The sequence below is a fragment of the Cucumis sativus genome, chromosome 2 (genome assembly GCF_000004075.3).
Source record: "Cucumis sativus cultivar 9930 chromosome 2, Cucumber_9930_V3, whole genome shotgun sequence".
NCBI classification, from domain to species: Eukaryota; Viridiplantae; Streptophyta; class Magnoliopsida; order Cucurbitales; family Cucurbitaceae; genus Cucumis; species Cucumis sativus.
In genome coordinates this window covers 10442286-10514374 of record NC_026656.2, presented here as the reverse complement: position 1 = coordinate 10514374, position 72089 = coordinate 10442286, and the positions used below count along the sequence as shown (strand labels likewise).

General features: G+C 29.3%; 7 protein-coding genes across 8 annotated transcripts in view; 5 read left to right on the top strand and 2 right to left on the bottom strand.

Annotated features, from left to right (window-relative positions):
• LOC101220044 overlaps positions 1-901 on the bottom strand; it is a 2571-nt gene extending 1670 nt beyond the window's left edge. The window contains exon 1 of the mRNA XM_004142131.3: positions 648-901. Coding sequence (XP_004142179.1) covers positions 648-715 — 68 coding nt within the window. The 5' untranslated portion in view covers positions 716-901. The remainder of the gene's footprint in view (positions 1-647) is intronic.
• A 10566-nt stretch (positions 902-11467) lies between these two features.
• On the top strand, positions 11468-13504 carry LOC101220681. Its single transcript, XM_011650855.2, has 5 exons — positions 11468-11803; positions 12140-12254; positions 12361-12450; positions 12550-12648; positions 13077-13504. The coding sequence occupies exons 1-5, from the start codon at positions 11736-11738 to the stop codon at positions 13176-13178; spliced, it is 474 nt and encodes a 157-aa protein (XP_011649157.1). The 5' UTR covers positions 11468-11735; the 3' UTR covers positions 13179-13504.
• Positions 13505-25990: 12486 nt separating this feature from the next.
• On the top strand, positions 25991-28097 carry LOC101220285 (1-aminocyclopropane-1-carboxylate oxidase homolog 6). The gene is made up of 2 exons (XM_004142132.3): positions 25991-26921; positions 27599-28097. Exons 1-2 carry the CDS (start codon positions 26046-26048, stop codon positions 27851-27853), a joined length of 1131 nt encoding a protein of 376 aa, XP_004142180.1. The 5' UTR covers positions 25991-26045; the 3' UTR covers positions 27854-28097.
• Positions 28098-33151: 5054 nt separating this feature from the next.
• On the top strand, positions 33152-35430 carry LOC101220914 (CASP-like protein 5B3). Of its 2 annotated transcripts, none has more exons than XM_011650854.2 (3): positions 33152-33812; positions 34643-34715; positions 34859-35430. In XM_011650854.2, exons 1-3 carry the CDS (start codon positions 33682-33684, stop codon positions 35051-35053), a joined length of 399 nt encoding a protein of 132 aa, XP_011649156.1. In that variant the 5' UTR covers positions 33152-33681; the 3' UTR covers positions 35054-35430. The 2 variants fall into 2 exon arrangements, with proteins under 2 accessions (XP_011649156.1, XP_004142183.1); XM_004142135.3 differs by having other exon boundaries at positions 33166-33812; positions 34643-34775.
• Positions 35431-36732: 1302 nt separating this feature from the next.
• On the top strand, positions 36733-39971 carry LOC101221302 (WAT1-related protein At4g08300). Its single transcript, XM_004142211.3, has 7 exons — positions 36733-36995; positions 37200-37262; positions 37360-37476; positions 37595-37832; positions 38071-38229; positions 38386-38537; positions 39597-39971. The coding sequence occupies exons 1-7, from the start codon at positions 36793-36795 to the stop codon at positions 39745-39747; spliced, it is 1083 nt and encodes a 360-aa protein (XP_004142259.1). The 5' UTR covers positions 36733-36792; the 3' UTR covers positions 39748-39971.
• A 7619-nt stretch (positions 39972-47590) lies between these two features.
• Positions 47591-48760, bottom strand: LOC101221539 (RING-H2 finger protein ATL16). Its single transcript, XM_004142212.3, has one exon. It carries the CDS (start codon positions 48638-48640, stop codon positions 47717-47719), a length of 924 nt encoding a protein of 307 aa, XP_004142260.1. The 5' UTR covers positions 48641-48760; the 3' UTR covers positions 47591-47716.
• Positions 48761-66616: 17856 nt separating this feature from the next.
• On the top strand, positions 66617-67230 carry LOC101206390 (ethylene-responsive transcription factor ERF098). The gene has a single exon (XM_004145663.2). The coding sequence runs from the start codon at positions 66621-66623 to the stop codon at positions 66999-67001; it is 381 nt and encodes a 126-aa protein (XP_004145711.1). The 5' UTR covers positions 66617-66620; the 3' UTR covers positions 67002-67230.
• The last annotated feature ends 4859 nt before the right edge of the window (positions 67231-72089 follow it).

Sequence of the window (72089 nt, the reverse complement as noted above, 5' to 3'; positions counted from 1 at the left end):
TCAAGAACCTAAAAAAGTTTAAGCTGGAAAACAAACTATGACATAATTTTAACGAATCACATATTAATAATGACCCAAAAGTGAAGTGGGACCTCAGGAATCAACTAAAACTCAATCTTCTTTAGAATTGATCAACAGGTCCAATATTCCAAATCAAATCTCAAGAAGCGATAGCTCAATATCCAACTTGCGAACAAACCCATCAATGAAAAATCAATAAGAACTTCCCAGTCCTCACTTATACAAAACTAAACTCTGTTTATCACTTAAACTCCTCCATTTCTGAAAACGAAGAAACCTGACCTTCACTCCCGATTTAGAAAACCACATTCAAATTTTAAACTGCTCAAAATGGTTAAAAAAAAAGGTGAGATCAACATTCAAAACACAAACCCCAAAAGAACAATAGAAAAGTAAAACGACCCACAACGACAAATATCGTAAAACATCAGTTAAAACATAGACTCGGTCGCCCAATACAGCAGCGATTAAAGAACCCCTAAAATCGATCGTCATCAGAAACAAATAAACACAGAAATAGGATCAAAAGTAGCAGATCTATAGTAGAAGACAGCATAGAGAAGAGATTGAAAGACCATAAAGACGATTTAGTCCGATCTAAAAATGTAGAGAGAGAGAGAGAGTACATTTGCCAAGCGGAGAGGATGAAAAGGGAGGCAAAGAGGACCCGTCCGAGAAAGGAGAAGAACCCCATTTGTACAGAAAGAGAGAGAAGGGGTAAAGTGGAGCTTGAAGCTTGTGGGATCGGAAACTCAGAGCTCCGGCGGAGTCGAACGGGGGCGGAAATTATTGAAGGGAAGCCTAAAATGGTAAAATTCAGTACCCCAAACAGTAATGCTAAAAAGAAAAATGAATTATATATATATATAACTTCAAACTCCTTTTCTTTCTTATAAGAACTTCAAATTCATTTTTTTTAATTACAACTTTAAACACTTACTTTTAAATTGATCAACATTTTGCATAAATTCCACTGTGTGTATATAAAACTTTTGCAATACAAAATTAAATGTTAATATCAAAGATCTCCAACTAAAGTCTCTATTTTGACTCAAATCAAAAGAAAAATAGAAGGTAACATAAGAAACGAGTATCTCAACAGAAAAAAGTTAGAATTTTAAGCTTTAGGTTGACTATCTAAATCAGAAAATATATACCCATTACAAAATAATTGAAAATTTTTTTTCTACTACTACTCTACTGGAATTTTTATTCAAGAATATTGAGTTTAGAATTTAAATTACTATAAATACATTTTTAAAGTTGAGTGATATGAAATTGATATTAATCTTGAAAAAATTTATATTTCACATTCCTTCAAATGTGTCGATAAGCTGATGTTGTCAAATAAATTTACATTTTCAAGCTATTTTTAACTATTGGTTAGAAAAATTGTTTTTATTTACTTCATCCATACTAAAATAGCTAACTATGTGCATTTTGTTAGCTATTTTAGTTAGGTTGTGGCATCCTGATTTTGTGAAAAAAATTGTTTTATTGAATATCAAATCCAAAAAAATAAAAATGATTCTTTAAAATTTATATTAAAAAACAAACTACTTGCATTTTATAACCAAAAAAAATGATTATTCACTGCTCTTGCCTTGATTTTATCATAAAATGTAAATATTTTACCTATTTATCGTTTTTGACAATGTAAAAGAAAAATGAAAGAGAAGGAGCCATTGGTATCAAAATCAAAAACAAATTTGATTTCCTTCTACGTATATATATAATCTGCTTCCCTACTCCACATTTTTGTGTTCAATTCAATTTTATTTGTTTCCTATCAATTTAAAATTATAATTGAGGTTGTTTCCTATAGAGAAGTTATGGTAAACAATAAAACTATGAAATATTTATAAAATTTATAAAATATAGATATATTTAGTTTATTTTATCATGACAAATTTGGTTAATATTTTAGTTTATTTTACTATATTTAAAAATGTATCTTTTAAATCACAATATAACAAAATGAACCAAAATACAAATATAGTAAAATATAATTGATAAATTTGGATAGACATCTACGGTGGATTATCCTTATTTATCACTGATATTTAAAATAATTATTACTTGCAAAATAAATCATAAAATAATTGTTAATCTAAAATTGTCATATTGCATCTGTTTTCATTATAAATATCATATTTGATTAGTTGGATAAATGTTTAAAGTGAGTAAATTTTAACAAGAAAACCAATATAAAAGCAATAATGTCAAAAATTAAAAATATGTTGTTGATATATGTAGAAAATTGAAATCTTGATACATCAACCATAATAATTCAATCAACTTTAACTATTGTGTATTGCCTAATTAAAATACCAAACATATCCATATGGATTGAGTATAAATAAATGAAAATCTTCATGAGTTATGCAATTAGTTTACACATTGTGTAACTTTTTTTCTAAATTTGACACCTCTATTTTAATAAGATAGAATTTCAAATAACCAATCTAATTCTTTAACCTTATATAGTGATAAAAAGAGAGATTTATTTTTCTTTTTTTGAAAGAAAAAATAATATAATAACACTATTTAAAAAAGAATAAGAAATATATTTAGTATTTTAAAATCATAAATATAGGGATATAACTATATAATGGTGAGGCATGGCCCCCATTCTTTAAATCTTTAGTAGTAGTGGTCACTCCCTATTGTATATAATGTTATTGCAAACTGGATAGGGATTAATTATTATAACCATTTGTTGGTACATATTTATTTGTTGCTTTTCACACTCATTTACGTTGATCATCAATTTGTAGTTGACTTAAGCTTGAATATAACAGTGTTAGACATATTAGTATACTAACTTGAATTGGTTTATTTGTAAGTGATTTCAGTCGATAGACTCTTATACGTCCTTTCCTCCTTTTTCAAATTAAATTACATGAATCCTAACCTACCTAATTTAGGAATAAGATTGAAGTAAAAGTCAGTCTAAATATATTATAATTATATGAAAATAATGTAGTGGAATAATCAAACAATAAGGTAAATGAATTTATTCAGACTAGAGGTTGTTGGTTGAGATATTTGTATACACAATTTTATAGAAGGACATTTTGCATTAAATATAGGTCATAAAAATGGTTAGGAATTATGAATACAATACAAATAAGATAGGAAACTGCAGACATAATAATAGAATAAAGAAGACCAAACTTTCACTATAATCATACAACTCTGTTAATGTGAGGTATTTAAACAAATATCCAACTTCATTACACACTACTATATGCTCCATGACCTACCCATATTTGTCATTATCATTTGTTTTTTAAGGTGGAGTGGGATACAAGTCTTAAATAAATAATTAATTAATTCAATTACTTTTCCTATTCAATAATAATAATAAGATTTATTATAATCTTGTCTCATAAATTTAAGAGAAAAATGGGGGTATTGGCCTTCTTCAACTATAAACAGAAACTTTAAAAAGAGATGGAGTAGACGTAGAGATGTTCACATGACCGAGTGAGACACAAACATAAATATTGTCCTCATTTCTCCGTCACCCACTCTCATATAAATGTCTTCGCTTTCCTAATTAATAAACATGAATTCATTACTTCCCAAATTATCTAATTATCCTTATTCCAATCTTTATAAACCACATATTCAACCGTATCAAATTTATCTAAAACTACAAATTTAATAACGCAAGTGTATAACAAACTTTTAAAATAATTGTAAATTATATCATCTAACTTTAATTTATTTTGTATTATTATACATATGCAAATATTTAAGTTTGGATTACTCTATTTACAATTATCTAACAGAAAATTGCTATTATATTAGGGGTGGACTCCATCCAATAAAAACATGAACATCTATAATTGAAGGGCGTTGTATACAACAAGATTTCACGCTGCAAAAAATATTTATATATTATGCTTATCAAATATAATATACGAAAAATTGTTGCGTGAATTGTGTGTTACATTTTTAAGTAATTGTGAATTTTATTTGTGCATATATGAAATTGTTTATTTTATATTCACGTTGATTTCACTAATTTGATGCTTTTAATATAAAATTTTGTTACCCTAATTCATCAACAACAATTGACATTGATTTTTTTTCTTTTCCTTAAGATCAATTAGAAATAATTGACTTAAATATGACATTCCATATTGGGGGTAAGCATAACATATTTAGGGTTTAAAAAAATTATATGTATCTTAGCTTATGCCCTTATAATCTAAGTTTTTTTAATATTTAAAATTTAAAAATTGAGCTCATAATTTGCACTATTTTTTTTTTTTTTAAGATTTCTTTCTTTTGTTTTCTACTCGTACTTGTAGGGATGTGTTAAAAAGAATTATTTTTAATCAAACTTTTTTTTCTTTTGGAGATTCAGTTATGAATTTAAATGTTTTAATATCAAAAGAAATGATGAAAATCGTTTTTAAAAACTTGGAAGAAAAAAAAAAGATTTAACATGTTATCTACAGACTTGTTTTTGTAATTTTACTATAAATCTAACTATTAAAAGGTGACATCTATTACAGAACTAAAATGTATAATAATTTTTGTCGATTTATTACATTTTTAAAAAAAATCCATGAAAAAACTTTAGAAAGCATATAATAAATATCTAAAACATTTAACATAAGTTTGTATGTTAGATAATTAAATTTTAGAAATGTTTAGTAGTTTGAGGAAGTCTTAATTTTATGTTAAATGTTTTACCATTTTGTTGTTTTTAAAACAATAAAATACTTTTTCTAAATTAGGAAGAAAAACTGAAAATGAAAAAAAAAAAAAAAACCCAAAGATATATGATTTTTGTTTTCAATACACAAAAATTAAAAAACTAAAACGGTTACCAAAATATGAATGCATGTTTTGTAGTTGAATTTTGAAGTTTGTGTGTATACTAATGGTTTAATTTTCAAACAATAATTTGTATTAAATAGAGATTTGTAATTGATGGTTAAACGTGGAAGATTATGTGTACTTAGTCTCACACCACTTTCAATTTTATATATAATAAAACCCAATTTGATTTGCTTATTAAATCAAATAAAATTGAAAGAAATGAAAAAAAGAAAGTAAACTTAAATGCATCAGATCTCACATCTGTCCTTTACTTACATCACGTGCATCACGTGCTTTGCTTTTTTTTCTTTTTCTTTTTATTAATACATTATTTTGTTTGTTCTTTTAGTAGTCATTTTATTTTTATATTAACCCATGTTATTGCTACGTTTTATTTTATATTCTTTCTTTAATTACCATTTTGTTTTTATATTAACCCATTTCTTTAATTAAAAATGATTAAAAAAACATAATATTTTATAAAATATTTACTCTTAATAAATTTTTTGTTTCAATGATTTGGTTCGGGTAAATAGTTTGTCAAATTTTTCTATTAAAAAAAATCCTAATTTAATAGTGCAAGGGGCAAGATCTAAACATTTTATATAGATGGGGCCTGATGGTTGTGAAAGTAGGAGCACAACTACTATGTTACCGCCACATTTTATTTAAAACAAAACATTATTTAGTATATATGGTAATCTGATACTTCAAAATTAATATTGAAATACAAAAGTCGACAATATGAAGGGAGACACATGTCTCGCTAACCCCTATGTAAATTCATAGATGAATTGTACGTGAAACGTTATTATTTTTACAATTTTTTTTTATTTAAATGAAATTTGTATCAGAAATTATCCATTAAAAGTTTAAAACATAATATTTTGTTTTAATGTTATTTTTGAGTGAAAATAAATTAAGAAAATGAATGATATTTTTTTTTCTATAGAGAACCCAAGCTCGTAATTGTCATTTTGATCTAACACATTTATAGTGAAATTAAATAGAGAAATTTAGGGGAACAAATGTAACCATATATGGATTATAAGTGGTAAATTATCCTCAATTTAGGGTACAATTATACTTTCCTTAGTTGTTCTAGCATGTTACTCTTGTACTCTTCAATGTGAATTATCCAATCATCAACAATGTATAAAATTTTTTTACATGATATCAGAGCATTTTTCTAACCTAGCTGCTCCCGCTTAATATTCACTCACTCTGATTAGACACCATTGATTAGAAGATTTCGACTAGTCTTTGTCACTCATTGTCGAAGACTCCATGCTTAGCCAAGATTCGTTTGTAAGTTTTCACACACCATCAATTCTTATCAATCTTCACCATCGTTGAGATTCGTGTCGTTCTGCACCGTTTGCCAATTTCAAGACCAAATCTAACCAGTTTTGTTTTGTTCGACATTCAAATTCATAGCCATATTTATAGCCCCACACTAGATATGTCGTCCCACACTCTAATTCATCGCTCCACAATCAAATTCATGATCAATCTCCTTCATATTTGCTCAACTTTAATCGTGTCGCTTGTTATGCTCTGATTTGTCCACCTCCAACTCAAGTTTGCTCATTTTCAGCCTCCATCTCGTGCTGCTTCCCTCTCTACACCACTCCGCTGAATTTCCTCCACCGCCCGCCACAGTAAAATAACTCTCTACTTCTTGTCTGATCTTGAGAAGCTTTGGGGTGAAGTTGCCTTCACTTCTACTTATGTCATCAATCGCCTTCCTTCCTTTGTCCTACAAAATATCTCCTCCTTTGAACGTCTATATGATACTTTTTCTTCTTACTCTCATCTTAAAGTTTTTTGTTGTTCCTATTTTTCTTCTACATTCCCATGAGCATACCAAATTTGAACCTCGTATCCACTTATGTTGTTTCCTAGGCTACAAAACTGAACATAGTTTTTTTGTTGATGAGATCCTATTTCTAAATAGTTACCCATTTTCGGTAATGTTACTTTCTAGGAACATAGTATGTTCTTTAGTCTCTCCTCTTTCCATTTTTCTTTTTTTAACATATCTTCTTTGTTGACCCGACCCTCAAATAATCTTTTTCCTAAATCTCATCCACCAATACTCTCATCTCTCCTTTCTCCAACACTCTATCACACCTACCATTGGATTCTAATGATACTTTCTTAACTATCCCAACTCCTACTTCTCAGCTTCCTATTCCTCTCCCTGCTTTCCCAACTTTAAGATTTGTCTTCACTACTGAACTTGAGCCTGCATCTGTCATTCATGTTTGTTGTTCCACTCGAGTAAGTCAACCTCCCTCTCACCTTCAATATTTTCATTGTTTTTTACTATTTAGTCTTTAATCAAACCACATCTTAGCATGAGGCTAGCACTAACCCTCTCTGCCAGCACGCAATTAATGAGGAACTTTGGGTGTTAGAAAAGACTCATACTTGATAATGCATTGTCTTCCCTCAGAAAAAGACATATTGCCTGTAAGTGGATTTATAAAATCTAAACTCAGTTTGATAGCCCTATCGAACATTATAAGGCTTGTCTGGTTATACGATATTAACTATGAAGAGACATTTGCCCCAATAGCTCGAATGGCATCTGTTCGCAGTTTTTTAGCTATTGTAGCTGCCAAACAGTGGCCCCTTATGTAGATGGATGTTAAAAATAATGCATTTCTCATTGGCACTCTATCTTAAGAGCTGTATATGAAACCTCCACCTCAAAAATTTTGTCTTCTTTATCGAGCCTTATATAGTCTGAAACAAGCCCCACATGCATGGTTCACCATTTAATTCTATCATCACTCAACTTCGGTCTATATCTAGCCCTCTTGACTCAACTCTTTTAACATACTAGACTTGTCACAACAATTTTCTTTTTCTTCTCTATGTTGATGATATAATCATTATAGGTGATGATCCTTAGACTATATTTGACTTGCAAAGCTATCTTGAGGAGCATTTTGAGATGAAAGATTTGGGGCCTCTTAGTTACTTTTTTGGCCTTGAAATCTCCTCTCGCTCAAATGGTTACTAATTGTCTTAAACATAATATGCTTTTGATCTTTTTGCTCGACTAGACATTACTGATTCGACCACGTTATCAACACATATGGATCTGAATGTTTGCTTAGCTCTAAACGATAGTGTTCCCCTCGAAGGTGCTACTCTATATCGGCAACTAGCTGGCAGTCTTAATTTATCTCACACTCATTTAGATATTGCATATGTTGTTCACATTGTTAGTTAATTCATGGTTGCTCCCTACTGGTCTATCCATTTCACACTTGTTCTTCGCGTTCTTTGTTATGCTAAACACATTCTTGGTCATGGACTTCAGTTTTCTTCTCAATCATCCTTAGTGCTTTCGAGCTACTCAGATGTAGATTAGGCTGGTGATCCCACCGGTCGACATTCCATCACATGTTATTGCTTCTACTTAGGGGGTTCTCTTTCTTCTTGGCGTAGTAAGAAGAAAACTGTTGTTTCTTGTTCTAGTATTTAATCTCGAATATGGTGTGCTTGCTAATGCTACTTCTGAGTTACTATGGTTGCGATGGCTTTTTGCAGATATGATTGTTCCTTAACAATTAGCTACTACACTTCATTGTGACAATCACGATGCCATCCAAATTGCTTACAATGATGTCTATCATGAACACAAGAAAAAATATTGAAAATGACTATCAATATCACTTTGTTCGTCACCATCTTCAGCGACACTCTCTTCTTATAATCCATCTCTACTATTGAACAACCCGTTGATATCTTCACAAAGACTTTATCACTTAGTCGATTCACTTAGAAACTCAAGTTGGTCTCTGCTCTACCACCTTGAGTGTGTGAGAGTGTTACCATATATAGATTATGTATTGTAAATTATTCTCAATTTAGGTTAGAATTGTACTTTGCTTAGTTGTTGTTCGAATCTTTGTGTATATTTACCGTAATACACATCAATGTGAATTATCCAAATATCAATATAATGTATAAAAAAATTTACTAGAGATAGGAGACAAAGACTAATACGAAAAAATTCTCTCGGTCTCTGTCCCTCCACCAATGAACCACTTTTACTTACAAACATGATTTTAAAAACACTATATAAGAACTACTACTTCTCATGCAAATTATGATATGCCTTTGAGTATAAAATGTAAAATAAAAGTGTGAACATAGGCCAATTTGAATTTGATAATTGACTATTAAATTATATTGGAGTTCGAAGCCACGATCTAAAAATAAATGCAATTACACCCAATACAAATAATTATTTATATATATAAAGACAGAAAAAAGAAGAAAAGAATGGGCATTAGTATTGTAAATAAAGTTAGAGATCTATACATAAATAACAAACCAATAATTCTTATTCATTTATTTTTTTCATTTATCTTTTTCTTCTTTTTGTCACTTTATATTTGTGAGATTATGATTTTTCCAAACATCAAACATGCTTTCCTATCTAAAGAAAAAAGAAAAAAACAATAAAGTTATTTCCATGAGAATATCTTTTCATGCAAGAATGAAATAGTTAATTTTAATCTACCATTCTTGTTTTCTGCTTTTGTTTTGTGACTTTTTTTTTTAATTTAATATAATTGAAGTTTTAAAAAAAGAGATAAATTTGTGTAGTTTCTCTTCCATGAAACATCGTTTATAATTTTCTTTTGATCGAACCCTTCAAAGATTTACTCTTATTTTCTTATTCTCCTCTATTACTTCATAATCCATTTTTTCGTTTTTCTATATCTATATCTATTCCTCTCATTTTAATTTTTATGATTGTATCTTTAGTTATTATTTACATTTAAGATCTAGATTTTTTATAGCACAATCTTGATAAGATTTTAATTTGTTATCAAATATATAAATTAATAAGATATTTCAAGTTTGTCTTGAATTTTCCGAAGAAAAAAAAGTTTATTTTTCTTTTTAAATCTTAGTTATATGTCTATAATAAACTAGTGCACATGCATGTTTTGAAGGAAATAAAATTAAAAAAAAAACAAAGATGAAAGTTTATTATTGAATTAATTAAATAAATCTAAGTATGCAGCTTTGACTTTCTAATCTACACGTTTAATTTCAAGTTGAATAATTATTTAAAATAATTGAATTGAGATGCAACTAAAGGTTGAGTTGATAAAATTATAACTATTTTATTATTTGCAAATGGGTAATTAAACATATTTTTAACGAACTTCTTATTAAGTTTTGAGAGGTAATTAAATCAGGCTTCCAAAGTCAACATATTTAAAAACACTTCTTAAAAGAAAAGGGACATTAAAAAAGACTTCATGAAGTTTGTCAAAAAAAAAAAAAAAAATCATAATAATTAAGTATATTGCAACAAAATATTCTTTATTATTAGATTAGATGTGTCGTTCCATTTAAAATAAAACAACTTCATAAATAAACCAAGTTTACTAACCAAAACATGTTGAAAAATATGTTAGACACGGCTATGAACAATGTTAATGCATTCTAGAGTACATTGAAATAGAATTTGACAAGCAATGATAACATAAAAGATTGATAATTCAATTCGATGTAATACCAGTTACATTCAGGAGACAAAGATAAATACAACTTGAACACGATGACTTTGCAGCTGAACTTAATTACTATATCTTTCATCTAAGGTATTCGTGGATATGAGACTTTCTCTCTCTCTCAATAACTTAGGCTTCTACATATAAGTATTGATATTGGTGAAGAATTATTGTTTACGCCCCGCCCCTAACTCTTAAGGTTGTGATTGTCTTTTAATAAGACTTAACTTCCCTTATGTCCTAAGACACACCCTTTGTCACTTGATCTTTATCTTTCATTCTTAACCAAAGACCACTTCACTTCTTTAGTTTAGACTTACTCTAAGTTTGAGAATCCATTCGCAAGATGTTGAACTGATAAAGTACACAAATAGTTTGGTGTCTCCAACTTCACAACAACACAACAACACAATAACCTTCATGAATTTCAAAAAGACTAAATCTAGATGCCAAAACACACAAAGATAAAAAAGAAAAAAAGAAAGAAAGAAAAGAAAAGAAAAGAAAAGAAAAGAATGAGGTCTTAAAAAATATTGTAGACATGATTTCTCATATTTTGACAGCATTTTTTCTTTAAAAGATCCCTTAGACAAATAAGGTGAATGCAAACAGAAATGGGAAGACATGTAGGAGATCACAAAAACAAATGTTACCAACACACAATTTCATACATATGTTTTAGAGTAATTTAAAACCACCTTTTGTTATTTATAAAATTACTAAAAGAAAATAGTTTTAATACTTCGAAATTTGTTCTAATTCTTTGAAAACAAAAAAAAAAAAAGTAAAAATTAAAGATTAAATCAATTTTAGATATATGAGCAAAGCAAAAATGAAATTCTATATCAGGGATATAGGGAGTAAATTAAATTCCGTAAAAGTCACTTTTCAAAAAAAAAATCCACGTACGTATTGAAGAGAAAATTGAAGTTGCTGAATCAGGGAGCCACGTGTGTAAGACTTTGCCAGTTAAAGGAATGTGATTGGCTGGAGTACGTGGAGGGAAGAGGTGGTCAACACAGTCAATTGGAAAAGCGAGTACAGGTTAAATTCCAGAGTCGCGCGAGTGAAAGAAATGACACTGTTTTGAGCGCGGAGTTGAGATTTAAGAGAGAAGCGTCAGAAAGAGAAGAAAGGAAAGGAGAAGTTTTCAGACACTCAGAGAGAGAGAGAAAAGAAAGAAAGAAAGAAATTCACTTGTTCTTTTCTTTTTCTTTTCTTTCTCTCCCTTTTCTTCTCTTGAAGTTTCCGTTGTTCTTGTTCTCCTCTTCTTTCGGCTTCCAAATCTCTGTTGGAATCGTTATCGGAGTTGTTTTTCTGTTAGAAATGGCTTTTATTTCATTTGTCGGAAGAGTTCTCTTCGTTTCCGTCTTCGTTCTCTCTGCTTGGCAAGAGTAAGCAACTCAGATCTACTTTAACTTCTTACCCTTTTCATCATTCTAAGGTTTCTTCACTGCGAATTTGAATTTTTAGATGTTAGGTTACTTTCTGAATGTGTGTTTATAAACCCCCACATTTAGGGTTTACTTAATGACTTCATGTTATGAGTTTAGATCTGTGAGTGGAATTTTTGTGGAACTTCGTTTTTTTGCTTATTGAAATGGAAGATTTGAACCTCTTTTTGTTTCTCTCTGTAATTATGTTATCTTTTTGGAGGTATTGAATCTTTCTGCTTGGGATGACGAACCCTTTTTTTGGATCTTGATTTTTTTTTTTTTTTTGTTCTTTAGGTTCAATGATTTTGGTACTGATGGAGGACCGGCGGCCAAGTATCTTAAGCCAAAATTCAACGTTTTCACTCGCAACTTTGAATCTCACACTGGGTTGGACTTCCCTAAAGTTGAGGTGAGGAAAATGGTCGTTAGTGTTTCTCATTTCTTCTCTTGGGAATTTCCTTTTAAAATTTCCGTCCACTTTTATACGGCATTCTAAGATTTGTTATCGGCTGTAGATTCTACATCTTGTGGCTGGTGCCCTTGTACTGAAAGGTCTTGGAAGCTTGCTCTTCATCTTCAACAGCTCCATTGGAGCATTTCTTCTGGTATGATGGATATGATGTCAAGTTGTTTAAATTGAAATTCATTTGTTCAACGCAATCGATCTGATTTGATTTGTTGTATGTTGGTTTACTTGTTTGTAGATCTTGCATCAGGCCATTACCACACCCATCTTGTACGATTTCTACAACTACGATGTCGAGAAGAAGGAATTCAACCAACTTTTTGTAAAATTCACTCAGGTAATTGAACTAACTAACCTTGAATGATGAATCTTGTTGCCTCCTCTGATTTTGAGTTCGAAATAACACTTTAGTCCATGGCCCAACTTCAGAAAATCCAGATCATAGTCGTACTTTATGGTTTCATTCCAGATTTTGAATCTAGAATTCAAATACAAGCTAGACCGTCATGGGACATTGGCTCGGTAAAAGAAAAATAAAACTAATTAAGAAGGTCATGGTTTGAATCCGGCCACCTACCTAGGAATTAATGAAACTTTGTTTCCTTAGGCAGGAGGGTTCTCCCTCTAAAGATTAGGTGAGGTGCACGTAATCATAAAATGCATTCAGATACAAGCTAAATAAAGAGAAACAAATATGCAGTTAACTCATGAATATCTAGATACCGAACCAATTGTAAGCATGTGTGGTTGATTGATATTATGCAGAATCTGGCATTGTTGGGAGCATTGCTGTTCTTCATCGGAATGAAGAACTCGATTCCAAAGAGGCCAGTAGGAAAGAAAAATCCCAAGTCAAAAACATCATAGATTATTGCGGAGAAATGAATGGATCGATCAACTGAGAGGGGGGGAAGAGGCGTATGTTTTTGTTTTCTGTAGGACTCTTTTTGGAACTGAATTGAACACTTGTATGATCATCTATCTTCTAGTTTCTTTTTTCTTTTATGAATCAGTATGGAAGTAAAATGGGGTGGGCTGTGGGCTGTACTTTGTTTTTTGTATTTTTGAAGATTATGATGATATCTTCTACGGAGTTTGAGGATATTTTTGTATTTTTCAAGTTAGGGGTTGTTATGTGAATGTAATGAAAGTTCTTTCACATAATTTTGAAGTTTGTTTGTGTGTTAACTGTTACGTTCGTTTGTGTTTTTTTGAAATTTGGGGATTTGAATCCCCACATGAACATTTCTTCAAAGGGAAGTTAGGTGGTGGGAAATCACAAGGGTAAACAGAAGTTAGTGGAAGAAAAGAAAAAGGAAACATTAAAATCAAAGTTATCATATCTATATGTTTACTTTGGTCTGATATCATGCCTTTCCCCTGGAAAACACTTTTAATGACCACCTACTTAGAATTAATATCCTACTACAACTTGATTATTCTTTGTGCGTACAATTTGGTGTGAATACATAAAAAGTTTGTTCAATAAATTAGTAACAACATATTTCTTAATCTGTTAAAACCTTTTAGAGAGGGATTTGAGTTAATCCTAACATCAATTGTCTCTTTCAGACGTTAAAGCTTCTATTACCCTTTTTAATTGAGCATATGGTTTTGCTTCAACTACCCTTTTTAACTGAGCAAATGGTTTTTCAATTGCTCAAAATATTCCAAGTTCAAATCTCAGCAGATCTTACTGGATCAAGTAAGGTCAATTTAGATTTTTTTTTATTTTAAATTTAATAATACATGTTCTAAGTTTAAAACCAATTAAACAAAATATTAAATCTTAAAGATTCAAACGGCACAATTTTCTTATAAAATAAAATAAAAATATCTTTGGGGTATGTTAAGAGATGCATTAAACTATGAGGACTTGTTAAAAGTCTAGAATTTAATGGTTTTTAAACACTTTCAAATTCGCACCTATAACTAAACTAAACTTGGTAGTTCAACCTTTTCTTAATTGTTACATTTTCAGTGAATTTAAGCATAACTCGAAAGTGTTTGATAAACAATTTTTTTTATCAAAAACTCGTATATTAAATAGATATAATGGTATATAGTTATTACTATTATTATGCATTCACTCACACACATAAACTAATTAATGACTAAATTAATAATATTTAATGAGCTAATGGATACATGAAGGTCTGAATGAAGCTTGGTTCAAACTTTAATTCCAATAACAATAAGTTTAAAGTTGAATGTTGCCAATGGACTTGCTTGTTCAAAATTGCAGCAGCCCAATTCATACTCAATCTTTCTGGCTTGAAACGAATTTGCGTCTCCACCCTTTTTTTGGGTTCAACCATGGCCATTTGGCCAACGGTTCAACAGAACAATCGAAAGAAAGTAAATGGATAAAGATAGCTTTTTTTTGTGAAGCACACCAACGTACCTTTTTCTCGAAAACCACCAATGCCAAACCCTATTCAACATGAAACCCACCAAGAACACAGGGACACATGTTAACCAAAGTTCAAAATTGAAATTCTCCGGTCGTTTCATCTTCCCAAAGTTCAAATCCTTTTTCATCCATCGCTTCAAAATCAATAACTGGAGAGAGTGAGACTTGATATTTGTTTGCTCTTATCGTTCTTAAAATTGCAACTCATGATTGTGGTCATTTCAATCCCACCAATAAACAAATGCAGTCGACTATACTCGTTCCGTTTATGTTATAATTTAATGAAATATAGGGTCGATTACGTGAACTAAGATAAAAAAAAGGGTATGAACTAAAAGGATAATTTATTAAAATATTGTAGTTTAAAAAACATATTAGTAAAATATGGTTGATTTAAAACTTATCATAGACTATAATAATGTATTCCAAATTAAAGTTTTTTTTAAAAAAATTGGTACAACTTACAACAGTTTTTCGAATACTGTAAAATTATTTAAAAGAAGCTAAATACATCACTTAACTCAAAATACTAAATTAAAGCATGCACTTATTGCTATAAAAAGAACTCAAAAATCTTAGGATTGTGTTTCTCCATTGACATTGTTTCAATTTTGTATCCTATAGATGCGTTCTTCAAGTCTTCCTCCAAAGTGTTAATCTATTGCAATTACAACAAAAGTATACATCAATATAAATAAAGCAATAGAAAAAACAAAACATATTGAGTAAAAAAATTAAGAAAACAGACCTAAGTAGAAAGAGAAAATTCAATTATCTATTGCAATTATAACACAAAAGTATATATCAATATAAACGAAACAAAACAAAACATGGCGAGTAAAAAGTTTAAAAAAACAAAACTAAGATGAAGAGAAAATTCAAATGTTTATAAAAAAAGTTGAAGAGAGTTTTATACCGTTATAGAAGATAAAAATTATATAATATTCTCGGATCCTTAAAATATATTTATAAATTTAAAAAATTAAATTATAAAAATAAAGATTAACCTCATGATTTCTTAAATAACTTACGCATAAAGGTGAGAATTGGAAAAGATAATAATTGGTTAATGATAATTATATTTTTTATATTAATTTAATAATCATACATAAAAGAATCAATTAAATTTGGTTGATGGTGCAAAATTAGAATTAAACATCAAATAAAATCGTAAAATCATAAAATCATAATAAATCATAATATATATAAAAATTAAAACCAATATGAAACTAAAGGAAAAATAAAAGATAAGTATTTTTTTTATTCAAGAGGATTAGTGTAGCATGAAGGATTTTTTTGGTAACTTTTTCTGATATTTGATTTGATCAGTACTTTAAATTAAAAAGATTGGTTTGGTTATTTGATTTTTCCAATGTGAATGGTGAAATGATACAACATATGATCATGTGTTTTAGTATTAAGAGTCCTGCACCATATATATTAACAGTACAACATTGTATTAAGAGATTATTTGTCTTAACCTAATATATCATATTTCAGATTATTTGGAAGCAATACAAAACTATTATAGATAATTTGTCTAAGATAAAATATATGACAAATTGTAAGAAAGGTCAAGACATATGACAAACAAAGGATCTTTTCATATGTTTTTCACATTGTATCGATATAAATAATTTTAATTTTCCTTTAACTAATTTTCAATTATAAGCAATTACTAAAAATACATTTGTAGACTTTTATAAAAAAATAATATGAATATATTTATATAATTTTTACTTTGATGCACTTTACTACCCACATAGAACTCTCAATTAGAAAATTAGCTTGGTGAAACAAATATTATATTCAGTAATACTCTGCTCCACATAATATGAAGTCCAACACATTTTGATGCATCACTTAGATAATATACATTATTTAAAAATTTATTTTTATTTTTTAATTTATTAAAAAAATATTTGATTTGGGAATGATAAAATAAATTGGCGTTAGATCAAACTTTTAACACTAAAAACAAATTGATTTTTTTAAAAGTCTAGATATAGGATCCATTTTAATTCAATTTTAAAAACACATTCTATATATGACTTATAGGATGGCATAATTGATACATGGTCATAACTTATTTACAGTTACAAACTAGTTAAGATTGAGAAAATATAAATATAAACATTAATATAATAATATGAGATTTTAAATTTAAAAAGAAGTTTTAAATAGTTAAGATGCTAATTTGGATTATATTTTGAAATTAAATAATGAAATTAATGGGATGCAGAATATATATGTGAATAAAGTTGTGGGATTTAATTATAGTGTAATTAAAAAGGTTGATGATGAGGCGGTGTGAGTATTCAATACCAATTTTTCCAAATAGAGAGTGGAATAATGAGTGCTACATGACATATGACTTAATATCCCAAAAACTTGAACACTTGTGAAGGTATTAATTTTGTCAATTCTCCTAATATTTAGTCATTTTGTTTATGTGGAAAATTTGGACAATGAATGGTGGGAAATGAATGGTGATCAACAAGTTCTTATCAATTTTATTTGAAATTTGTCTTTATTATATTCATTGATAGGATTTAAGTAGAATTGACAGATTATGCTTTTTTGGTACAGTTCAAATATTTAGGCATCCATTTGACAAAGACTTTGGCCAATTAGTACCAATCCAATTCCATAAAAGAAAAGAAGAAAGCATCTGAAGACTCAATATTCCATTATGATGCTATTAATAATTAATGAACCCACCCACGATATACAAACAAACCTCAATACTGATTCCACACAATCCAAAAAAGAAGAAAGAATAATCCATTAGTCTTCAAGAAACGGGAGAAACTGATGAACAAAATAAAGAAAAAAATCTAGACATTCATCTGATATTTCTTTCAACTAATGATATGCCACTATAAAATTATTTGTAACTTAACCCTCTACCACTTAATGTAACACATATTTTTAAAAAATCTTTTTTATCAAATGAATTTAAAATATATACTCCCATCTTTGATTTGACCTTTTATAAATGTTTGTATACAAAATTATATTTTATTTGTCTTATACGAACAATGTTTATATTTGGATAAAAGATTATAAAACATTATGAACCAATTTTATAATGGAATGCACACACTTTGAATATTCTTTTTCATAATATAACAAAAAAAATTTATTGTTTATTAGTGGACACTAATAGACATCTATTAGCTAATAACTCCCATCATGAACTTTGGGCTCCAACAATAACTTCGACAACTAATCCTCCTTTACGTATCCGAAGACCAATTACTAGTGCATACTTCAAACATCTTTGAAGACAATTCCAACAACCAATTTCAGACTTCAACAACCACTTCTGTGCGACTTCGACGACAAACTTCAGTCTCTAATTTTTATACACGTTCAACTTATACGTACTAGGACTACTAAAGTATGTTGTAGGGTGGTTAATTATATGAATAATTGTATTCTCCATACTTTAAGTGGAATGGTTATATGTGAAATGAATTAAGTATTAAGAATTTAGAAATGTATACTTTAAGTGCAATGTTATATGTAAAATGAATTAAGTATTAAGAATTTAAAATGTAGGTATGTAGTAGGATGATTGCACAAAAAGTTAAGAAAAACAAAAATCCTAAAATAGACAATTTTTTTCTAGAGAATTTTCTAGCAAGAAATGATGAAAAATGGAGATTTTTTATTTGATAATTCTCCAAAATGGAAGTATTGAAAGTGGAATTGTTGGAGGAAAATAACAATATTTCATTGGATGCTAAGATGAGAGGGGAGATTTATTAAAAAAAAAAATTAATAAGAAGAATATGAATTCATTGAAGAAAAATGTTGAATAATTTTTTTTGGTTTCTCTTTCGTTTTTTATTTTATTTTACTGTATTCCTGTAAAAAACTTGTAGTGGTTAATTATTTTTCTTGTTTGGTTGAAAAAAGAACAATTGTTGTTGGGTTCATTACTAAAAATTCAAACAAAGAAGAACATTTTTTAAAAAATTTGAATTGATATTTTATTCAAATAGAGATGGTTAGAATTATTAGAAAAAAAAGTTTCAAAACAAAAATAATAATCACAATAATATATTACCAAGAGTTCAAAAAACATTGATTGAGATTCAAGTATTTTAATTTTCAAATTTAAATATTTAGTTTGGAAATTTGAAATAGGTTGATATTGAAATTTCAAATATATATGAAAGGATTAAATGAAAAGACAGAAGTTGGAGAAAAGGAAATTGTGATAGATTTAGATGGAAAATGAGATATCACCAAAAGGGAAAAAGGGAAAAAGGGAAAAAGGGGAAAAAGGGAAATGGTTTGAAAAGGATAATACATCAAAAAAGAAAATTTAAATAAATAGAGTAATAAAATGATATGTCCTTTTTAAAAGAGTTCAAATGCAAATATTTGAAAGGGTCTAATTTTCTAAATTCCTCATTTTCTTCTTCTTTTTTCTTTTCATTCTTTTGCATTTGTCATTATTGATAACGTCCTCAAGTTTCTTTCAAAGTTTAGGTCTTTTTTTTTTTATAAAATGGAATGTTTATCCATTCTTAAAATTACTTTTAAAATGTTTTTAAAACCATTTTTCTTGATAAAAAATAATTTAAATTAATTCTTTTTAAAATACCTTTAAGCCAATATAAACGGATCTTAATTATATGTGTATTAAATAAGTTAAAAGTTTAAATATTTAATTTAGCCGTGTAGAAAAATAAATTAACAAATATTTATTCAAACTCAAATATTTTCACATCTTAAATTTGCCTTGGATAGCCTCTTTTTTTATCTCAAAAGTTGGCCTGACACTATATTTTCTCAATTTTTAATTATTAAATTAAGTAATTTTTTTCTTAACTTAAAAGTTTCAAGAGAAAATATTTCATGTTTAAAAGTGTATTTAGCCTCCTTTTCTTACTATATTTATTAACCAAATAAGCCCAAAATCTAGAAAAATATTAAAGAGATCACCTAACATGAAATTGTTTTAAACTAAACACACTTCGGCTTGTAGTTGTTATATTTGTTCAAAATTATCTGTGTGAAAGTCGATGTGGCAAAAAGCTTTACATGTGAAGATTTGAAAATTATTCCATATCGAAAGATATTATTTGGAGTCATTATGTAATTAAGAGATATTATTCCTTCAATTAGAAGATATTATCTTATATTATTTGAAGGAGTAGATTATGAGATTCAAGATCCTTTCCTTTTCTAACACCATAATCTGTTTTGACTATGGATTTCCAAGTCCTTAGTGTTTTTGCAGTGTGTGCACACGATATTGCAGTTAGACGAACAACCCTTGTAAAGTAATCAAGCTAACACGTAAGTCTTTTAGATTTTCGTGGCTCTATTTTGCTGCCTCTATGTTGAAGAAAAGTCGTGATGATTTAATTACAAAGATTATACATTCTTAATATGCTGATTGCTGAGAAACATGATTAAGGGGGAGATTTTTGTTTTATCCAAGTTATCTTTAAAATAAACTTGTGATAGTTTTACATGCCATAAAGTTGTATCACTCAAAGTACATAGTGAAGAATAAGTGTTTTAACCTTTGTACTTAAGAACATAAGATTGTTATTATGATTTATATCTCAAAGAAATAAAATCTCTGAACTCGGGTCAAGGACCCCTCAGACGTAGATACTATATCATTGAACTGGGTTAACAATGTCTTGTATTCCTATTGTTTTCACTTATTGAACCGTTTGCTGTTTCTTCTGTTGTAAACTGTGGGATATTCTCAACCATTGCTGTTGACTCTTTCATTATTTTATCACACACAATTTTGGAGTTTTTATGATTAAGCCATCGAAAATTAAGGTACAACTTATTGGTATAGGTAGTTACATTTACTTTTTTTAAAGCCCTTCTTAATCTTGTTTTTATGTCCTCAAGATCCTTCTCATACAAATATGATATCGATTCGTTCATGTCTTTCTCATTTGATAAAATCTAAAATTTTAGTATATTTGGTAAAACTTTCACATTATTTACAATAATTTCTATAACTTTAATTTATAATTTATTTGAGGTAGGGAACAAATTAATCACAATCTAAAAAAGAAGAAAAGTGATAGAACATATTTCAAGCTCAAAACTTTTTTGATTAAATATCTAAAGATCATTACTTTTCCCATGAAATATCTCAACACAATTCCATCAAGTATCTCAACATCCAAAATGTTCCAAATTTTATGTTCAATTATTGATGTTATGAATAATTCAGTACCTCATAAAACCTCACTATTTATTAAACATAATCTACCCACTAAAACAAACTTTCCATACTCCTAAAACCAAACACCATTTACAAGTTTTCAATTTCAATTTATCATCACTTCCAATCTAAAATCTACAATTTTCAATATTGAATTTCTTTCTTAGTTCTCAACCACGTTCCTCCAACTTTTAAAATTGTGCAAAAATTGAATAGAAACTTTTTCCTATTTGATTGGCCTTCCTTGAAAAGAAAAAAGAAAATAGAAAATTTAAGGTACATACTTAAAAGAAAACATAAGATTTATTTGGACTTAAAGAATTTAAAGAAAAAGACATCGTTTTTTATATTTGATATATCAATGATATACTAACTATACAAAATACAAAGTATTATGATATACAATCTAAAACGCAACCGTGATGGTACAACTCTTTTTTAAAATAAAACAATGATGTTACCATTGAAAGAGGATCCCACGTCTCGGGACCAATGCACAAAGCAAAGCACAAAACAACAGATGTATAAGTGAGGATACCCTAAACCAAACCACCACACACATCAAGCCAAAAAGAAAAAAAAAGGGTAATAACAAAACAGAACAAGCAATAATGATAAAGACAAAAAATATGGGCAACACACAAACTCCACTAAAGCATGCCAACAACAAGTTAACAAAGGATAAAATGTTATCCATTTGCATATGGAATTCATAATTGTTAGAGAGAAGATCGATGGCTACTGAAGCAATAAAAAGAAAACTCACTTTGATTGCAATCATATCATTCTGCTGTGTATGTAACAAGCTTATGGAGGATATATTAAAGGGAAAATAGCAAACAAAATTAGTTTGCTGATATATCTTCCTAGAAACAAGAAACAATCTAACAAACTAGGAGACTCATTCACAAACTAACTGCAAGTGCCAGTACTTTAGCAACTACTGGAATTATTCAAACATATATAATACTCCCACCCTTGATTAAGCTGAATCATTCCAAAATCAGTTTACATGTGCCACTACTTCTGACTTGCATCTCATTCGCAAAATATCTTCCAACTTGAGTGGCTTGGTCATGACATGAGCTACTTCCTTTGAACAAAAATGTTGCAGCTCCACAATTCTATTATTTGAAAGATCCCTGAGGAAATGAAAACGTACGTCAATGTGTTTGCTCTTCAGATACCACATCTCAACTAATAATGATCTTTTTGTCGATAGGGTTATAGAGTTCATATGCCTTTGATTCTTCACTAACTCCCAATAACATGCAAGTTACATTGCGCTCTAGTTTAGTTTGAGAATTATACTCTCCCACATGCACATGCCACACATCCATGCACTTTGAAATACTTGAGGGAAGGTTTTTTCAACTTCAAGCTTCCGCATGGACATGAGCCACCCACCCATTTGTTGACATCAAATTCAAGTGAAATTATCAAAATAAAACACATCTCGCACTTGGATTGACTTTTTGTTCTGGGTGTCTTTCTCTCCTTACTGATCTCCAACCTCCTCTATTTTGCTCTCTTGCTCTCCTCTATCTCATTTTCTAATTTTTATCATTCACTTCTTGGCCTCATCTCTCTCGCTCACGAACTCTTGGTCTCCTTTCGTTGTCTTTTCATCTGACTATCTTGCTCTTCACTAGTACATTTGTTCTTTCACTCCATTGCATTTGGAATAGGGAATAACACACAAATAGTCAACAACATCACCTCTACAACGTTTCAATGCTCGATGACAAATAGAAAAATAAAAACATATATTGATTGATAAAAATGAAAAATAAAGAAAATTTGATAAGAAAAGAAAACTAAAAGTAGCTTCTTAACTTTGACCGTCAACAACTAAACTTATTGGGTTTGAAAAAATAGGAACAAAACCATTTTAGAGTATATGATTGTTCTTGCACTTCCATGTAGGTATGTGCGAAAAGAATAAATCTGTAAAACAGAAACTCATTAGGAGTATGGCTAAGTAGCAGATCTTGCTTTTTAAAGACATTTTGTCACTTTGCCTTGTCGTCCCCATGATAAAACAACATTGTTCATCGTCCAAAATTGCACCAGAATCGAACGAAAAACCAAGACTCTAATGTTAGTTGAGCATAATTCAAAAGAAACATGATAACAAAAAGAGAGAATTTTGAGAAAGGGAGTGAATACATTGATTGGATTTGATTAGTTGTAATGAAATGAGAAAGGAGGTGATGTATAAGGACTCCGGTATAATCCTCTATTTGTGCAAACTAGTGACGATAAGGTGTTGCATCTCAAATGCCAAAGTTTTATTTAAAATTTAAAATATACTTTTTCCAAAAAAAACAATTTAAGAGATAGCATTTATTTCATTTTATATTTACACAACATACTTTTATTTTAATAATATTGTTTGGAGTTAAAAAATATGTTTGAAATTATGCTAAATAAATTATTTGGTTAATAATATACACCCTGAATCAAACATTTTCAACCAGTATATTATATTTTTCATTATTTTCTTATTAAAGTATATATTTTTCATAAAATATTTTCTTCATAGTACAAATCCAAAGCAAAACAAAATTATTAAAACAATAAATTTTCAAACGGAAAAAACAATTATTAGAACAATAAATTTTCAAATGGAAAAAATGTTTGTTGGGAGTGTAAGTTTATCAACAATTATTAGAACAATAATTGCATATTGGTAGTAATCTTTTCTTTTTATACTTATAACCATAAATGATTAATTATCTATACTTTTTTTTTTTTTGTAAAAGTTAACCTGTAATACAAAAAATAAATTGTAGAATTATTCCTTCATCTTCACGTGATAAAACAAGGGCAAAGACAATCTCAAATCAAACTATTATAAGTAGTCAAAATGCAAGTATTATGATTAGCAATTAATTGGCGTAACCATGAGAAAAATCTTGTGGACACTATTTGTCGAACATAAAAATTTAAATAAGATATTCTTGATATTACTCTAATGACTACTGCGTATGCTACCTTAATCAACCAAAACTCCACTACAAAAATCTTTACTAATTTTGCTAGTGACTTTTGGTGCCTCATGTAACACCCCGAACTCTAAGGTATTTATTTTAAGACAAATTTTGTTTAGTTGAAGAAATTTTTTTCTTTTGAAAAGAAGTTGAGGGTAGAAAGGAATTTGGAAACGTGATAATAATAATAATATATATATATTTTTTTATTATTTTATTTATTTAAAATAATAATAAAAGAAAAGAAAAGAAAATTTCTTCCCTTTCTTCTTCCTCCCGCGTGTCACAATCGTAGCGTTTCAACCTCGAGACGGACGATTGTGCGGCACTTGTTCTAACTAGATGAACAAGTCAGCCGATCAAAATTCAAGAGTTGTGGGTAACGTTGATGTATGTCCTAACCTTCGTTTGTGTTTTAGGGAAATTTTATTTATAAAACGCGGAAAAGAAAGAAATACATTGAAATAGACGTTACAATAAGCATTAAAGACTGTCAATTGCAAGGAAAAAGGGTTGCTTGCAAAGAGTACAACTAATGCTTGGGCGGGGATTCAACTGGTATGCCTCCCCTATAGTACATTTTGAACATTTTCTTCTCTGGCAGGCTTGCATATGAAAATGCCGAAACGTCACACCCAAGCTTTATGACCTAGAATGAAAAGCAAATACCTAAACTAGTTATGAAAACTAAAGATGAGATAAACTGGGGGTAATCAGAGCATATAACCAAAGGTAAACACACTTTGGAAAAATATGTCCGTGACACACTCCCCCACTTAAACAGTTGACGTCCCCGTCGACTGGCAAAGCTGAAATCATTCGATCTTCTGCCTCCACGCTTTACGGTCTTGTTACATCTTCCACAGGCTTCTTCCATGAGGAGGCTTTTCTGCTTCACCACGAACTTCTTCCATGGGTCTTCTTCTTCAACTTTCGTTGATTCCTCGTGTGCTCTCACGAGGTGGAGATCTTCGTATCTTCCGAAACCACATCTGTTCAGGTCGCGACGTCATGATATCCTGACCTTCCAGGTGAAGGTCCAAGGGGCGATGCCTCCCATCTGCCCATCTTCTCAGCCGCTTCGAGACTTTCTCTAAATTGGCTCGAACAGTGTCTGATCTATGCTTCCACTTCTTTACAAGGTTACGAGTCTGAGGCTCCTTCTTCATATAGGGAAAATCAACAAGACACGACAATACATATTGTTTGTCACCAACACTCATTGTTGGACTTCTGTCAGTTGATGATTTCTTCATAGTTGTAACACCCGGTTGTCTTGCCTCCAACGAACGACCCCCGTTCTTTTGCACTAACTAGCCGGCCTTTATCGTACTTCTGCCATCATGAGTGACAGAGTTTTCCTTCGTGGATTCTGTTTACGCGTCTCGCATTGGGCAATCAGCTTGACAGGCCTGTGTACGAGCCGACAATTCTGATTCGATTTGATTTGTTGTAATGAAATGAGAAATGAGGTGTGTATATATAATGGAACAAAAACATAACGGCCAAACGTGGCAACGGTTCAACATATCGAAATGATCAAAACAATCAAAGCGAACGGAATGGTTCAACCAACAAAACGTTTGCAACATTTGTGATGATAAAAAATATATTAAAAGTATTTCAAAATTAATTTTAGCAAAAATATAAGTCTATTATTTTGTACTATTACACCATTCACTCGACTGGTGGATAGGGTGTGAAGATATTCACAAAAGCCACATTTACTTATCTTTTCACCCGACCTAAAATTTAGGTATCCATTTGAGATCGAATACTAACAAGTATGAGCAAGCAAGATGAGAATCCTAGTTTGAATTTAAATAATTTTTCAACCAGATAGATTGAGACACATGATAAAATTTTTATTATGTACTCATTTGACAAGACACAAAGAACAAAATATTCCCAATTCAAAAAGAAAAAGTCCAAAAATCATACACTTTCCTATTGAATATTTAAGAGATCAATTAAATATCTTAAGAGATTAACCCTTTTCCACATCAGCATTCAATTATTGATGTTATGAAGAGTCATCTATATAAACCCTCTTCACTATTCTCATTCCTTACACACAAATTCACCACTCAATTCAAAAACACATCAAACAAGCTATGAACACCCCTATACAAGTTTTCAATTCTTACGACCGTCAGGCCGATCTCGAAGCTTTCCACAATACCAAATTGGGAGTGAAAGGTTTGGCGGATGCCGGCGTTTCCCAACTCCCAAGAATCTTCTGCCACGACAATCAATCGGCGGCGTCCCTTATCTCTTCCCCTGCAGCTGCGGCGGAGGAGAAATTAGCAGGTAAAACAGACGCCAAGAATTTAACAATCCCCGTTATCGATCTACAAGATTCTCACAAAAACAGAGTAAAAATAATAAACGAAATCAAAGACGCTTGTAAGAATTGGGGATTCTTTCAAATCCTCAACCATGGGGTTCCATTAAGCGTAATGAAGGAGATGATGGCCGGAATCCGGCGGTTTCACGAGCAAGAAGAGGAAATGAAGAAGGATCTGTACTCGAGAGATTTCCAGAGGAAGATACTTTTCAATACGAATTTTGATTTGTTCAAAGGGGTGTCGACGAATTGGAGGGACACGTTGACGGTGGTGGTGGCACCGCGTGGGGTGGAGGAGGAGGAGATACCGGAAGTATCGAGGGAGGCGATAGTGGAATATTCGAGAATGGTGAAGGAATTGGGGGATATTTTACTTGAATATTTAGGGGAGGGATTAGGAGTGGGGAGTAATCGGTTGAAGGAATTGGGTTGTGGAGATGGAATGGTAATGTTCTGTCATTACTATCCGCCGTGCCCACAGCCGGAAATGACATGGGGAACCACAGATCATACGGATAGTAGTTTTTTGACGGTGCTTTTGCAGGATGAGTTGGGTGGACTTCAAGTCCGCCATGAGGATCGCTGGGTTGATGTTCATCCCATCGAAGGAGCTTTTGTTGTTAACATGGGCGATTTCATGCAGGTAACTAATTCCATCTTTTTAACTAATACATTTCAATACCATTTTCATCTCCCCATCCACTCAAATTCAAACCTTCCGAATTACATCAATATGTGAACATCTTTTTAACTTTAAAAAACAACATCCCCTTACTACAATAGATTATATATTATGTAATATATTTTACCGTAGAAATGTTTTCAAATATAACATAGAATAAAATTTTGTTTCTTTTTAATATCATATTCTCAAAATTCTACTTCTAGATTTGCCTACCAAACAAGCCCTTACCAATTCACGGTTTTAAAAAGAAGTTCCAAGATTAGTTAGACAAGCCGCATAGCTATCTTAACATGCTCAACTATATATATATCTTGAAATAATTTGACCCTTGAAATTATAATAATTTATTTTAGATGAGTCTTCAAATATTCAAGATGTTTAATATTCTAAGTTAGAAATGGTCCCAAGTGAAACAAAATAGTTCTAATTTATATAAATGAAAATAATTAATTCCTAAATACAATATAATTAATTTTAAAAATGAAAACGAAATAATATATACAAAAATAACAAAAAGAATACTCACCAAGAAAAATCAACATAATCATGGACAATCAACGACAAGATGTTTTGATTATTCATTATATGGAAGTGATTTTACTATATGTTACTATGTATATTATATTTGGTTGCAGCTGATGTCAAATGATACGTTCCTAAGTGTGAATCATAGGGTTTTAGCAAATAAGAGAGGGCCAAGAATCTCAGTGGCAAGTTTCTTTAGGTGCAATCTTGCACCAGAAAATGGTTTAGTTTTTGGACCTCTTAAGGAGTTAAGATCAGAGGAAAATCCAGACATTTATAGAGAAACTTCCATCAAAGACTATGTGGCTCATTACTATCACAAAGGCCTCAATGGCATCTCTGCTCTTGAACACTTCAAACTTTGAACAACAATAATATGCAAAGTAATTTGAAATGTCGTCCTATAATTCCATGTGTGAAATCTCAATATTGTTTTCTGATATATGATGGTACAGTAGCTAGTCTGGATGGAAATATCCATCAATATGTTACATATATCTGTAAACCCAAAGTTTCAACTTCCATATGTTATATGTTAATAGATATCTTCAATGTTAAAGATTATTCTATATAAATACACAAAATATCATGTATTATTCCCTTGGTGAATTTGAGTATTAATAGCAACTTGTTAAATTAAATATTTTTTTTTGCAATATAGAAATAATATTATATTTTTGGACTATTTTCAAATATAGCAAAGTGAACAATTTTTTTTTTTTTTTTTATAAATATAGAAAAACATCACATTCTATCTATGATGGTCGATCGCCGTAAATCACTCTTTGTATATATCTGTATTAGGATAGATAGTAGCCTATCTTGATCTATCACGCATATACTGTATTATTTTGTTATGTTTTTTAAAGTTTTGTTATTTAAAATTAATTTTTTTTATATATATATACTTTAAAATTCTTTATTAATTTACAAAAATATCCATCAAAGACTTATAATTTTTGGAAACAACCTTATTCTTATTTTTAAAAATAGTTTTGGAAACAACCTTATTTTTATAATTTCTTTCCCAACAACCCTATTTTTCAAAATATTTACACAAAACACATTATTTTTTAAAAAAATCCGAAAAGAAATGACCGACAGCGAATTAGTAAAGTAAGAAAGAGAGAGGGAAATTTAATTTTTAGAACTTAAAAAAATTAAAAAATAAATTAAAAATGCGGAGGTTCAATAATGTCTGTTTTTACCAAATAAAAAATTATTAAAAATTGAAATATCATTAATGTCAATTTTTACATAATAAAAGAATTAAAAAAAATGGACAGATAATTAATGTAGGTTTAAAAACGACATTAAACTCATATCATTAATGTAGGTTTAAAACCGACATTGATCAGCCTTTCCAAAAACGAAGAGAAAAAATCATTTTTTTCACCTAGACTAAAGCCCATATTTCTTCTAGTGAACTCCCAAGAAATCTTTGCATACTTGCTTTCAGCTATATGTTAACGATCCTACAACTGGCTCACTATCCACCGGTAACTCCAACTGGATCGAAACATCCTGTAGTGTGACCGTGCATTCCCCCACGGGACAAATGAAATGTGTAGATCTCTAGACTCCAACGCTTGACCAAAGTAGTAATAATGTGTCAATCCAACTGCACGAATCCTATATGGAAAACCAAAGAAATCCAACAGCCTCTAAGTACGCCATCTTTTGCTGATCAAAGGGTATCGTGTGCTAGGACCCTATCTCTCTCCTTCGACAACTCAAAACAACTGTATGAAGGAGGTATCTCATACAAACTGTGAGCGATGAGAAGAGTGTAGATATAGCTGGCTACATATATTGTAAAAAAGTATTGATGTAATAACATAGTGATGAATTCAAAATATTACATGCCCAACTTAATAAATAAAATTTCAAAAACATAAAATTAAATAATTACACGATACAAAAGTATGAATTTAAGTTGTATAATTAACATATCCATACACTAAAATTTAAGCCAAGTTCTCAAAATTTAAAATACCTAAACTCAAATAATTTCAAACAACATACCTATAATTAAATAATTACATTTAAACTTCCTAAACTATTATTTCCCTAAAATCAAAATTTAAATAAACCTATCGTTGTACCGAAATTAAAAACTAACATAACTAAAATCAAAATTGTTCATAAATCAAATAATTTTCCTAAAATCAAATAATTTATCTGAAATCAAGTAATTTTCCAAAATTCAAATAACATACCTAAATTCAAATAATTTTTCTAAAATCAAATAATTTCAAATAACATCAAACAATATACTAAAATCAAATAACAAATCTAAATTCAAATCATTTTTATAACAAAATCGAGTAATTTTTAAGTTAATTTTCATAAATATAGTAAACGTTTACGACCCATGTAACAAAATAAAAAATTTCATTAAGTTGACCATTTTTTAAAAAATTATTCTAGATTTGTCCTTCATTTTCATCGTCTTTCTTCTCTTTCTCATTTGCAATTTTTTTCTCTCTTCATCGTCTTTCTTCTTTTCTTCTGCCATTTTTTTTATAAAAAATTACCAAACTGTTATTGAACCCATCTACCAAATTTAAAAGATAGATTTTTTTTATATCTTTTTCAAACGGTTAGTTGTTCAAGATAGTCTACCAAATATAAAGAATCTTGAAAAAAAAGTCAAATCTAAACGATCGTGTATCAAATAATCCTAAAAAAATTGTTTAGATTTGGGTAGCTAAATGTAGACGAGCAAATCTAAATGATTGTGTAGGAAAAATAGTCAAATCTATACGATTGTTTTTCAAATATTCTACTAGAGTTAGATGCCAATTAATCACAGGACATTTTTGGTATTTTTCATTATGGACCTATGAGCTTTCTTAGTTTTTTAAATTGTTATATCAAGTGTAAATATTTTAGGAATTTGTTGTATTTTTTAAAAGACCCCTAATTTTTATCCCTAAAATCTAAAATTAAATAGATTCTGTAAAACCAAATAATTTCAAATAACATCAAACAATATAACTAAAATCAAATAAGAAATCAAAATTTAAATAATTTTGACAACAAAATCAAGCAATTTTTATCCCTAAGAATCAAATGATAGAACTAAAATCAAACCATATAACTAAAATCAAATAATAAATCTAAATTCAAATATTTTTTATAACAAGTAATTTTTATCCCTAAAATCAAACAATATAACCAAAAATTGTCTATCCCGTCTATGACTTAGTTAAGTAATAAATAAATAAAAATATACATATTGACGATAAAATTAGAATGCAAAATGGAAGGCAAGGAAGACTTTTCGTGAAGCTCGACTGCGAGGGAGGCTCTTGGTTGCTGATTTTTTGTGAAGGATGTAAAGATTGCTAAATTTTTATGAAGGATGGAAGGTTTTTGTGAAGATTGAAGGAAGGCAGATGACAAATGAGAGGCAGAAGGTAAGATGAAAAGATGGAAAGAAAAAGCTCAGCGGCTAGGTTTTAAAGTATCGAAGTTGTGTATCCAGTACACAACTCTATCAACTCTGCAGTTGATAGAGTTGACTGTCAGAAAGCATATACATGACTGGAGTCGTGTACACCGAAGTCGTGTCGGTACATGACTCCAGTCACAAGTCGTAGATTGGGTCCACTACTCCAATTAGATTTCGACCTGTAGACGTGTACTTGGTCTATGATTTAGTGAAGTCGTGTACTAAATACACGACTTCACTTTTTGACATTAGATTTCCACTTGCCCCATTTTTTATTAATACAATTTAAAAGTATGTTTTTAGAAAAAAAAATTCTACAAAACCCATATTCAAAGATACCTACGTTATCCAAGAAAAAGTTTAAGATTTTGAAATGGACAAAAAGGAAGAAAAAGTTGCTTTCTTTCATTCTAAAAAACAAATCCACAGTTAATTAGTTCAATTTTGGTTCTTTCATGTACTCTAAAATATCCAATCTTAGACCTTACAGTTTAAATAAATTTTAAACTCAGTCAAATTTTTTATAAAAAATGATTTAATAACAATGATAAATATCATGTAGAAGTGACAATAAATCTATAGTTATGAAAGTAAGGAGTGGTTTTTTTTCTTCTTCTTTTTTTTAATCAAATTTGGTTCAACAATAATAATGATTTTGATCTAACCAGATATAATGGATTAACATGTTTTCAACAGTTGTGCTTATGAACATGTTTTCAATTTTATAAATATTTCATTATATATATCTATATATGTAAACTCTAAGAATTCCAAAGAGAATATATAAAAATTTGAAAGTCGTTTAATTTTTTTTGTAAGAGAAACATTGAGATGAGATGAAAGAGGAGAATATAATTTTTTTTAATGGATACAAAGGTACAATCTATTTTCTAAATTTTCCATTTTATAAAAAAAAACAAAAAATCTCCATAATTAAATGTCTACGAGTATGCTAAATAGATGTCTATTTTTAGTATTTGTTGTCAAATGTCAAATTATAACTATCCCATTTGTTATTCACGTATCTCAATATAACATAGCTATTGTGCATTGGTATCCATTGGATCTACTGCCTAGTGACCATTTTACCTATAAATAAAAATGTATGATGGTGGTAAGTGACACAAATTGGTTGAATTTGAAAAGAAATTGGAAATAGTGGAGAAATTTGGATAATATTATTTTCCCAATTTCTTATTTATCCTATTTTATTTATTTTAACATTATAATTTTCTCGATATTCCCTTTCCTGCTGTACCTCATTTTTACAACAATGTCAGTAAAGAAATTACAATAACAGCATAGACGGTCTTTCAAAATTATAAAAAAAGAAAAACGTGTATCTACTTAGCAATCTCATTTTGTTTTATTTTTAAATTTTAACTGTGATATAATTATTTACTAATTAGCATCTAAATAAATATATCACATTTTTATTTAAATTTAAATATATGCTTATTTTAAAGTTTTGTTTAAAAGATTTCTAACATCATTCCGTGTATGGTTTTTTTTTTCTCATTACAACCATCATAAGCTTAGAAATTGGAATTACAATATCCAGAGACAAAAGTCATACTAATTATTGTTAACTTAACCTCACTTTGATGTAATGTAATGCATAATTTTTTAACTAATAATTAAAAGTTAATAAAATTAATATGATTTTCTAACTAATAATTAAAAGTCAATCAAATTAATAGGACAACTAATTTGAACTAAAATTATACATTTGAGTCATGCAAACTAGAATTGAACAAATATGAAATTACATTTATTAAAGTAGCATTTTAATCAAAAATAAAAAATAAAAAATTAAGGTAATTACATTTAGTAGTATGATAGAGTATAATAATTAAATGTATAGTAATATTTATAAAAATGTTTACAAATATAAGAGAATTTATTTTAATTTTAGAGCAACTTAGTTTATTATGATAGATTGGTACACTAAATTTTATTTCATTTGCAGTTTATTTATTTTGAATGTGTTATATGTAAAAGTATTTTGGAATGGAAGAGGCATGTTTAATAGAGTAAGATTGGATATAGATATAGGCAATAGCATAATTAGACATAGTTTAAAATTATTGTAAAACATACAAATTGAATTCATAAAATGATGGCAAAGATAGTAAAATAGATAATTAAAAAGAGAAAAAGAAAAGGAAAGGAAAGGAAAGGTAAAGTTGAATTAAGAAAACCCACTGTTTAGTGTTGAGTGCTTGTTGGTTCACCCATAAGTGGTTTTTCAGTTTCACAAGCACCAATGTTGTCTTCTTTTTAACAATTCCTTTCAATTTGTTCTACAAACACCCCACCAAAATACAGGGATATGGTGGGCCAATCAACGCGTGCTGCTGAAGAACGCCATTTAGGGATTTTCATTTCTCATTTTTACTTTTTTTCTACTTTTCTTCCTTCCCATTTCGATTCCTTAAACATCAATGGCACCCAGGTTTGGTAATCGGTTCAAAACCCACATACCAGAACCCACCATCAAACACATTACTCTGTTTTTTCTCTGTTGATTCAAGGATCCGTGCCCTCTCATTCTGTTGATCCCTTTGTGTTTTGCTCATTAGGTTTTCTGGGTTTTCATTTGGAGAATGGTGGGGATTTGAGGGTATTCTGCTGATTGTGGATGGAGAATTGGAGGAGGATAAGGAAATGGGGTTTGTTGTTACATTTAGGATCTGTTATTGGTGATTGTGTTTTCATTTGGGGTAAAGGGGAAATATGTTGGATTTTCCTGGAACTCCAGGGACATTGACTGGCTTTGTGTTGAGGATTTTGCAATGTGTTTTTGCTGCTGGGTCTATTGCTTCCATGGCTACTTCTATTGGCTTCTATAACTTCACAGCTTTTTGGTATTTATTCATTCTCTTCGCGCCTTTTTCTTCTTTTGGTATGTTTAGTATTGATTGTATTTCAAATCGAATATTCCTCAAGAGGTCTTTTTTTTTTTTTAGTAATGTACGACTGGGTGATACTTTGATTGAATTAGAAATTTTGGGAACGCTGCTGCTTAGTCTTATCCTATTTGTGATCCTTGCCTTTTACTGGTGGTTTGGCTGCTTTCGTTATGGCTTTTGCCTTGCAAGTTTGAAAATAGCTATGATTTGAGTAGTCCACTCCATTTGAGCTTTGATTTTATGAAACTTTTGAATAATTGTACGGGGAATTTTGGGGTCTTAAGGTAAGTGTGGGATTATTGCCTTGGTTATTTTCTATCGTTTGTGTTCCAAGACCTGTTTTTGCATTCTTGAGCATAGTATTTGCTGAGAGTATTCTTCTTCATTTTCATTCATTTTGATATGGGAAAATTTTGTTACAAGTTCAATTGAGTTTCTTTCGAAATAACCCTTTCCATGTTTTGCATTAAATCATTAACATGCCCTGGGAAATTAGTAAAGATAAATGTGTAGAAAGAACTGTGAGGTACCCTCTGATACTGTACGAAGATATTGGTCTAGCTCGATTGAATCTGAGATGAAATGTAAATTTGCCTGTCCTACATACTACTCTGTGCCTTTGATGTCTCATTTCTCTCAACTACTACTCTTGGTTGCTTGAGAATGTTATTATTGCTCATTGGATATAATAAAATCTCAATCATACAGTAAAGTGTTGTGAAAATTTGGGATGATATTCGGACACAAATTGAACTCCTGGTTTATGATTCACTCATGATTTGCAGCTATGTGATTGCATCGATGGGTCTGCAAGTGACTTGGAGTTTAATGTTGGCATTGTTAGATGCATATGCATTGGTAAGAAAGAAGATGCTTCACAATCCTATTCTAGTCAGCCTCTTTGTTGTTGGGGATTGGGTGAGAATTCTAAGGTGCTTAAGATTGTGTCCTGTGATTACTATTACGGAAGTTCATTCATTTATCAATTTATTGGTTTGCAGGTGACAGCAACATTGTCTCTTGCTGCAGCTTCCGCCTCGGGTGGGGTAGCAGTTTTGTTCTTCAGCGACTTAGGACACTGCAGTTTTGGGAAGGAATGCCGGAAGTTCCAAATCTCTGTTGTTTTAGCCTTCCTAAGTTGGATAACCGTAACCATTTCAGCTCTGATTATGCTCTGGATATTGGCTGCAGTCTGAACAAACCACGAAAAATTTCACGTAATTTTCTTATATCTGTTCAATCTTTGTTTATATTTTCTACAAAGCAAGGGAAAGCAAGATATATGATAGAATGATGCCAGTGAGCAGTTTTTTCTGAAAAAGAATTGGTTTTTTTTCCCTTCAATCCGATGAAACTTTAGAGTAATACGACTAAAACTGTAGGGTTTGGCCTTGTGCAGATTCTTTATAGAATCTTTTCATCTTCATCTTCATCTTCGTATCTGTTAATTATCGTCGAGTTATACTTATGTATTTTGACCGAGTATTTGATTGATTATTTTATCCACTCTCAATCAGTTCGAATTGCCTAGTGGTAACTGATGAATGGATGCACATTCCATTTACTTTGAGAATAACTAGTCTTTGTTCTATTCACTGTTGTTGGATTCTAAACTATGGATAAAGTAAAAGTGCTGCACTTTTAGGGGTTGTTCGGAAAGCTAGAATGTAATTATGATTACTGAAAGTTTAGAGATGATGTTGGAATGCCTGAGGAATTGAGGATGGAATGAAAATTGGATTTGAATTAAAAATTATGAGAATGGAGTGAGTTTTGTATTACAAATTAAGTTCAAAATATTCTATCAAAAGGTTGATTCTTTTATTACATGACATTACAGTCACCCAAATGCCTCCTTACATAGTGGTTTAAACTTTAGGGATTATTTGTTAAACAGGAACAAGTGGAGGTGTGTGATACCTCTTCTTTTGTACAATGAGCACATGACTGTAAAGTAATCCTTAGTTTCTTGCAAACTTTTTTTAGACGTTATTTTTAGGTATACTATTTTCTTCGGATCTGTAAAACTTTAAACCAAACATTCGGTAAAGTCTAAACTTTAGCAGTTGCTTAAATCAATTGGACGTTTGTTTCCCTTTTTTTTTTTTTCCCTTTTTTATGAATTACATGACGTTAGAATAACTTTTTGTAAAGTATTTTTCAACCGTTCTAACTTTTTTCTTTTATTCTAAAAATAATCTTATATTTTCAAAACGTGACAATATTAACTTTTAATATTTCATAAAAACAAAAATTTGGAGAATAGAAACTTTGTAAAATGGTGAGTCAAAAGAGAAATTGGAACCTGAATACAATCATTGACGTAAGAATTATGTTGGCGACATATAATGCAACTGTCGAATAGCAACGAATAAAATCACTCTGGATGTTTTGGGTAAGAGGATCATACACAAAAAATCATTAAGAATTGGATTCACTCCCAATTGTTGTTTTAATATAATAAATCAGATCCTTGGTTTTTCAATCTTTCCGACACTCATATCCCTCCTCCATTTTCGTCTCATATTTCCCATTTACTTTCCATAATCAAAATTTGTCAAATAAGAATTAATCACTACCTATACCACTAGTTTATTTAATATATATCTTACTAAAAGTTAAACCAAATCATTCCCATATACACTCAATTCTATAATTAAAATAAATCTTTTTTTACATATTCTAAATAGCCCAAAATAGTTTGATGAGTAAAATAAAAGGAAGGTATTTGTCCTCTTTGAATTTGGAATATGTAATGTAATGCCACAAAAGATATAGGATTGTGACAACTACATACACTAAGAATTAATGCTTCACCAAATAACTTTTCTTTATCAACTTGATATTTGAAAACCAAGTTCTATATATGTACTCTCTCAAACTCAACTTAATAAACTTGTATTGTGAGGAGGAGAGGTGGGTATCGAGCATCGCCATGATGAACGTTTGTTTCTTACAAGTTTTTTTTATTAGGTTTAAGCCACACATCCTCATAATTTTTACTCAGTTTGGCTACACGTTTTTGTATTTTTTCGTTGATGCTTCCTTCAAGCATGGCATGAATCCTCATGTTCACATCACTTATCGACAAACTCTTGCTACCATCACCTTGCTTCCCTTTGCTTATTTTCTCGAAAGGTACTCATCTAAGAAGTTTCAAGACTCTTCTTCTATTGTCTTTTTCTTTTTTTTTTTTTCTTTTTAATTTCCAGTAATCAAAGATAGAAAAAAGGAGACAATTTTCCTCTTATCTTCAAAGGTACTACGGTTTCTATCCTCTCAAATTTGAGGATTATGTATTTCAATTTTTACTCACTGTCAAAATTTCATTATAACATGTAGGAAATTAAGACCAAGGATCACATTGGCACTATTCTTGGAGATTTTTGTTCTTTCTCTCCTGGGGTAGAGTTTTGATTATTATTGTTACCTATTTAATTCATTCAAATATTATAAAGTTTAGAGATTAAATTAAAATGACAATGAAACGATGAAAATGCAGGGTAACTTTGAGTACCAACACATACTTTGCAAGCTTGAGATACACATCTCCCACTTTTATCACATCAATGCTCAACACTATAGCTGGCTTAACATTTATAATTGCGGTTGTGGTCAGGTTCAATTATGTCAATTTTTACAAATTTAAAGAATCAATATTTGTTTATAAGAAACATAAACGTTATCAAATACATTCTACTCTAACTATATGTTGTAATGATGGTGTATATGGACAGATTGGAAGTTGTCGAGTTTGACAATCCAAAAGGAATAGCAAAAGTAATGGGGACATTGGTTTCATTGGGTGGTGTGTTGATAATGACATTCTATAAAGGACCTATAATTAGAAATGTATGCCAACCTCTCATCCATATTCAACACAAAGCTACTTATCATCTCCATGAGGATTGGCTTAAGGGTTCACTTCTTACCGTTTCAAGCTGCCTTTCTTGGGCCATTTCCTACATTTTGCAGGTCCTTAATCATTTATAGTAATCCTTACTTTTTTTCACCTAAAGTACTTACTATGTTAGATGAACCTAAAATCTCACTACACAAAACTTAAAACTTATAACGTGCTTAAACCTCAAGGATAACCAAAAGTACCATTTCGCATAAATTCTTTAATTTCTTAATCCCTCATATCTTACAAATCATTTCAAAAGATACACGTAACGATTAAGTTTAAACTTTTCGATATTGAAAACTGTAGGCTTTTACGTTAAAGCGATACCCAGCACCGTTGTCGTTAACGACGTGGATGAACCTGTTTGGAGCAGTACAAACAGCTGTGTACACAGTGTCGACACAACACAAGGCAGGAGTTTGGAATATTGGATTCAACATTGACCTCTGGGCCATTATTTATGCAGTAAGGAAATTTATTGAGCTGAAATCCCTTACCGCGTTTGGTAACCATTTTATAAGATAAAAGAAAGGAAATAAATTTAATTTTTAGAAGAAAAAAATTGAAATGATTAGCAAAGGAAACTAAATAAAATTTGAAAAGCGCCATTTTTTGTTGCAGGGACTTATGTGCTCAAGTATTATTATATATATACAACTATGGTGCACAGAAGAAAGAGGGCCAGTTTTTGTGACAATGTACAACCCACTTGGTTCCATTTTGGTTGCTCTTTTATCTTACTTTGTAGTTGGACAAAAGCTTTACTTGGGCAGGTAATCAACTTCTAACTCAAATAAATGTTAAATTTGCCATAAAAAAAATTCCATTTCGGTAATCATTTCATTATTATTATTATTATTATTATTTTTTTAAAATATAACTTGACATCTTTTACTTAAATACAAGACTTGATCCTCAGTTCTTAATCAATTTTAACGACAAAAACAAGATTTTAAAGAATACTTTAACTAGTTTTAAAATTTTCACTTGATTTTTTAAAACATTAGTAGAAGTTAAATTAGGAAGAAAATAGGTAGAAGTTAAATTAGGAACAAAATAGGTTTGAGGCATAATGAATTCATAGGCTTATTATTTTCTTAAAACTAGAAAACAAAATTCAAATAGTTAACCAACATATTTTTTTTAATGCTTGTTTACTTTTGATAATTTCTTAACCAAATTCTAAAATAAACAAAAATTAAGTTTTTAAAGAAAAATTATCAAAAATAGCAAAATATTTACCATATTTAGTAAAATTTTCAAATTCTATCGATAATAAATATTGGTAGACACTAATATTCTTTTATTAGTAGTATTGAATGACACTCCAAAATTTTGATTTGTAAATATTTTAATTTATTATGGTATTTTTTTAAAAAAATCTTTAAAACTATTTTTAAGTCTGGTTCACTACAATACTAATTTTAGTTTTTAGTTTTTGAAATTTATGCTTTTTTTTCTCTTTTAAATTCTCTACTATAGTTTTTGACTTGTTTGAAAAATTATTTGAAATTTTAGTCAAATATTAAACACAAGAAACAATTTTTTTTTTAAGTTTTCAAATTTTTAGGTTGGTTGTTGAAACAGAGGGGAAAAGTGAAAAATAAAAGAAAGGAACTTTTTAAGGTTATTGCTTTTAAGATTTAATTTCTAAAACAAATAATTAAGTAATAAACTAGATATAAATAAGAAGTTTAACGTGCTGAATGAGAAGTTTGTTTGTTTTATTATTGATATATCTAAATTAATCCTAGGTTTCAAAATTAAAAAGTTGGGAAAATTTATTGGATGCATATAAAAAAGTTAGTAATAGTAAATTTGTATTTGTGTAGCATTGTTGGTGGAGGTATCGTCATCATAGGGCTGTATTTGCTGTTATGGGGCAAACAAGATGATGAACAAAAGCTTCAAAATAAGTCACCATTGGAATCTGATTCCGTCCATCAAACTTCCAAACAATCTGATTTCCAAATTAGTCCCTAATTAGCTCTTTCCCTTATTATTTACTAGATTATGTGAACAACCCTTTTTAGTGCCTTTCATTTATCACCACTGGTACCATTATATATCCTCTCTCTCTCACGACTGCAAACTATCTCTAATTATATTCTCATTTTATATTATTACACTTGAATCTGAATCTGTAACCATAACGCTTTCGACGTAATCTCTTCTGAAAAATTACTGGATGTAGTGGCTACATTGTAGATTTGTTTTTTGTACTTCTTTTCTTGGAGTAGAGAACAGTATATATTGTGGCGCCAAACCTTAAGAAGAAAATAAGGATTGAAGTCCTCATTTACAGCAGAGAGGCTAACCAACTAGGAGATCTATCTATCCAAAAAATCTCTTCATCTTTGTATAAGTAGAAGACCTACTCGAATATATCCAAAGCTACCTTCTCCAACCTTCAAAAGCAACTCAGACATACTGAGCACTAAGAGGCATGAATTCCATCTTGGTTAGATGAACAACTTCAAAGTTGAGTAACTTGATCAATTCAACTTCAAGGCGTCAATTTCCACTTGGAGAACCTTGGACTTGGAATGGAATTCATCAATGATCTGCAACCTTGAAAAGCTCTAGCCCCTCCAGGATTGTTTGATATTATGAAAAGTGTTCATCTCTAACCCACACGAATCAGAAATTCAAAGGAGTCACGAAGAACCTAATTAAGTCTCCTCATGGGTTGAGAGAGATTACTCCAAGAAGCATCCATATTTATTTTTTTAGAGACGACACTACTACAAAAACAACCTTACTTGACACTTGTTGTTTTGTTATACTTGACAGTTTTTATTAAAACTGTCTAGTAAGATGATAAAACGTCAAGAATAACAAAATTGAAAAAATGCATATATTTTTTTTAAAAAAATTCAATACTTGACACATTAAAAACGTCAAGTCTAGTTTAATGTACTTCACATTTTAAAAAAGTCAAAAAAAAAGTTTTCCCTTTTTTATGTTTACTTTTTACATTTTTTTTTACTCTTTTTAATTTTTAATTTCCTCCTTTCCTCTTAAATTAAATTCTCAACTTGATTTAATTTTCATCTTTTCTTCTTCGTCTCCCCGACATAGTACACTGTTCTCCCTTTTCTTCTTCTTCATCTTCAAATTCGTCTTCTTTCCGACCAGGCCTTCTCCTCTTCGACTTCGACTTCGTCTTCGTCTTCTTTCTAAATAAATTAATAAAATATTTGACTTATTTTATATCATTTTAGGAAAAAAAGAAAAAAAATTAAAAAAAATCTTTTAATATCCATTTAATTTATTAATTAACTTTGCACAAAATCTCAAGATATCTCATTTTATTTTATTTATTTATTTTAGGAAATGAAACTATTTTGATTTTTATTCTTATTGTTTTTTTTTTTAAATTTATGGTACCCACGAGTCTATAAATAGGGACCCTTGTTATTTGGAAAAGGAAAGAGAGGTTTTTTAAACAAAAATTTATTTAGAGTAGAAAATTTTCTTACAAAAAAATCTGTAGAGAAAGTTGTTAGAGAAAAGAATGAGATGAGACAACCAACGATCTTGACTCACTACACTCTTTCTTCCTATTAACTTGACATAAACCTCAAGGTTAGATATTAAAACCATGTAAATTTTGGATTTAATTTTGAAAAATAAAGTTTTCTGCCATAATCAATGGATTTATGTAGTTATTCCAAATGATTCCAAAAAATTATTCGAGGTAGAGATTGTCCTTGTATAAGATAAATTTATTTTTAAGACCTTGTATATTTAACAATTATGAAACAGATAGTTGCACATGATAATGGATTGTCAATTGATATGATTAATATTTGGAAGAATAACAAAATAACATAGTAAACATTGATAAACAAACATATGCACATATTGTATATGGAAGTAATTGATAGTTATTTCACATTATGATAGGTCTCTCTTGAACTTTCATGTTTATTTTATTCAATCAACTAAATTTGTATCTAAATGTCTATTTTTAGGTATTTGAACTTTTAAAAAATCAATCATCTTAATCTATAAATTTAAAAAGGAAATAAATCATATTTTTTTTATTATTTTACCACATAATATATATGCTTACCAAATATTTATTGACTCTTACCTCCAAACACATAGAATGTGTTTCATATGCTAATTACTCGCTAAAAGAAATGACCATATCTTAGGTGGTAAAATATTGAAACCAAATTATATACATTCCAAATAAGAGAGACCAAAACACAATAGTTTTCTTTTTTTTCTTTTTCTTTAATAATTCTGGTCAGTACACCAAACGTGAAGAATGTAAAGAATTTGAATCTCCCTATTACCTAAAGTTTTGTTCACATTGACAAGAGACTTTGTCAATGTGATTCCTTCTTTTTTTGACCCATTTTCATCCCATGCATTTATGACCATAAACCAAAGAATACCAAAAGCATATTATTGTCAATCTTTAATCTAAAGATAAAATTAAACATTTAAATTTATTATGTTTCTATTTTTCCCCTTCTTCCAATTTTCATAGTTTTATTATGTAGAGATAGATTGTATGTCTCTTGAATTTCATCATTTAAAAAAAATTGCATTTATGGAAACGTCGAATGTTAAACAAAAAAATTGTGCTTTGAATCAAGATTTCAAATATCAATATTGGAGGGAGATGGGTTGATGTAAATATAAATATATAAATATTGTTAAATTGTAGATATTTGTAAAAAAAATTAAAAAAAAACTAAAACTAAAAAAATTCATTTCAAGTAATCCATAATCCATTTCACACTTTTTAAATTAAATTAAATTTCATGTGAAATCAAGATAAGGACAATACCATTTTTTTTTTTTATGTAACATCGAATGAATCTGTTTAAAGGGTAGAAGGAGGTTGGGTTGTCAAAGAAAACTTGCAAACATGTGGTGTGGTGTTTACCACCACACACTTTGTTTGTTAAGTTTGAAAGAAAAATTTGGAAGGCTAAGGAGCTTGAGAGTATGACTTTTATTATCTCTTATTCACCTCTAATAATGATGTATTTATAAAAGTCACGATTGATCTAAATAGGTGTTCTAATATGTCTTTTGAAGTCATTTTAAGATAATCGTACAACCTACGGGGTTAAGGGACATGCCTTGTGTTTGTGTTTGGTTGTTCTTGACCAAGGTCGAGGTCAAGTATCTTCCCTTAGGCTCATTTTGGTGGGGATGTCTTGTGCCGGGGCATGCATGAAAGCCATGTCTCATTACCTATTTCATTGAGCTCGACCTCAATCTTGTTCTAAGTGGAGCACATTAATTTGGATTTTGACACAAACTAACCCATCTCGTAGGTCGGGTGCTATATTTGACCCCAAATTTGATTATTTTATTGATCTCGTTACTTCTCCTTTTATTTTATGTTGATTATATCATTCAGTTCAAAATTCTCCAACACCTATTATTTCTATTATATATTCCAAATAGAAACATTCCTTTGCCTATTTTATATGTTTATGTTGGAGTTCGAAAAACATTATTTAGTTAGGAAATTGGTGAATCAACCATTAAGTTAACGGTCTTTGCAAATATAAAAATCAAACCTAAAAGAATTATCAGATATATAGCATAATATTAAAAAAATTACAAGTAGAAAATTTTAGATTCAACTATCACAATATATCTAATAGTAATATGTTCTAAAACTATCAACAAAAGAGCCTACGTCCAATAGAATCAATCACACGTCACTACAAGAATTTTGGCTCTGTCAACGGTTTTTTCTAACAATACAAAAAATGTGGGTAAAGATATGATGTGCCGAAGTAAATTCATTGTATGAGCACATCTTCATTTTTGCCGACAAAAATGTATATGTGGACAAAAAATTGTATATTGCGTGGGCACATCATCGTTTTTGCCAACAAAAATACATATGTGGAAAAAACAGTGTGGTGAAACGGAAAATTTTTATGTTGAATTTTTGCCGACGTTTATTTTAGTTTATGGCCACTTATTGTGTGTTGGCAAATATTTCCCCCCACGATTTTTTCCAGCTGTAATCCCAAACGCCGCTCTTTGATCTTCTTCTCATCTTCTCGTCTTCTGATCTTACTCCCTCAACTTCGACCCTCTCACCCAATCATCTTCTCACACCGATCTTCTTCTCGCAAACACCCATAGACGTTGAACTCTCTGACTTCTTCTCACGTCGAACATCCACAGACGCTGAACAGCCGACCAGCTCCGCCGAATGTCCAAACTCCGAATATTCCTCGTCGAACACCCCTCCTCCACTGAACGTCCTTCCCTGAACGGCTTGTCGCACCCCAACTGCCTAGTTTTCTTCGCTCACATCGAACGCCCAGCTCCGATTTCACTCCTCTTTGAGCGAGCAACTCCCCTACTTGTTGAAATTCTCGTCGACTTATAGACCCTTGTCGCTGTAAGTTATTTGATCTAACCGTTGATAACTATTATGAATTTTGATAACTCTCATGGATATAATTAATGTTAGATTTAGAAATATACTTTAATATATAAACTAATGGATAACTCTTATGACTAAATGTTATGTTGGTAATCATTTTGACTAAATGTTGATAACTCTTATGAATGTTGATAACTCTTATATGAATATATATTTTATTATATAACGAAACATTAATTAAATATATTAGTAATTTAAAGGGTTACATAGACACTTTTTAACTTGTTTTATTTTAATAAGAAACTTTTTTGATAGACATTGATATTTAACACGAATATATCCTTCAACTACGATAGAGAATCATGCATATAGTTTATATTTATTGTATGCTTGAATTGTAATATCTTGTGGCTATCCTACAACTATGGTAGCCAATCATACATATATTTTATACTTAATGTATATTTAAGTTATAAAATTCCATTTTGGACACTTTTTTCAATATTTTGTGTTTGATTATGAGTTTGGAAGACACCCGTAGGATTTTGAAAGGATTTTTTTAGACTTAGACACTTTTAAGGTGATTTTTAGTTTGATATTTAAGGCACTTAGTAGATGGGTTTTCGTTGGTTTTTAGTTTGAAAGTTACAATTGGGTTTTTTTTGCTTTAACATTTAAAAGACCACACAAACCCTTTTTTGAGTTAAAGTGCCACTTAGACACTTAAGCTAATATGTTGTGGTAATTGCTACTGGGTTGACTTTTTGTCCATACTATTCGAAGATGAATAGGGATTAGATTAAACTAAAAAATAGATTTTCAAGTGATTATATTGATGGAGTTGCTCAATTTATGGAAGTGGCTAAGTGTCATTAAATATTAATGATAAAAAAAAGAACACAGTCAATGCCTTTTTATATTTAGAAGACTTGAATATACAAAAGGAATTATATTTGCAAAGGCAAGAAACTAAGATGATAAAACCACATGCTACGTATACATTAATTGGTAGCGAAAGAATAGACTTTTGTAAGTTTTTTAAATTAGTTAAATTTTATGATGGATTTGTCTCAAACATATCACAATGTGCGAGTGTCAATAATTAATGAAAAATTATGAGAACTAAAGACTCGTGACTCATATTTTACTCCAACGACTTATTCCCATTGTCGTACGAGCATACTTACATAAGGATGTGTGTACAACTATAGTTGAGTTCTATAACTTTTTTCGTGATCTGTGTGCGAAGACAATACGTATCAGTGCCTTGAATCGTCTAGAAGCCGATATTGTGATCATACTCTACAAATTTCAAAGAATTTTTTCACTTGCATTTTTTGACATAATGATACATCTTGCAATTCATTTACCGGCTGAGACAAAGATTGTTGGTCTAGTGAGCTATAGTTGAATGTATCCCATAGAGAGAAGCTTACGAACATTAAAACAATATGTACGGAACAAAGCTCGTCCTGAGGTTTTCGTTGCAGAAGCATTCATTATGAATGATTGTTTGACCTTCTGCTCAATGTATCTAACAAGAATAGAGACAAGATTCAATAGGAATCCACTAAATGATGACTCCATGAATAGACAACTTGGTTGTGGGGACTTTGATATATTTAAACAGAATGTGCGACTAATGGGGAGTCAGTTGTGAGAACGATATCTGAAGATGAGAAAAGAATGTGTCATTGGTATGTTCTGAACAACTATTCTCAAATAGAATCGCATCGCAGGTACATTATGTATAATCACTTACTTGTGAGTTCATATTGTATATGACTAAGTCAAAATTCCTTTTAATGTTTGATATGATTACTAAGCAGAGAACATTTGAGCTTGAAAAATACTAGAGGAGAGGATGTATTAGATTTATTTAGAATGCATCAATTAAAATTTTCTAATTGGTTTAGAACACATGTAAATGTTGTTTATTAGCTTCAAAGTATATTGTTTTACTACTGAGTTATTAGTTGTTATTCTAACCTACATAACATTACATAGATGTATTCTTATTACGTGAAAGAGGTGAAGTATATGATGATCTTTACTCCATAGCGTTTGGGCCTATTAATCAAGTTCACACTTACAGTGGTTGCTTTGGAAATGGATTACGTTTTCATTCAATAGAGTGTAACAGTCATTATACTACTCAAAATAGTGGAATTATGACATATGGAGAAACAAAAACTGACAAAACGAATTATTATGGTGTATTGCAAGAGGTCTTGGACTTAGAATATCCTAAGTGTAGACATGTATGTATTTCCAAATGGAATTGGTTTGACACAATGTTAAGAAGAACAAATTTCATTATGATTTAGGGTTCAAAATAATCAATGCTTTCCGTTTTTTGAACACTAGGTCTTCCGTTTTTGGTACACTGAAGACCCATACATATTAGCTACTCAAGCTATGCAAGTTTTCCACAATGACGACCATAAACTCCATACTTATTGGAAAATTGTGTAACTTGTCCAAAATAAACAAGTATAGGATGTCCTAAAAGTTAAAGAATTAGAAGATGGTAGACTTGAGTTGTTAGAAGCAACTAGTTCAATTGGGACGATCGATGAATCCATACATGATATCCTATTTTGTAGAGGTGATGTTGAGCCTACTTTTGTTGATGATGAAGAGATAGATAAATAAGATCAATCCCCAATCGATGGCGACTTTATAATGTCTTCGCCACGCATATATATATATATATATATATATATATATATACACATATATTTCTGCCCACAAATTTAGCGTGAGGAGAAGTTTTTTTTTGTGCGAGCAAAAAAAATGTTTGGCAAAAACAATTTTTGTCAACGAAACAAACATGACTAGAAAGTTTATTTTTGTCAACGTAATGCTAAACGTGGACAAAAATATATTTCTGTCAACGTCGTTTTTTTGGCCATAAAGTATATTTTTGACGACGTAATGACGATCGTGGACAAGAAAACCTTTTGGCCCACGTTTTTTTCGTGGCTAGAAAGTCTGTTTTTGCCGACATGATGATGATCATGGGCAAAATGACCTTTCTGCCGACATTTTTTTCATGGTCAGAACTGTCTTTTCTGTCCACGATTTTAATTGATGCAGTTCTGCCGACGCAATGTCAACAACGTTGTAAAAAAAAAGACAATGAGGTTTAAGCCATGAAATGTGTCCACGCAACAAAAAGACATTGGAAGAAGCTCTGCTCACATTTTTACACGAAATTTACTACATTCGCAAGTCTTGAGGTAAAAGTAGGAAGTTAATTAACCCTAAATTAGGACACTATAGATACATTACCATTATCATTACCTTTTAGTAATTAATCAAAACTCAACCCAATTTGGATGGTTAAACACTACAAATTCATTGGTTAGGTTGATGTTAGTACTTGTTTGAATACATTTCTAGTGACAACAAAACACCAAAAAGAAAAATTTTCACACTTGAAAATTAAACCCCATCAAATGAGAATGAAAATGTAAAAATTATCCAATAAAATCAAACAAATTATCAACAATATACTATAACCTAAATTACCAAATTACAATAATGAAAAATCAACAAAACAGAGGAGTTTTAAGGTTGAAACTGAATGGGCAAAACTGCATTTCTCGATCCTCTTCCACTCCCAAATGAAAAGAAAGATCGTTTTACTCTGCTACTACAACCCTCAACCTCGACCCCACTCTCACCACCACTCTTCTCCCGCACCGCCGCTTGCACCGCCATATACAGCTGCCGGTCACCAGACGAATCCATCGAAAACGACCTTCTAATCGGCTGCACTATGAACTCTTCATCTTTCTCCCTCATGTTAATACACTCATCCCCCATACTCGTTACCTTCTTAAACTTCCTCTCCGATTTTGCCACCTCACCGGATACCAACTCCGGTGGTCGGCAGCGATCTAGATTCCCACCTAGTTCAATCACAACGAAATTCTCATCGCCGGCGGAAATGGGGATGCTGGTGTTGAGAGCCAAATCTCGAGCGGAAGGAGCTTGATTGGTCGGAATCAGCCAATTTTGATTGGAGATTGAGGTTCTGCAAAGTGGGCAATTGGAATTATTCTGAAGCCAAATGTCGATGCAGTCGATATGAAAGAGATGACTACAAATCGGAATTTTTCTCAATTGCTCCTCTGTTTGAAACTCGGTCAGACAAACGGCGCATTCGCCCCCTGTGGTGGTAGTTTCGTTAATGGGTTTTTTGTAATTAATCAATGGGATTGATTGGATGGTTGATGGGTCTAACCCACGTGGCTCCGCTTGCTGCCGGAGTATTAACGTCTGTTCACGGCGGCGGGAGAGAGAAAAGCGGCGGAGGATTTCTATTCGTTGCCAGTTGAGACAGCATTTGATGACGAAGATGTAGTAGCTGACAAGTAAAAACGCGGTAGCGCAGATTCCGATGACGGCGACGGCGATGATGGGAAAACTTGAAACGGGGTTGGAAGAATGAAGGGGAGTGGTGGAGGGAGAGATGAGAGGTTGGGCCATCAATGGGGAGAATTTTGAGAGGAAAATTTGGAGTTTCAGAGTGGAAATGACTCTGTTTTGAAAAAAGGGCAAACTTGGAGGAGACAGAAATTTGGAAGACTTTCTTTCTTTCTTTCTTTCTTTCTTTCTTTCTTCTTCTTTTCTTTGTTTTTATTTATTTATTTAGTATTTTAAAAATATTTTAATTTTTTGGGAGTTTAGAAAATTTTGTGATTGTCTTGAAAGTTGTGTACTTTGATTACGTAATCGATACTTAGATTAATATGTGGTTTGCACGATGAACAATTTGTTTAACTTATGAATTTAAACTTTTTTTCTTCTTTAATTATGATTTATCCATATATGATTAGTCTATGTTTTTGGTTTCCTAACTATAATGTGATCATTTGTTTCTTTTTTTCAATTAACATGCAATAATCTATAATAATATTCCTTAATACTAATATGAACCTAATATATCAATTATCATTTATCATTTAATATGTTGATCTACTTTTTATATTATAATGGAATAGCTTATATATTGATACAAATAAAATATAGAACATATTTTTCCTACAAAAAGTACAGTGCTTCAAATTTCCTTTTTCTATTAAGAAATAGTTTTTTTTAATATATATTTTTAGTGAAGCTATTATCACTACTTGGAAGTGATACACTATTTTTATTTTTTAAATTGTCATTGATGTTGACATTTAATTTGTATCCTTTTTCCAATGAATGAGGGAAATAAGAAATATATAATTTTGTAAGAAGATGCTATCTACTAAGTCTAAATCTATGCCCCCACAAATAACACAAAAATTAAAAATCAAAATCTTTGAACACCCGAGTTCAACTTTTACAACATTCTTAGGCAAATAATTAAATAGAAAAATAACCAAGTTTAAATTATTATTAAATATATATATATACACGTTTAATTGATACAAAAGAAGAGGAAGAAAAAAAAAAGCTATCAAATAGGGTATTTGAGAATTTTCTTGGAAAAATTTTGAAAATTGAGTTGAACTTATATGGAAAATGAATGAAAATTTATACAACACTGATTTTAAACACACAATAATTTTGGATTCTTAAAAGTCTAAAATGGAAGAATCAAAATTGGCGGAAAGTGGTTTATAGAAATGAAAGGAAAATAATAAAGCAATAATCATTATTGTGTTTAGGTATCAACAAACCTTTGGATACAAAATAATAATAATAAAAAAGAGAGACAAATATATTTGTTTCTACATTTCACAAATATATTCTTCCTTTGCTTACAACTCATCAAATAATTCAAATCATTTTTTTTTTTTTTGTCAAATAGTCTCTCAATATTAATACTAAAACCATAAGCACTTTTCTAATGTGTTGAAACAAGGTACTAACAATTTTAGCTCATATAAAATATTTTTTTAAGATTAATAATGGACGTTATTGATGTATTTTGAAACATAATTATTTTTTTTATATATGGTTAATTAAGATGTTAGGATAGTATTTAAACTTTTTAAACATTATTTTTTCAAACAAAGCATCTTTATTTTTTAAAACGTAATGAAATTAGAGACTATATAATTACATTTATAATTTAACTTTGGAATTATGTTTCAATAGAGAGAGAGAGAGAGAAGGTGAATTTGAGTTTCCCAAATCCCAATTAGAAAAGTAGAAAGAAAAAAGTCAGAAAAACCAAAGATTTTCCCACTGATTAGAAAAGGAAAGCAAAAGCAATGACTCCAATTTAGGTTTAAAAGAGCGTTGAATTTTACAACAAAACTCCAAAATTAGGATCATCATGTTTGTGGGAGAAAATTGGAGATATGGGTCCAAATCCAAATTCAATTTTAGTTCTTCCTTTTCCCTTTTTCTTCAAGAATCTTTGTAATTTGTTCTAAGTAATTATGTTTTTGCATAAACACATTTAACACCTAACAAAACAAAAACCAAATATTGAAAATCATCTAAATTTATAATTGAAATAATGCAATTTGATTAATAAATTGAGAGTGCTGAATCCAATTGCAGTAGAGATCTACGATGTATCCTTTTCCAATTTGTGGAAAAATTGAGTATACAAATAGAACAAAAACAGTAATTTCATTTTGTGATCCTCAGTTTTTGCCTCGCAAAAAATGTAGTCTTTGGAACTTTGAGTCAAAAAGTTTGTACCTTTTTTGCTTTACCCCATAAAATCTTATATATTTTTCTTCCACTCCTTTTCATTCATTTCAAAACCTCTGTTTTGTTTTTTCTTTTCTTTTCTTTCTTTCTTTCCCTTCAAGTCTTTTGGAATTCCCCACCACCAAAATGACTTTCGATTTATTAGTAAAAATATATCCTTCCATATCTTTCTCGATTCTCTCCTATCACTTTATAATTTGTATTTAATACCATCAAATTTAGGGTTTCCTTTCCATATTCTTCCTAACTTTGTTTGATATTTATGACACTTCTAGTGGATGTAATACATGTTGATGTCTCTCTAGATAGAAACATAAATAGATTGGATAAAAAAGAGATTGGTGAAACGTATACTCATCTACTCAAAAGAAAAAAGAAAAGAAAATTGAAAGAATAGAAATGTAGTTTTAAATGAAATAATGTAAACCAAAATTGGAAAAAGGTTTGGAAGTAGGTGTGTGATTTTACGTAATTGGTTAAGGGAAAACTTATAGGTGTGGTGTTGCGAAGTTAGGGGCAATATTCTGTAGTTGTAACAACTACCAACATCCAACTCCAAGCTGTGCCTACCTCTTCTTCCTCACTTATTATGTCTTTTTAATTTATTATCATACATACCTAATTTTATATCTATATCTATAATTATAATTATAATTCAATTTCAACACTATTCTTTTTGGACAAAGTTAATTTGAAGGGAAAAAAAAACTATTTAACAGTCTTTTTTTTTTTTTTTTGAGGGATTTAAGTAATTGTAACAATGTTGTCATTTTAGTTGGTAAAAGATGACCTTTTCCTAGATCTAAAGTAAACTATTGGAGATGTACACTAATGCTTAATAATAAAAAAGTGAAAGAAATGGCCTAGCTAATTATTAGAAAATGAAAATTTTTGCTTTTGTCTTTGTACCTTTCATTGTATACGGAATAGGTTCATTCTCCACTTTCTTAATTTTCTACTGTATCTATTGTTCTCAAGGTCTTTCTAGCTCATTCTGAGAGTTAATACCTATATCAACAAGCTATACTTTTTTTTTTATGGCTTAATCATAGAAACTCTAAAATTAAACATGTTTAGCTTGAAGTAATTCTATGTTGGGTTACATCTCATGAATTTTCTTAGGATACATGTGAGTGATGACAAAGTCTGCTGAAAGGACCCGTGTTACTTTGTGTGGGGTATCGTAAGAGATGTAGGAAAATGTTGGACCATTCAATTGTCGAATCCTTATCTGAATCTTAGTTGTGGGGTGTTACAACATGAGCTTAAGAGATATGAATAAACTCTGGATGCTTTTTTAGATATGGTCATGATTTCATAAGATGTAATCAACTTGTTATAAACTCCCAATTATGCATGCTTAGCTACTTGTTTGAATGTGGGGAATGGGTGAAACATACGTGAGCCACCATAAGGTTATAGTTCATTTGTTTAATGTGTTTCCTTAATTCATGAGCGTTTGGAGACATTTTTGTCTAAGTTGAATGTTATATATTTAGCTGTGTTGAAGGATAGTTAGTTTGATGCATTTGGCTAGTTTAGTTTGTTCGTTCTTTTAGCATTGAAACTAATTGAATTTGTTGAACTTGTGTGTTACTGCGATATATACCCCTCTTGGAACATCTATTCTTAGCCCGAAAGATGATGTGAAGTCAATAGACATCATCTTCCTCTAACGATATAGTGTAGGAGATACATAATATATTGCAAACACAACACAACGAAAACTTGATGAATAATCATATAGTGTAGCCCAAACTAAAAGTCATCAAAATCTGGAGAACCTACTTACAAACATTTACAACCAAAATATAAAATTTTACAAAACTACATTCGCTATACGCACACTTTACTTAGTGTTTACAAAATCCGAACTTATATGGCTATACAGACCCAATGTAGAACTCCATCCATGTACTGAAAATGAACCGGAAGCTTTGAGCAGATTTTGGCATGCAGTGTATTAGGCACCGGGAGCATGATCTCTACCTGAAAAGTGAGAAAACATTTTGAAAAGGTAAGCTCAAAAGCTTGGTAAGTGACTGATTTATCGAACTAGTATTTTTATAAATTAGCATATGATAAACTTGTTAAACATATAGATAAATTTGTAAAGTAAAGAAAACTCATAGTTTAATTTTTATGTAACCAACTTTTCAAAAACACAATAAGTATGTTTATAAATCTCTAGCAAGACATTTCATGTTTATAAAATTGTATAACTAACATGAAATCTCACTACGTTATGTAGGGTTCGCCCAATAGAACCCAACATTTACTAGCTTTACGATGTTGTGGAGTCCACCGAACACTTTCGTCGTCTTTATCGTAGTGAGACTTATCCAGTACTCATGACAGTATTGTTGTTATAGAATACACTCAACATCAATAACAAAATATAATATGTGTGCACATAGTATCCTCTAGGCTCAAACTTAATATGTCAGTCATATATAGTTAATGAAAAACTGAAAAATCACATGTAAACATCTGAAACATGTATGCTAGCTTATACCTTTTTTTTTTTTTTGGGTTAAAACATGAAATATATATTAATATATAATATAAAAGTTGTAGATAGGAAATATATATTATGTTTAGGGTTAAATTTAATGGTTGACTTAAGATAAATGTAATAATAAAAAAGAAAAGAAAAAAGTATATTTGGAAGTAGAAAAATGAGGAACAAAGCACATGGGGAGGTGGCAGCAGAAATTGAAGGGCAGTGAGTTTGTCAGAACAAATATTGAAAAATGCTTTTAAATTATTTAATCTTTTTTCACATTCAACATTTGACTCTATATTTTATTTTATCTTTTTCCCCTCACTCTTAGATTTGGGAATAATGCTACACCAATTCCAATTTACTCTTTACCCTTTCTTTCAAACAAAAACAATTAAAGATTTTGGACCTTTACTTCCCAGAAAAGAAATTAAAAATAAACAAAAGGCCTTCACTATATGGAATGACATATCATCGATTAATCTTCAACCACTTTCTATACTTTACGTATTTAATTTAGAGTTTTTTTTTTTATTATTATTACTATTCAAAACTATAATATTACTAGCAATCTTCTAGTTGTTTAATAATTTTCCTTAAATATCTTTTTTGAACGTCTGTTTTCCTTTGTTTTGTTTCTTTAATATCCATCCAGTGTTGTCCTAAAAAGTAGAAAAAATAAAATAGAAATAGAGAGCCAAAGAGTGTGGAATCCGACATTAGGTTATGACATTTATTAGGTCTCTCTTTTTAGGGTTAAAATATTAAATATATGGTCCTTTTGTATGTATGAATTAAGATTTATATAAAGAGTCAAAGGTTAGATTGTGGAGACTTTGAAGTTTGAAGTTTGAACACTCAACTCACTTATTTATTTTAATTTTGCCGCATTAGCACGTGCACCAGTGCTGTTCTCACGTGTTCCCACCATAACTTCATTTTAGAGTGGTGGGCCTAGTCAGCGCAAGCCCAAGCCCAAGCCCCATTTACATTCTTACCTTTTTTGACTTTTCAATCTCTAACCTTCATATCTTTACACTCTACCACTATGTGGAGTTCACATACGGGTGCTTTTAATGTCAAAACCAAGGTTTCAAAATTCAAAATCTTTTATTTTTAAAACATATCATTTCACCCTGTCTTCATATTCTAATCTCTTTTTTTTTCTTTTTTTTTGTATTATTAATATCAAATATTATTTTAAACCTTAAAACTACATAAAATATTTACCCAAACTTAGTTGTCAATTAATGTGATTTTAAAAAAACTGAACAACATAAAGAAAGAAAACCTCTTATGATCACTTGCACCAGCTGACATATAAAGTTGTACAAAAATTGTTGATACTCAGCATAGTTTTATTGGTAACGTATGGTGTTAGATTTTATATTTTGTTGAAGTCAAAGTAAAGCAAATAAATTGAATTTTTACATGTTTATTATTTGAATTTTTGAAATTTATATCAACGTAAAATAGGGTTAATGAGTCTTTGAACTCTCAACATTATCTAATAGCTTGAATAGGGCCTAAAATTGAAAGAGTAAGAAATTATTAGACAAGTTTTCAAAGTTTAAAAACTTGTAAGACACAAATCAAAAGTTGATAGATTTAATTATAAACTTTTAAAATTTGAGGAATCTAGGAAACACAAAATTGGGTTAGTCATCAAAAGAGGGTTAAAGCAAGAAGAAAGTTGGAAGCTGAATGAGTTGCACCTTGAGTGATGCATACGAGCAATAGAGACACAGAACTTTGAATTCCTAACTGGAAAGAGAATAGTGAGTGTTAAATAGTTTGGGTCAACTGTGAGGGGTCTTATACCACAACCCATTGAAAAGTGGGCCTTCATGGGAGGAAAAACACTCGTACCATCCGCCTTTGCTTCTCAGGCTCGTGCTCGCAAGTTGGATACTATTTTATGGAGTTTATTAAATTAAGGGTCTTTAAACGCCTAAGTTACCGTAGGATATTATAAAAGAAACACAAATTAGTAATATTTTACAGAAATGTATCAAATGGGCCATAATATTACATAAATATAGGCTCAATTTACATATTTGCCCATTAGGCAGTTTTTTCACAAAATATACCTATTATATTAATATAGAAAATAAGAGGAAACCGTGCAACATTAAAATAGGAAACTTCTTTACCATTTTCTCACTTTCCATATTCAACGAAAAGCTTGCCATTTCGACAGTCAAGGAAGTGCTTCGAGTTTGGGGTCTTCTACCGTGAAGTTGAAGCGTTTGAGCGATCTCGACGGTGAATATTCTCCGACCAGTTAATTTGTTTTCCGACGGCCAAAAGATACAAGGTTAGGTTGTATATATTCTATAAACAGATTGCATTTGGTATATTACATAGATTAAAGATGGTAGTCTGAAAAGGAAACGAACTAAAAAATGTGATTTTGCATGTGTTATATACTCTGATTTATTGACGTATCAGATTGAAAATGAAGTTTTTTAGGAATGTCGCATTAGGGTTTTTCATACGGATATTGGGTATATCTGAATTTTTTGTTATATTTTGAATTTTAGGGATGAACTGAAATTTTGAGTTTGATTTCTTTAACTTACTGAACTGAAGTTCCTGAGGTTATTTGGTACTATGATTTTCTTTGACAATGCAATGTCCTTTAAGTATGTTAAATGTTGGCAGGGTAGATAATTGTAAGACGCAGTGAAAGATGCATGTCTTGGGTCAAGGAGGAAAAAAGTAAGAAAAAACGAAGATAATCCAATCATTGTCGATGATTCTGAGGTATATTTAATATTAATTGATATAATCTGTTACTTTATTGACAAATGCAAATATATTCTAAGTATATTGTATTCATCTATATCATAGGATGAAAAGAGATCATGTTCTAAACAGACGAAGAAAATCAAATGGAATTCAAACCTTTACAAACAGTGTACCCAGAGAAGGATGAATATGATATAACAGGACCAAATGACACTCAAGTTGTTCTGTACGATAAAAACTTAGCAAGTATAAGAAAAACAAAGGTAGAAACGTCAGTTTAAAATATGGAAGCACAAGGAACAGAGGTTAGTTTAATTGTTTTATATATTTTATAAACATAATGTTAAAGAGTTTAGTTAATATATATGTATATAATAACTGTTGTATATATTTCATAAATAAATGTACTGATATACAGTGGTATATAAAGATGTATACTTAATAGGATCTAATAGGATGTATACTTAGTAATGTACTGATATATGATGTTATATTAGAAATCAGAAGGATCAAAGAACACCGAATTACCCGTAGAAGAAAGTGATGAATCTGACGAGGTATATTCAAATGGAAGCAATATTATTTTCTTTATTATTGTTAACTAGTATGAGGTATGTTTGAAATATATGATTTATATTTTGCAAGATAATATACCGATATTGAAAAGAAAGTTATATACAGAAATGAAGAAGTCGAAAAGAAATTCTCAACAATCTCAGAAAAAGAAGAGAAAGTTGTCAAATGCGGACAAAGCTAAACAAGGACATACTGGAAAGAAAAAAAAAAGTAGAAAAGAAAAACCAAATACACCAAAGAAATCAAAAGTGTTAAAAGAATTGAAAAGAAATGTAGAATAAAAAAAGGTATAATTTATATACACTAAAATATATCATTATATGCATTCACTGAATTAAATTTGGTATTGATTATATTGTAATGAATATTTATAATGTTAACGGAAAACAAATATGAAAAATAAGACTGTAGAAAATAGGGATGCAAATGAAAATTTAAAGGAGGTATTTTATGTCATACATCATATATGTATGTCAAATAGATATCATATATTATTTATATGGTGAAGTATATTGTTTGACGTTGTGAAATAGATATAATAATACAGAAAAATTAACATGTCTTAATATTAATGTTTGCAGGTTGCACCATTAATCCTGAAAAGGAATAAATGGTATAGAGCACAGAAACTTAGTATATGCACGTCTAGTGTAGTCACCTATTTTTATCCTACCAATAATTTTCTCTAATACTAATATTAGTAATAATTGCTAAATTATTTATTTATTTATTTACTTAAAAAAGGGTAAAAAATTAATAATAACATAATATCTTATAATATTTCATTTTTATCATTTTAGGAAACAAAAATAAATCAATTTGTTTTTTAAAATATCTTTTAATATTATATTTGTACTATTGTAGGAAAAAAGAAATGAATTTATTTTAAATAAAATCTTATAATATCAATTTAGACTTACTTAAATCATTTTAGGAAAAAAGAAAATCAATTTTGAATAAAAGTATTTTAATATTCAATTAATTTATTTTTCACAAAATCTCAAAATATCTCATTTAATTTATTTTAAAAAAATGAAAATTTGTTTTATTAATATAATATCAAATTTTGATTTTATTATTATTATTTTTTTTCTAATTTGTGGTACACTTCGGGACTATAAATAGAAACCCTGTCATTTGAAAAAGGGAGAAGAGTTTTTTTGAACAAAGAATTCTTTGGAGAAAATTTTCTTACAAAAAGTTTCTAGAGAAAACGTTAGAAATTTTTTTAGAGAGAACCTTTTAAAAAGGTGAGTTTTTTTATTCATTTCATTATGTTAGTGTTTTACTTTTTTTTTGTTTTTGTTTTTGTTTCTCCTTAGCAAATCAAATTCCATTTTAAAATACACTTTGTTGGAGGTTCATGTAGTAGAGATTTACTCCTAAGGATCCGCACCTCATCGACGAGTAAATTTTATTTGGGATTTGAAAATCTATTTTTTTTTCTTTTCTTTACGGTTAATATTTTTGTGTATTATTTTTTTTATTATTGTTATTATATATATGGGTGGCGACAAGGTTTTTTTAAAAAAAAAACTTCCTTTTCTTTTTCTTTTATTTTTTATTTTTTATATTATTATATATATTTATTTGTTGTAGTTGTCTACCATTTGTATTTTCCTTTTATATTTATTTTTTTAACTTGCTTTTCTTGCATGCATAATAATTATTATCATGTAATATTAAATTTATGAATATTTTTTACACTTTGCAATATTACCATGATATTTCATATCAATTATTTATTTATTTTCTTCTTACATCATATTTATTTTTACATTTTTTCATTTTAAAAACAAATCCGACAATGAAATTAGAAATATCGGAGTCCGTTATTTCTAAATTCTTGAGGTGAGGGAATTGGTTCTTTAGAAATACAAGATTCGATTCCCAATATTATTTTTAAAAAATAAAATCTTATCTTACTTGCTTAATTTAGGGTATATTATATTTGATTCAATTGTGCATTATTTTCTATTGACCTAATTTTGAAGATCTTTCTTAAATTTCATTTTTTAACTGTTTAGAAATTTTTACTTTACAACTATTCCTTTTAATTTTTTTTTAAAAATGTTTAAAATATGAATCTATATTTCATATGTTTTCCTTAATCAACTTTTTTAATAACTCACTTCTATTTCGCTAAAAATATTCCTATGATGGAATCTTAGGAAATTTGGAAGTCCAATTTTCTAGAATTCTTAAGGTGAGGGATCACATCTTTGGAAGTCCGAGATTTGATCCCAAGAAAAAATGAATTTAATCAATGTTTTAAAAAAAATCTTTATTTAAAGACTAACCTATGATAGATTTTGAGAAATTATAATAATTTCTCATTTTCTTAAGGTGAGAAACTTTCCTTCAATATATACTCTAGTTAATGGAATATAATTCCACTTATTTTATGAGATCATTGCTTCAAATATTGGAGTAACGAGGGATAAAATAAAACATTAGTTTTAAAATAAATTTAAAAATATTTTCAATTCAAGATTTTAAATTTGGCTACCGTTTTTCTAAATGGGTGTTGTGGGGTGCTAATACTTTCCCCACACACAAATGACTCCTGAACTCAATTCTATTTTTCGTAGACCATTTTTTTAAAAATTGTTTACCTTTATTTCGGTGTCCAATCACACAGTAAAAAAGATTGGTGGCGACTCCTATTTTATTTTAAAACTAGCTCTTTTGAGGACGTTGACCGCTCCGTGTCGTCCCGGGCACGTGGCGACATCTAGATGTTATTACAAACATTAAAAAAAAAATTGAATAGGAAGCAGAGAGAGATGTTTAGGAGTTCTCCGTTTGGTAATTTCCTTGATCTAAAAATAACTAAATTCCAAAGTCAATTGCTATTTCATATCATAAGACGACAATACCTTGACGAAGGAAGATGAACTTTGGTTCAATTTTGAAGGCAATATAGCTAAGTTTGGAATTAGGGAATATGAAGCCATAACTGGTTTGAATTGTGGTCCTTTACCACAAGTGAACATTTGTGAAATTTACAATATATGATATTTGTGAAATTTCTTAATAAATTAAGGCATTTTGTCTAAAAGTTTTTTAAATTAAATATGAGTGATGAAATATATCTCCATTCCTCTAAATTTGGTCTTCATGTGTAAAATACGTAAAAAAAAAAAAAAAGTCACTTAAGTAGTCTTTGTCCATCAAGTAGGCAGACATCAAGAAAGCTCGATCATCAAGAAAATATGTTTTCTTGATGGTTAAAACATGTCATCAAAAACTCTTTTTTGATGGTATTGGCCATAAAAAGAATGAAACTTTGATGTTTCTTTTTCCATCAAATAAACTAAAAAGTCCATCAAGAAATCAGTTTACTTGATGATAAAAAAAAAAAAAACTATTTTTTTTGAGAAATTTTTAAAAATAGTAGATTTTACAAAATATTTACAACTTATAGTAAATTCTATCACTGATACTACTTGATATGTTATAATGATAGAAGACTATCAGTGATAGAATCCAAAATTTTGCTATAACTTGTAAATATTTTAATTTATTTTGCTATTTTTAAAAATATCTTTTTTTTTTTTTCCATTTTACTTCTCCGTTTTCATTCTTTCTTTTCTCACACCCATTTTAGCTTCGTGCTAATTACCATTTTCATGATCTTGATTTTTATTAAATTTATAAACAACACAGAGTTTGAACCTAATAACTAATTTGGTTTTGATAAAGTCACTTATTTCAATCTAATTACAATTACAACCGTTAACTTTTAAAAAAGTAATATTGTATTATGGATGAATAGAAAGTAGTAAATCCATATGTGCAAATATTGGTCTATAACTGATATATCATATGAAGTCTATCAGTGATATTTTTGCTATATTTGCAATTTTTAAAAAATATTTTTATATCATTAATTATTATTGCTAAAATAGTCATCCATTGCAATTTCCTTTTATGATAAGATCATAGACAAGGCCCATCAAGAAAAATTATATGTTCATCAAGAAAAAACTATTTTATGCGAAACACAAAATTCAGACAACCATTAACAAGCTCATAAAACACGATATTCATTAATAAAATTCTTGGTGGGCAATGTCCATCATGATATCATTTTTCTTGATGGACTTTTTTCATGATTTTCTTTTGTTTTTGTTCATCAAGAAACCCTAGATCCATAAAAAAAATCTAAAATAAATAATATATTAATTTATTAATTTTTGAGTAATTATAATTGATAACTATTTTAGGAATAATAATTAATGATATAACAACATTTTTAAAAAATGAGTAATTGTAATGGATAGCTATTTGAAGAATAATAATTAAGAATATAGTAACATTTTAAAAAAATTGCAAATATAGCAAAACTATCGTTGATAGACTTGTATCGCTGATAGACTCGTTATGGTCTATCAGTGATAGACCAATATTTACAACATGATCTATCGGTGATAGACTTATATCATTGATAGAATTTGACAAATTTTGCTATGTTTGCAAATTTTTTAAAATGTTGTTATATACTTAATTATTTTGAATCTAATTGCTAAATTTGCAACTATCCCTTAAAAAATTGCAAATATAGCAAAACTATCGCTAATAGATTTGTATCGTTGATAGATTTGTATGATCTATAAATGATAGACCAATATTTACAACATGGTCTATCGGTGATAGACTTCTATTACTGATAGAATTTGAGATTTTTTTTACAATTTTTTAAAATGTTGCTATATACTTAATTATTTTGCATCTAATGACTAAATTTGTAACTATCCCTAATTTTTTTTTAAATGATAGCCATTACAAATCAAGAAAATTCATCCCTTGATAGGCCTCATCCATCAAGAAAATCTAACTAACTTGATGGGCATTATCAATCAACTAATATATTATCTTTGATGTTTATTGTCCATCGAAAAATAGTTTTCTTAATGTTTGTGGACCATCAACAAAACTAAGAGAACTTTGCCCATCAAGAAAATAAAAAATCCACATTTTTTTTATTGTTTTTTTCGTATTTCTTCAACAAAATAAGAGATCTTTTCTTGACGCACATGTCCGTCAAGATAAACATTATATCAAGAAAAATATTTTTCTTGATAGTTCTTTGTCATGACCATCAAGAAATCAAAATATGCGTATATCAAGAAACACCAAATTTATAACCGTGGTCTCACAGTGATTTTAAAAATGAAAAAAAATAATTATCATTTTTAAAATCACTCTAAACACGCATGTAATACACTTTCCCACCTTCTTACTTCCAACCGAATAATCATGCATTAAAAGTTAAAATGCACACATATGTTTAAAAAAACCATATAAACAAAGGAACAATTAATATCTCAATTCAATTATAAGTATAACTCGATATCGACCACTTTAAAATAAAAGCTAACTTAAACATCAAAATGTGTTCGAACAATGCTTTAAACTAGCATGAATGTTACTGTTTCATCGTCACTTTATTTCATAATTAACTGACTGTACATTTGAATAGATTTTGAAATTTTTGTTCCTATAGATGAAAAAAATGTTGAAATTGTAAGGAAGATCAAACCGTAATGAATAATCAAACAAACAAAAGTAAATTAAAAGGGAAAAGAGAAAGAAAAAAAGAAGAAACCAAGAGCAAGTTGCATTGTGGAAATACTAAGAGCAAATAGCTCGAAACTTCCATGCACCTTCTTTTAAGATCCAAAATTTGAATTTACTATAATCACATATTGAAAATAAAGAAAATTAAACTTTTGACTTTTGATAATTCACTTATTTTCAAACAAATGTTGTCAAATCATAAATGAAAACTCCTATTTTTTTTCCATAATTTTCTATGATTGTGATACAATTTCTAAAGTATGTTGAGCAAAATTATAGCACGATATAATTATTAGGCTAAACATTATAATTAAAACTTCTAATATTAATTTTGTATTTTAAAATGGTGTAATCACGTTTAGAAAACCTACTAGTTTCAAAAGTTTAAAATTAATTTTAAGGTTGGATTAAATCTCACAATTTGTCTCAAATATTTCGTTTGGTTATTTTCAAATATATCGAGGTAAACCAAAATATTTATAAAATAGTAGCAAAATATTAGTATTCTATCAATGATAGACATTGATATACAACGTATTTTCATCTATCATTAATAGATATTAATTAAAACTAATAAAACTCTATTAGTGTCTATCACCACCATAAGAAATTGAGGATCTCTCGACACTTAATTAAAAAAGTTTTTCGGAGATAAGACGTTGGGAGAGATCATATTTCCCGACACCCAACTCAAATCGAAGGGAGTACGTAGTTAGGGAATAACTCACTACGACATATAAAGGCGTCAAGATTTATTCCCAAAATTTGTAATTTGATGGAGAAACTGTCGGCGCCTTATACGTATGAGTCGAGAGATAGGGTGAGATCGTGACAGTCATATTAGCTCATAAGAAGTTATGGTGAACTCCCGACGCTTATCAGGCAGCGTTGTCAGGAGTTATGGTGTTATGTATGCCGTCGGGAGTTCTGATCTCCCCGCTCCATCTTTGGCTAGTTGAGAGTTTTGAAAATTTCTGACGAGTTATCATACGTGTTGGGAATGCCTATCTCAACGAGGTTTTTTCAATCACTTTTTCGACGACTAGAAAGGCGTCGAAAATTCCATTCTCGAAGTATTTTGGTACATTTCTCGATGACTTTGACTGTCATAAGAGGGTCATTTTGTTTGTAGTGCATGATAGATTGTGACTCTTTACTATATTTGTAAATACTTTTAGTAGTCTATTTAAATAATTTTCCCTTTTCCTCCCTTTTCTAAATTCAAAAAGCAATGTTTTGCCTCATATTTTTATTGTTAATAAATATTTTTGATTTCTACACTTTCATGAAAGTAGCAATTTAGTCTCTAAATTTTACTTTGTAACAACTTTGTTCTTGTACCATTCAATCTTATGACAATTTAACACATGAATAATTTTAGTACTTTATTGTGTCACAAGTCTTGGTACTTTTAGATTTGTAATAAGTACTTACTCCTTACCTCTTAACGTAAGAAATCATCAAAGTTAGATGTCAAATTTTATTTTTTCTTCTATAAAAATTTTATTTTAAAAAAATATTGAGTTGTCTCTAATTAGTTTAACAGTTTATTTATGAAAAAAAAAACTCATTAAAATTCAACGATGGTTTTTAAAATTGGAATAAAGTCATTACATAAGTCCAACTAAACGGTTACATAGTAAAATCTAGGAACAAAATTCTTACAAAATCGAAAGTATATAAACTAAACTGTTACACATAATTTTTATTTAAATTACTAGACGAAAAGTTATTGTTAACCTATTTTTATTCGGTCTAAAAACCTAATATTGTTACCTAAGGTCAGTAATACAGTTAAACCAAATAGACTACACATCATTTTCATGTCAATAAAAAGTATGTCATAGGATATCAAATTTGATTCATATGGATACATATGCTCGATTCCCCTATTTCACATATTGTAAAAAATATAGGTATTGACATGGGGTTTACGAGGTAAAATTGGTCAATGACCTAAAACAATACAATAACTACCTAAATACTAACAACACTTACCAAGAAGGTGTAAAATGATTGGTACGACCTATTTGGGAGTGATCTTAAGATGACAAAAGTGATTTGGATTATTTTCGAACTAATTGAAAAAAATGCTTTTATTCCTTCAAAATCAATTTAGTATTAACAAAAACCTGTTTAAAGGTGTAAAACTAGTCAACAAATTAATTACAAGTGATGGAAGATGTATTTTAGAGTAATTTAAAAAATGATAAAAATGGACTAACCATTTCAAAATCACTATCAAACATGCATGGCTATACATCTTCTCATCTTCTTACTTCCAACAAACTAATTAACCATGCATTATAACACACATATTGAGAAAAATTAGACCGTACAAATAGAGGAACTAATATATCTCGTCATTGAGGTATATATACAATCAAATATATATAAGAGTACAACTCGACACCACTTCAAAATAAGAACTTACATAAACACTAAAGTATGCTAAACAAAATATCGTATCTAAGTGTGAGAATTCATATATAGTTTCATGAGCACCGGTAGAATTGAATCGGTTGTACGTACTTGCTCCATGTTTTTACATCGGCAAACATAAGAGAGAGAAAAAGAAAGTTGAAAATTGAAATGAAGTCGAAACCCTAATGTGAACTAAACAAAGAAAAAAAGAGTGGGTAAAAGAAGAAAACAAAGCATATGGGAACCAAAATGAGAGACCAAGAGCAAGTTGCATTGTGATGTTAGAAAGTTAAATACTGAAAACATAGCCCCAGAAAGTTCCATGCACTTTTTTGCAATTAGAAAGTGAGAATCAAAAGACTTTTCAAATCAAGAGCCTTCTAGAAAATTCCACTTCAACACAACACACTAATACAATACCTTTTCCTTTCTGTTTCACTTCCATTGGTTAATTAGTGTTGCCTTTGTTAAACCCACACCAAAATTCTCTTACTCCCTGTTACTTTACAACTTTTTTTTCTTCTTTTTATAATAGTTACATAGAATTTTTCTTTTGAAGAAGTTACATAAAATTATTTAATTATGAAAAAAATATTATTTGTTTTCTTATTATTCTTCAAATTACTTTTAAAATATGACATTAATTTCGATTATAATACACAGAAGAAAAAAATAAGTATATAAGAACAGTTAACCATAAACCAACCCATTAAAATAATTTCACGTATGTTATTAATTTTAGAAAATGATTGTATGTAAATATTTTTTCAAAAGAAAAGAAAAGTTTTCTTAAATTCAACAATCAAATTCTAAACGTTTTTGGGCTCATTAGGTGGTGTAATACTTTTCTGTCAGAAAAAGTTAAAGAGATGAGAGAAAAGAAAAATAAGGTCATTTCACCAAAGCATTACATCAACACTTGATTTTTAAAAATTATTAACTACAAGAACAATATAATAATATGTCAACGAATCTCAATTTACATTAATTCTAATTTTAAGTCACTCTAAATCATTCTTTGTTTCAATCTCTATCCAACATCCAATGAATCTCTAGTTAAATAAAGAGTCTTCAAACATAATATTACATCCTTTAGAGTGTAAAATTTTAGACTATTTTTTTTTTAAAGAAAATAAAAAGTAAAATTTAGTGGTTTTTTAAGGGGACTGAAACAAAGAAAGTTAGAGAAAAATAATGGACAAAAAAGACAGTAATCAGGAAATAGTTGAATAATAATAATAATAGTAATAATTCCAGTAATGATTTAGACTTTGTTTCAACACTTGAATTTTATTGGAAACCTTTTAAATCAATTTTAAATAAAGTCTAAAGAAACAATCTATATATTTTTTAAAATTAAAAACAGACAAAGAAACAGAACCGAATCTTACTTCTAAATAATAATAATAACAATAATAATATTAAAAAAAAAACACAACAATTCAAAACAAAAACAAAAAACCAAAACCAAAAACAAAAACCCCTTCAATTAACCAAATTAAGATGCCAAGTTTCTGGTCCCCCTACCTCTATAATTTATAAAAAGAATCTTAAACTTCCATTGAAAAAGAATGAACATAGAATCTTAGTGAAAAAGAAAGAAAGAAGGAAGTAGCAAATCGTTGGCCTTTAATTCATTACAAAAAATAAAAAATTCCATTAAATAACCCAATTGAAATTAAAGCTGAAATAGATGTTTTTTTTTCTTCTTCTCAAAGCCACCACCTTGACCAATCCAGATACATTGGAGACAGACCAAGATCTTTAATTTAATTTAATTTATTTTTTTTTATTATTATTTTGCCTTGAAGAAGCTTCTAAATCTACAAAAAGAAAAATTATAACTCACGTGTTAACATCAAATAATTTAAGTGTATTTTTTAAGCCGTAGGTTAGATTTTCCTTTTGGCTGCTTTTAGTCGTCAAGAACTCATATAAAAGGAGGATGATGATTTTTATACATCACCATGCAAAATGGACGAGGAAGGGAAGTCTAGCAATGATCAAGGTGGTGAGGTTCGATACCGTGGTGTACGGCGTCGACCTTGGGGAAAATTTGCAGCAGAGATTCGTGATTCATCGAGACATGGTGCTCGAATTTGGCTTGGAACGTTCAACACGGCGGAGGAGGCAGCTCGAGCTTATGACCGAGCTGCATATATGATGCGTGGTCATTTGGCTGTCCTGAATTTCCCTAATGAATATCCTTCTCTTGGTGGGAGTTCTTCAGCTTCTAGTTCTTCCTCATCTGCTGCAGCTCCAAGGGTTCGAGGGCAAGTGATTGAATTGGAATGTCTTGATGATAAGGTGCTTGAGGAGCTACTTGGGTATGAGGAGGAAAGGACGAAGAAGTGAAATCTATCTAATCACATTTAAAATAATGAAGTGCCTTCGAGTAAAGGAATGAAGTATGGTAATTAACTTAGCTAACTTGGGGGATTTGTGTCTATCAATAATTGTGTGTTGTAATTTCCCCAATTGTTGGTCTATATAATTATGGAGGTTTTAACCTTAATTAACTAATTTTGTTGTTTTTTGTTTTCTTATTTTGACAATTTTGTTAATAAAATTAATGTCATTTTGATTTGAGAATTTTGATTGGTGTGCATTCTCTTTATGATTGAGTTCATTGTGTTATGCAATTCACATGTTCCCAAAGTGCAAAATTTTTGTGTTATATATTGGTACACGAGAGTGAGGACGGTAAGTTTGACCTTTTGGTCCAAAGTATATATATTAACTAGTTGGTTTTATTCAATTAGTAACCTAAAGGGTTTTAGTATATACTAGTTGGTAACACGTGCTGTGCACGTTGATTTTTCACACAAATAATACGAAGTTATATTTATTTAGTCCTGATTTTTAGAAATAATTTTTAAAAATGATCTTTGTAAATGCATTTTTCAGCTTCATTTCTATAGAAATCTCTTAGTCAAGACTTATTACATGCGTATAGAAATCCAATGAGCTAAAATATATAATAATTTTGACAGCATGACAATGAAACAATCAATTCAATCAAACTTTAGATTGATGAGTAGAGCTTTTTTATATGTATCAATTACATATCGAATATTTAAATGGATTGGAATTTTGGACAACGACATTGACTTGATTATTATTTAGACATTTGTGCTAATTCTAATATATTTTATGTATTTCTATCATATTCTAGAAGCATAATTATTTAACAAATTTTTCAAGAATTATAATTTAGTTATTATTTTGAAATGAATAATTAATTTTAAATGAAAATATATTATTAAAATAATACAAATAGAGAAGATATTTTTTTTTCATTTGATTCCTCAATTTTAAGATCCATGATATATTATTGTGGTAAGCACATTCTATATTTTACATGATCAAAAGCATACTTAATTACAAAGCAATAATTAGAAATTGAAAAACTTAATTCTTTGGCATCCTCATGCCACTTTGTTATTTTTTGAAAATGAAGTTTATTGTCGTTCTCTCTTTAGTCTCTCACGTTTACATTTTTCATCATTGAATTCTCATCATGTTTTTTATTGGGTCGATTGCTTGTTCCTAGGCGTCGCAAAAATATGATGAAGGTTCGTGGACTTTTGTAGTTTTGGCTCACAAATCTTCATTTGAACTTGTTTGAAGACTAATTTCTTTCTACCCTAATTTTTTGTTATGACTTTGAACATTAATAGAAAAGAAAAAAAGAATGAGATATTTATACATAAATATTTGAAAAGGAAAAGAGTTTGAAATGTTGAAATAAATATAAAATAATTAATACGAGATAAGAGAATGTGAATAGGTGGAAAATAGAGGGATATATGAATGGTTTTAGAGAAATGTTAATGATATAATTGATTGGAGAGAAAAGTTAAAATTATTAATATCCAATTATTTATTAATAACTAGTTTCAAATTAAAACATAAATAAAAGCAAATTACAATAAAACCAAATTAGAAAACAAACAATCCAATAGAATAAGGACGAAATTGGAAACAAAAAGTTTCTCTTCATCCATACTTTTATATATACTATAAATATGAATAATGTTGTGTATCTTATTTGGGTACACTATAAACACAATTCATTTTAATTTGTGAAGGTTACAAAAAAAAAGTTTATGTAGAGACATATGAATGTGGGAGTATCATTATATACAATTAAGTTTATATAAGTCTAGATCATGAAATATTTCATCTTCCTTTGTAATATTGTTTACTTAAGAGACTAATATTTTACAAGATGTGATTGATCATATGTAATTTGGTAACAATCCTGACTGAGAGTTATGATTATATCCATGGACACTACATGTGTTCTACAATGCATAAGAGTGAAACTATAAGTCTTTAGTATAATGAAGTACTCTCCATAGTTAATGAACGTAATTAACTTAACTATAGAGTTTAATTAGTCAATCTTGAATAATTGAAGCTTATAATCGATAGATCTTTAAGATTCGAGCATGTGTTAGCTCACAACAGGTAGAACAAAGTTCAAGTATTTTGAAAGAATTTGATATGTTCAAACTGACTTAGGGAAAATATTATATTTACTATTTTCTAATTTGTGGTATTTAGTGTCATTTTTCTTTATTTAATTAAATTAAGATACTCTTGTGCATTATTGGAGAATGAAGTGAAGAAGTGAGAAGGAAGAGAGAATTACAATTCTCTCTCTCCTTACTTTGATAGGTAAACACACCCACGAAAAAAAAATTCTCTATCAAAATATTTCCTTCAAACATGGATAATTTTATTTGATCAGCTCGTTTAAAGAAAGTTTGTGAAAAATAAAGTTTGTGAAAAATATTATGGTAGAATTTTTTTTTATTTGGTTCCTTTTTTAAAAGATTATTTCTGTAAGGAAAGGTTGTGAATAATATTATAGTGAAAAAATATTTTATTCGATTCCCTTTTTAAAATATTGTGGTCTCTTATTTATTGAAGATTTATCGTTGAGATTATAATGCACGTGTATGAACATTATTCGGTGTACTTCATTATGTAAAAATCGAGAGAAACGTGTGATTGTGTAAGAGGAAGACGGTTTTTGTGAGGGACGACTTCACGTTTAAATAGTTAGTTATTCATAAGAATCAGAAGCGTGTAAGTCTTCTCTCAATGCTGAGATTTGTTGCCGATACTTGGTATCATCTACTGTTTAGCTTGAGTTTACAACATCTAAAGTTTAGCTTCTGTAGTATGATGATTTAAAAGAATTTTTGTTTACGTCTTGATGAATGACGTGATTAAGGGGGAGTTCCTCCAGTACACTACCTTAATCTGTTGATTGATGAGAAACTTGATTAAGGGAGAGATTTTAGTTAGCCAAATCTATCTTTGAATAAGTTTATGATATAGTTACTTTATGTAATGTTGTATCACTGATAGTATTGAGTGAATATTAGTAATGTTAAATTATGTACTAACAATCATAATAAGTTGATTATGATTTATATATCAAAGAAATAAAATCTCTAATCTAGGGTCAAGGACCTCCCAGACGTAGATCTTGTGTCATCGAACTGAGTTAACAATGTCTAGTGTTTCTGTTATCTCTACTTATGTGCACTATTAGTTGTTCTTTCTGTTGGTTGTCTAAGGTTTCATCATATTTAACTGTTGTTGTCGCTTGCACTGTTTTATCAGTTTCAAAAGCCTTAGGTTCTCACAAACTCGATCAAGTCTTGCTAGAAAATAGTAGGGAAAACCGTTTGAAGAAGTCTTAGTACGTGAAATTGAAGAATTGGAGAAAATTTGAAGGAAGATTTTCAAAGGTATGCTTCTTAATCCTATAAAACGCTTCCCCATTGAAATTTGGTCCCTTTATATTTTGGTTAAAGTTTGACACCTGAAGTTGATTTGAAATTCAATAAGATATGTTCCATTGGATAATCATGGGCTCCATTTCATAATCAAAGCTTATAAACTTTATTTTTACGTAGAAATTTTCTGTGTTTTGCTATATATAAAATTATCAATATTTTCAAAAAATAAAAAAATAAAAAAATAAAAAAAAGCCAAAGTTTTGAAAATAAAAAATGTAGATGTGGTTTGGTAACCATTTTCTTTTGGAAGAATTGTAGAAAACAAAAGCAAATGATAAAATAGTTAACCTATAACAAAATTTCATATATTATTAATAATAAATATTGATATGTTTCTATTATGTTGATATTGATAGACAATTATAGAAATCTAGCTTGTAAATTTTGAATTTATTTTTGCTATTTTAAAAAGTGACACTTCTTGTTTTGGTGATTTTGTTTTCAAAAGTTAATTAAATTCATTTTCACTCAAAATATTAAAGTGATTTGCATATTTCTAGTATAAGAGTTAAATTTTTACTGAATTAAGCTTTTTTTTTTTGTTTAGTAGAATAAAAATTAAGATTTTAAAAACTACTTTTTAAGTTTTAAAATTTTCTAGAATATTGGTGAAAAGAGAATTAATGCAGCAATCAAAAAATGTTTATAGACTTAATTAAAAGGAAAAAAAAAAAGTAAAAGAACCAATTACCATCTTTGACCGTATTAGTTCTAAAACTCTTGTTATAATTGGAGAAAAACGATAATTAATTACAATTTTAAGCTAATTTAATTATAAGAAATTTTCAAATATAGTAATTACAACAAAAAAAAAATGTTAACATATAAAGGACATTAGAAAAAATTTTACAAAGATACCAAAACATAAATTCAAAATTTGAAATTTATTAATGATAATGTCTTTATGGCTTATTGAGGACTATCAACAATAGAGTCTATCGTGATGGAGAAATCTATATGCAATAGAGTTTGTTGCTAATAGATTTTGCTAGATTTATAATTCATAAAAAGTAAAGTTGTTTCGAAACGTAGAAAAATGAATTAATTTATTTACAAAATATAACAAAATATTATTGTGTATCACTAATATAATGAATATAATGATTATAAACATGGATAGGCTCTATTAATTAAACTATACATCACCCATAGATAAAAAGACATTTTTGCTGTATTTTAAAATATTTTTAATTGTTTTTCTATTTAAAAATTACCCTATCATAAATGTTGCAAAATAATTGTAAACAAATGAAGCCAAATATACAATACAATAAATGTTGCTAAAACAATATAATAGCAACAAATGTTTAGATCAACAAGCATATTATTGTGTGTTTAATGACCATCCCCCACCCTTATTTCTCCTAGAAAAATACAATAAGTGATAAAGGGAGGAAACTTGATCCATAAAAAATATTTGAATTATTTGAATTCTCATCCATAAAAAAATATATGTTTTTTTAATAAAAAAAAATACAAAATCAGTTATTTATTTCTTAATATTACTATAAAATAACATTTATAGTGTTTTCTAACAAATAAAAACAATGAACCATCTTAGAAATAAATAGATATAACTAAAGGAATCTGTGTTTAATTTAGATGAGAAATAGAATAGATTTGC

Coding starts and splice junctions, on each gene's coding strand:
- LOC101220681 (XM_011650855.2), top strand. CDS start 11,736: ATGGCTTTTATTTCATTTGTCGGAAGAGTTCTCTTCGTTTCCGTCTTC. Junction 12,451..12,549: donor CCATTGGAGCATTTCTTCTG/GTATGATGGATA, acceptor ACTTGTTTGTAG/ATCTTGCATCAGGCCATTAC. Junction 12,649..13,076: donor TTTTTGTAAAATTCACTCAG/GTAATTGAACTA, acceptor GATATTATGCAG/AATCTGGCATTGTTGGGAGC.
- LOC101220285 (XM_004142132.3), top strand. CDS start 26,046: ATGAACACCCCTATACAAGTTTTCAATTCTTACGACCGTCAGGCCGAT. Junction 26,922..27,598: donor ACATGGGCGATTTCATGCAG/GTAACTAATTCC, acceptor ATTTGGTTGCAG/CTGATGTCAAATGATACGTT.
- LOC101220914 (XM_004142135.3), top strand. CDS start 33,682: ATGTTGGATTTTCCTGGAACTCCAGGGACATTGACTGGCTTTGTGTTG. Junction 33,813..34,642: donor TATAACTTCACAGCTTTTTG/GTATTTATTCAT, acceptor CATGATTTGCAG/CTATGTGATTGCATCGATGG. Junction 34,776..34,858: donor TCTTTGTTGTTGGGGATTGG/GTGAGAATTCTA, acceptor ATTGGTTTGCAG/GTGACAGCAACATTGTCTCT.
- LOC101221302 (XM_004142211.3), top strand. CDS start 36,793: ATGATGAACGTTTGTTTCTTACAAGTTTTTTTTATTAGGTTTAAGCCA. Junction 37,477..37,594: donor ATAATTGCGGTTGTGGTCAG/GTTCAATTATGT, acceptor GTATATGGACAG/ATTGGAAGTTGTCGAGTTTG. Junction 38,230..38,385: donor TCTGGGCCATTATTTATGCA/GTAAGGAAATTT, acceptor TTTTTGTTGCAG/GGACTTATGTGCTCAAGTAT.
- LOC101221539 (XM_004142212.3), bottom strand. CDS start 48,640: ATGGCCCAACCTCTCATCTCTCCCTCCACCACTCCCCTTCATTCTTCC.
- LOC101206390 (XM_004145663.2), top strand. CDS start 66,621: ATGGACGAGGAAGGGAAGTCTAGCAATGATCAAGGTGGTGAGGTTCGA.